This window comes from Panicum virgatum, chromosome 6K (assembly GCF_016808335.1).
Source record: "Panicum virgatum strain AP13 chromosome 6K, P.virgatum_v5, whole genome shotgun sequence".
Taxonomy (NCBI): domain Eukaryota; kingdom Viridiplantae; phylum Streptophyta; class Magnoliopsida; order Poales; family Poaceae; genus Panicum; species Panicum virgatum.
Window position 1 is genome coordinate 22,822,348 of NC_053141.1, and position 72,089 is coordinate 22,894,436.

At 48.4% G+C, this 72,089-nt stretch overlaps 1 protein-coding gene and 1 pseudogene across 2 annotated transcripts; both read left to right on the top strand.

Moving 5' to 3' along the window:
• The first annotated feature begins 11,151 nt into the window (after window positions 1–11,151).
• LOC120712051 (GMP synthase [glutamine-hydrolyzing]-like) lies at window positions 11,152–15,365 on the top strand. Of its 2 annotated transcripts, none has more exons than XM_039997753.1 (6): window positions 11,152–11,809; window positions 12,264–12,514; window positions 12,615–12,990; window positions 13,115–13,246; window positions 13,356–13,531; window positions 14,949–15,365. In XM_039997753.1, the coding sequence occupies exons 1-6, from the start codon at window positions 11,228–11,230 to the stop codon at window positions 14,995–14,997; spliced, it is 1,566 nt and encodes a 521-aa protein (XP_039853687.1). In that variant the 5' UTR covers window positions 11,152–11,227; the 3' UTR covers window positions 14,998–15,365. The 2 variants fall into 2 exon arrangements, with proteins under 2 accessions (XP_039853687.1, XP_039853685.1); XM_039997751.1 differs by lacking the exon at window positions 14,949–15,365 and adding an exon at window positions 14,165–14,799 and having other exon boundaries at window positions 11,153–11,809.
• An 882-nt stretch (window positions 15,366–16,247) lies between these two features.
• Window positions 16,248–45,975, top strand: LOC120713336 (annotated as a pseudogene).
• The last annotated feature ends 26,114 nt before the right edge of the window (window positions 45,976–72,089 follow it).

Genomic DNA, 72,089 nt, shown 5'->3' on the forward strand with positions numbered 1-72,089 from the left:
AGCAAGGCTGAGTATTCTAATACTCAGCAAGGCTTACCCGACTAGGATATATTTAACCCTCTAACTAGACATGCAAGGCTTTTGGCTTGAGGGGTTTGTTTTTGCCGAAAAGCAATAAAGAGTAAGTCCTTATTTTCATATTTTAGTTTTCAAGTTCTAGTTCGACTAACCATTCTACATTAGCATCTATCCAATAGCATACATGGTGAAAAACAATTATTTTTCATCATTCAACCATATTCCTCATCATCATTGTTCCACTTCTTACTCTATGTGGCAAAAGGGTTAAGCAGTCTCAATATCCGTGAGAGACGGACGATTCGAATCGAATTTATTAACCTGGCCAGGCAGACCTAAACACATGCATGGGAATGAAATCACCCACGCGACTTTTCCCCTTTTTCCCCGGGCATGGAACAGGCCCACCGCCCTAGGGTGCCCTGCACCCGTGCGTGACCAAAGACCAGACAGTGGGCAGTATGTTCCACGGCCGGTTCCATCAGGTACTTAAGCTTACCGATTACCATATTCTCGGCATGTGGTTAGTACGTTCAAACGCTTAACCACCACTACCACACACCGCGGCCTTATCCATTTTCACTAAACAGACGGGGTATCACAAGTATAACAGCCCCGCCCGTAAACCTTATATTGCAGTGTGTAGTAAGCATTCAACTCCTATGAGCTCGCGAGTGACAGGAAATCACTCGACTTCTACCGAACTATTAGCATTGCCAACTAGCAACCTACACATACTAGTGTTCAAGCATAGGTACCTAGGATCATGCAACTGAGGTTCCAAACAATTCCTACAACTTAAATGCACAAATAAAATAGGGATATAAATAGTTGCATAAATTTAAAATAGGTAGGACATGCTCCGGGGCTTGCCTTCCTAAGCGGAGCTAGCCTTGGGCTTTTCTGAACTCTGGATCAGGTCTTCAGTGATTTCAGTTAGATTAACTTGAGCTTCACGCTGCTCACTCTCGGACTCCGGCACCAGCTAGTACGTACCGTCGGCGAGAGTAGTCAAATCTACACGAATGCATATGCGTGAGTTGTGGTGATGGTAAAAATCTTAATTTAATTCACTATAGAGTTGTAAAATATTTTCTTTACATCACCTTGGGCAATCTTTTATAGAGTATTATCTAGATTAACTATTTCTTATTAAGTAAGTTGGGGTTTTGTTAGTTTTTAGAAAAGTTACTTTCAAGTGCAAGCATGGAATATTTAAAACAGCTGATACATATAGCTTCTGAAGATGAAATTTTTATGGAGAGTTAATTACTTAATTACAAACTTGCCATAAAATTTTCAGCTATTTTCACTGAGCATACTAATTATTAAAAATGCATTAAACAGCCACTGTTAGGATTCAGATTCATTTATACAGAACAAACCCTACAAGTAAAGATGCTAAAATTTTTACTGAGTGCTCCTAAACTTGTGGTAAGTCTACTGTAAAAATTTCAGATTTAACTAATCATTACACAAGGCATGAAAAATAGTACAATGTATAGCTGCATGGATCAAAACTAAATTCCACAGACTGTTATAGCAAATTACAGAGCCTCATCTTTTACCAGCATGGTTATATACTCAAAGTTAACACCTAGAAAAATTATTAGGATTTTTCATGTGCAGGAACTATTTTTCATGATTTAAGGTATCTATCCTCACCAAAAATCATTTGGTCCAGTTGGATTTAACTAAAAATTCTCAAACTTTTTCTGTAGACTCTGGGAACGAAAATACAGGTACTGTAAAAGTTTTAACCCATGAAACATATCATAACAACTTAGATAAATAAAACTATCTATCCTAGGCATACATCAAGATTTAAATAAACTGATAGCTAGGCATGTCAACTATCCACGAAACTTTTACACAAGGCCATTCATCTAACAGGTAACCCACTGACCAAAAATGGCTAACAGCTCATTCTTGTAACTTGAGATCTAATAAAAGGTATATTTTCTTTGTATTTTAAATGAAGCAAAAACTATTGAGCAAATGAAAAAGTGCTTGTAGCAAAAGTTGTAGATCTCTTTTCAAAGATTCCATAACAGTTGAGTTTGCATTTTTCTGATGTTTCTACGATTTTTAAACGAATTTACAAGTTTGCTGTTTTTCAAAACAAAAGAAAAAGGAAACGGAAACTTGCATCTAGGCCCCTGCAAAGATTTGGGGGCTAGCACATCAGCCCCTGGCCGGAGCTAGAACAGGGGAAGCGGCGGCGGTTGTTTCCCGGCGAGGAGGAGGCTCATCGCCGGCGGGGATGGCGTCAAGGGGTGAGAGCTCACCGAGCTCTACCCGTGGGTGGGGGATGTCGTCGACGGGGATGGCCGGAGCAGGCGCGCCGGCGGCGCACAGGGAGCGGTGAGCCTCCGGTGGCCTGGGGGTGGTCGAGGGGTCGAGGAGCTTCATGGCGGCAAGGAGAAGCTAGCTAGGGGGTCCATTGGAGGCGAGGAAGGGCGGGGGAGGGGGCTCCGCGACGGGGTGGCGCTCGGCGGTGACAATGGCGGCCGCGGCGGCATTCCAGGACGCAGGGAGGGGAGTGGGGGCTTGGCTTGGGGTGGAATGGAGAGGGGAGGAGCTGGAACACGAGGTGGCGAAGTGAATGGGGAGGAGAGAGCTCGGTAGGAGGGGGAGTTAAGGCCGGGCGGCGCTGGTGGCCGTCGGCGCGTCGCGAAGCCGTCGTCGTGGAGTGCCACCGAATCGAGCAGGGGCACAGCGAGGGCGGGCGAGCGCTTGAATGCGTGCGCAGAGTCAACGGCGGGGAAAGGGCGTGTGGTGGTGTGGCCGAGCGGCGAGGCAGTGATGGCGCCGCGTGCGGGCGGGCGGCAGCGAGCGGGGTCTGGGCGCGTGCGCACTCGAGCGGGGGTGGGGGGTCAGCGGCGCGGCGAGGCCGCAGTGCGGTGGCAGCAGGCGCAGCGAGCTCGCGGTAGCGGTGCAGCGAGCGGGGCGAGCGCACGTGCGTGCGCGCTCGAGTGCCTGCGCGCTCAGGGAAGGGGAGGGTCAGCGAGGGAGAGAGAGAAAGGAGAGAGAAAGGGAGTGGAGAGAGAAAAAGAAAGGTCAACGGTTTGACTCAGTTCAAACTCAAAATTTTCAATTGAAACTCGAAAAATTTTGAACACGAAAGTTGTTCAAAATTCAATTTCCTACAACTTTCCTTTCAGGCAAAACTTCGTTTGAGCAACAATTTGAAAGTTTAAAATTTGAAATCAAGTTTAATGAACCCACTGTTTTTCAGGGTTAACTCCAAATTTCATGTTATAACTTGAAAAACTTTGAATACGAAAGTTGTTTATCTTGTCAAACTCTACAACTTTCGTTTTGGGCAAAAGTTCATTTGAGCCAAGGTGTGAGAGTTGACTTTTTGGGTTCATTTAAACGGATTTCGGGCTTTTGAGTAATTGAGAATTTTGGGGGTTTAACATGTCATTTTCTATTAATTGCATGTTTTAAACAGTGCTAAACACCAGAGGTGTCACAATCCTGTTTGCCCTCGTATTTCTTAAAATTATGCATGTTGACTGGGTTGAAGCTGATCGGGTACTCACATAGTTTATGTTCTGACTGAAGGCTGGGAACCGATTGGTTTCATCTGTAGGGCGTCCGTGACACCTGGGATTGATGATATCTGGTGCATCACTGAGGTTGCCACGATTGCAATCGCGACTTCTTGAGGGGCCGGCGTGATGACTCTCATCTTGGTATCTAGGCCGGTGCTTCCTGGCTGTCGTGCTGGAGTATGACTGTTGTGGGAAGCAGATGGAGCTGGCTTCTGCCTACCAATCTGATGCAAGGCATCTCTGGTCTGTAAGGATCACCGGGGTGTCCGACCCTAGAGGGGGAGGGGGTGAATAGGGTCGCTAATCGCTTTTTAACCTAGGGCTCAATCTACTTGCATAAGATAAACCTAACACGTCATATGCATGCTAGTTATGACTAAGGTTTATCTTTGCTACTCTCTACTTTCCCCAAAGACTTGCAACCTATAGCCAATCCTAATCAAACTAACTAGGAAAGTATAGGCACGCAAGAAGAGTAAATGCGGAAACGTAATACGGTAAGTAAAGAGGTAAGTGCAAGAGGGATGCAAACTCCCGAGTAGACACGGTCATGTAACGTGGTTCGGCACAAACGCCTACGTCCACGGGACACCGAGGCTCTTCCGATCACCGTCTTGCACTACGCCACCAATGGCGATGCCGGCAAGCAAAGGCAAGTGCCCACAAGACACCGAGTCTCGTGCACCGCCACCGTCTCTCTCGGTCACCCGGCCGAAATCCACTACGGAGCTTCTCCACCAAGGAGGGGGCCTCCTCTTCCCCCGCACAAAGTGTCGTTGCCACTCCACACCAAGACGGAGGGTCACACGACAGATCACAAGTTGCTTGCCGCAGCAAGACTTCTCTCAAGGGAGCTCTCGCAAGAACTAATCCCTATTACAAGCACTAAGCACTCTCACAAGTGTGCTTAAGCCTATATGATGTACAATGAAGCTCTATAGTGGTTGGAGATGTTCTTGGGTGTGTGTGGGATGTCCAGCAACTCCAGCAAACTTCAAATGGCCGGGGTGAGGCGTATATATAGGCCACCAAGTCTTGTAGCTGTTGCTCCAACGGTTAGCTGAAAATCTGTGTACCACCGGAAGAACCGATGCCTCTTGGCGGGGTAGCGTCGGTTCATCCGGTTACTCATAACCCGAAGTAGCCGTTGGACTCCTGACGGCTGACTCAGAGACCACCGGTTGAACCGATGCAATGCACCGATGCCTCATCAGTTCAACCGGTGCTGAAGGGTCTTCTTCTGACAGCTGACGTCATTGAACCGATGGTATGCACCGATGCACCATCGGTTGAACCGGTGCTGAAGGAACTTCTCCTGGGTACTTGACATCGTCTCTGGTACACAGTCCGGCCAAAACACCGATGCCCTTTCTTTGACAGTCGGTTCAACCGGTGCCTATAGGCTGACTTGGCTTCGATTTCATCCTGCACCAAACATCGTAGCGTCGGTTCTTCCGACAAGCGTCGGATGCACCGGTGCCCCTGGCGTCGGTTCTTCCGGTGCTCCTAACCGAAGAGCTTCGGGCCTTGCTACGCCTATCTTCTCTTTCTTTTTGTCATCACTTGAACCTAAAAGCCTGAGAATGATCATCTTAATAATCATATTAGTCCAAGTGTTGTGTTGTCATTCGATCACCAAAATCACTCGAAATGGCATAAATGGTGCCATGTTCGTTACATGGTCAAATGCTGAATTTGGCAAATTTTGAGGGTATCCGGTAAACCTTGCATTAATATGGCTGCTTCGGCTAGGTTGATCAATGGGCTGCAAAAAGCATTGACAGCTGCTTCGTCAAAATCTCGTCGTAGATTACGTGGTCCATGTAGCGCTGGAGCACGCTGAGCTCGTGTAGTTGCGTTCTTTCTGCAAGTGGCACGGCGACGGTTCCGTCGTCGCCGGCTATCTCTGTCTTGTTGAGATTCATCTTGCGGAGCATTAACTGATAGCTCATCATCCGATATCTGGTCCAGATTCTCGTTGGCGTATTGATCAGCCTGAGACCCGAGTGCACTATCTTCTCCATGGAGCAAAACATACACTTGTCTGTCTGGGGTCGAATGAGTTGTGCTGCAGTCAACTAGAGCAATGTCGCCGATCTCTTCTTCCCCGACTAGAGAGAGAGGTCTGCCCGATTTGTAAGGCAGGTCCCGAAGACATGCTACTAGGCGGGTGTTGTTGGTAGACTCTGAATTCTTCCAGTATACGACTCGACTTAGCGGTGTTGCCATGATGGTCAGACTTGGAAAGTTGAGCAAGTCCAAGTCGAAATCGTCATCTGAGTCCGGATAAGGAGTCGAACTGAGGAGCAGACCGAGTCAGGACGGAGTTCTGATCAAGATTTTTTTGGTGGAAAATTGCGGAGTATGATGCGGCCGAATTTTCCAATCCGAAGGGAAAACAAGTCGAAGTCGTGTCCGAGAGGGACATCCTCTTGATCTTCTCTGTGAGTTGAGGAAGGAGAATTCCGGTCGAAGTAGTTTCACAGGGTTCTTCCTGCTGTGATGCCTTCATGTTCGTGGCATCAATCAAGTGGCTGACGAAGCCGCCTGATCCATCGGCGGTGCAACTCCATGAACTGAAGATGAATGTGGTTCCAGCGCTGATCGCCGGGAAGTCGAAGTCAAAGTATGCCATCGAATTTTTCTGTTGATCTTTGGCGAGATGCCCCACGGTGGGCGCCAGCTGTCTGTGTTTTACCGGCGAGTTCTTCTGAGGTATACCCCCGAGGAGAGTGGTTGAAGGTAGGGACTCGCCAAGATCATAACGTGATGGTGCAAGGAACACAAAGATTAGACGTACAGGTTTCGGCCGTCGGAGCATAATACCCTACGTCCTGTGTGGTGGTTTGTATTGCCTTATGTGTTGTTCGATATGTTGGACGGGTCCCTACCCTCCCTTATATAATCTGGGGGAATAGGGTTGCATAGAAAGTCCTGACCGAGTACCAGAAGAGTTCTACTCCGAGTAGGTCGGGTAGTTTCCTTGTACTCCAGCTAGTTCTACTGCTGCACTTGTAGTTACAGTAGAGGTAAGGCGTATCCGTGTTCTATTCCTTACTCTAGAATATTCCATGCCCGTGAGCAATCTCGCTGCCTCGGATCTGACACCGACTTCTAGAGGATAAGATCAAATCTCCCGCCAAGCCGCACCAGGACGGGAGCCAGTCCAGGTTTGGGCGACCCCAGGGGTCGGCCGACCCTTGGTGGCACTCCCCCGGTTCCTCCTTCCTCTGGCTGGCTGGCAGGTGGGCCCTAACCTTATCCCTTGGGTGCATCTTGCTTGGAGCGCCCGTTTCCTATGGTTTGTGGGCCCGTCTTGTAAGTGTAACACAGGATTGGATCATCTATGCATTTCTTCTTCATTCACTTGTGTTTTCCTTTGCATTTCAACTATGGGTGCCTGCAGACCATGGTTCACCAAAACTTGTGGAACTTGATTAGGTATATGCCCTACAACTAAGTTTGGTGATGAAATGTTATGAAAAACTACAGAAGTTGACGGCTGATTTTAGGACTTAAGGGCCATCAGCACAGTTGTGTAGTAGAAGATGAAATCCCTTGGAGTCTGACCAGCTTATTTTAATGATGAAATTGCACCCATTTGTCTTGCCAATCACAATTCATTGGTCTAAATTGTTCCAGGCTTCCAGCCAAGTCATTCCAAGGACCATATCATAGGCACCCAGTGGTAAGACTAGAGCATCAACTGTGAACGTATGTCCCTGGACCCACCAAGAGAAGCCTTTAACTAGTTGAATGCAAAGAATAGTTTGACCATTAGCCACCCTGAATTCCATAGGAGAAATGTCTACCACATTACAGTGTAACCTGTCCAGAAGTCCGGCATTGATGAAGGTGTGAGAGCTCCCAGTATCCAGCAACTGAAGCAACACCTGGTTGCTTGCCGGAGCTCTGGATTTAATCAACTTTGCTATATCAACTCCAGAAATAGAATTTAGTGAGACAAACACATCCTCAGAAGTATACACTGATGGGGGAGATTCTAACAGTTCCAACACTTCATCAGAGAAAAGGATACCACCATCACCCCCATCTTCCATAGCAATATAGTTTAGATTGGGACTTGCAGGCTGTTTGCACTTGTGACCAGGGCTAAATTTTTCACCACACTTGAAACACAAGCCATTAAGCTTCCTATATTCTTTTAACTGTCTAGCTTTCCAGAGTTCGCTAGCTTGAGCAGATGCAGCAGGTTCAGATTCGCTCATAGCAGAGTTTTTGGGAGAGGGAAGCTTGTAAGATGTCTTCTTCTGTCTAAGTAAAAGCCCTTCCTAGATGACAGCCAGAGTTGCAGTCCTTGTCACAATGTCAAGTACCTGAATCTCCACTACTTCTCATAATTCTTCTTTAAGGCCTAGTATAAAATGAGATATGAGGAAAGGTTCACTAATTGTCTTATCATACAAGCGAATGCTATAGACCAATTGCTCAAAGGTTGTCTTATATTCTGCCATAGTATCACAATGTTTAAGAGTTAAGAGAACACGAATCTTATCTCTGTGAGTGGTAATGTCAAACTCAACAAGGACAGCAGATTGGAACTCATCCCAACTCAACACCCCATATGGATCCTTATAAGCCTGAAACCAATGTGTTGCACGACCATCCAGGTACATAGTAGCCGTAGTAACACGAAACCCCTCGGGAATTTGAAACATAGCAAAGTAAGTAGTGCATTTATCAATCCAAATCCGAGCGTCATTACCATCAAACCTAGGGAATTCCATCTTAGGTAACCAAGGACGACGAGAACTAGAGTCATCATGAACCCCATTTGTGCGAGAATTACCCACGCCTATAGGAATCAGTTGGCGCCCATCTCCAGCAGTACCCGCAACATCAGAAAAATAGCACTCGAATCAGGTAGGACAGGGGACTGAGGAAATACCATGTGATGGTTATGATACTGTGGATGCGGTGGGGGAGGAAATCATGGAGGAGCACCCATCAAGCCGGGGCCATCGCGACCTGGAACAGCTTCGGCAATGCAGAGGTCTTCAGAGCGCGTGAGACTTTCTGCTGCTCCTTCTAGACTGCAACCAGGGATGTCATGGCCAGATCTACCTTGGTTTGGACTTGGTCGAGGCGGCTCGCCTGATCAACCATATTGGTGTTCATGTCAGTGAGCTGCTCCGTCAGCAAGGACAAGTCATCTAGCTTGGTGACGACCATAGTAAGCTTCTCCTCGAAGAGCTTGCGTATGCGTTCCTCCATCTCATCCATGGCGGCGCAAATCTGACGGGTGTACGCGGCTTGACGATTTGGCGCCGTGGCGAATCGAGTGTCTCGTCGAGCGAAGAACAAGTAAATCCCCAACTAATCCCTAAGCAGTGCAAGAGAACGTGGTGGTCGACGGCGCCGAGCGGCTAACCAGCGATTTGCATGGCCGCCGTCGACTGGAAGTCAGTGGGCAGGGCGTGGACGCCGGAATCGGAAGGATTCGCGGTAGAGCGGATCGAGTCGTCGGGAAGGCAGACTAGGTCAAGGGGAGGCGGCGAGATGAAATCTGGGCGAAGACGTGCCAAGGAAAGACTGAATCTGATACCAATTGTAGTGTCCAGACCACGGTAGCGGCGATTAGTAGCGGATAACAGAATTTAGGGGGGTAGACGGGAAAGAACAGGAGGGATTCAAGGGAGGAAGAGCACCGAGTAGGAAGAACAGCTCGGGAGGAAGAGAGAGATTCAGACAAATAAATTTCCTTCATGTTTTTCGATGCCGATACCCGTAGCCAACTCAGTTACATATAGTAGCTAAACTGGGTTGAACACACCCGATAAAAGCCCAAGGCCCAAACTAAAAATTACAGCCCAAGGACTAACAAGCAAACTACTACTCTTTTGCCTTGCCGTCGTCATGCATGACATGCTCATAAGCGTCGGGCAGCCGGGGGAATGCGGTGTGTAGAGAGGGGCCGGAGGCGCGCGCGTGCTGGGGCCCGGGAGGAGCAGGCGGCGGCGTGCAGGAAGGAGGGCACGGCGACTTCGCCGGCGCAGGGAGGAGCGTGCGCCGGAGGAGGAGGACGGCGGCGGCGCGCGCCCTGGGGGAGGAGGGGACATCGGCGGCAGCTAGGAGAAGGAGGAGGAGGAGGCGGCACCAGCAAGGAGGAGCGGCGGCGCCCGTCGTCCATAGAGGAGGAGCCCAGGGAGCTGGCGTCGGGGCCTCGACCCTCTGGGGCCTAGGAGCACTGCCTGGCGGGGAGCGGCGGCCGGCGGGAGAGCGGGCGAGCAGGCCAGGAGAGGGGCACGGGGTCGAGGAGCGAGCGAGCGGGCCAGGGGAGGGCGCGAGGTCAAGGAGCGGCCGAGTGGCGAGAGTACGGGTGGCCATTCGGGTAACCCAAAAATTTTGGGTCGCGTTTTTCGGGTTTTCTAAAATTCTGGTTCCAGAAATTGATACCCGAAAAACATAAAAAAAATAAAACCCGACAGTTCGGGTAACCGTCATTTCGGGTTCGGGTAACCTTATTGTAAAGTATATTGCATTTCTGCATGGATCGGAGTGGCATGGACGGCAAAATAATTTTGACCGTGTACTCAAACTCCGTTACCCTCCATTAGCGTCCCTTCTATCCAAAATAGTATAGACGTCAAAACAAAAGAAACGCGATGGTACAGAGGTGTCTTCGAACTTTTTAATGGTATGGTCGTTAGGGCCAACTTTTGTAATGGTATACATGTAAAAGATTCGATGCTGCGAGGGGGGTTAGGGTTACTGGGTAGTGGGCTGGGTTGAAAGTAATTGGGCTGCAGCACTACTTGCCTACTGGGCCTGCCTAGAATTCGGGTTTTTTTTCTGGAGTTCGGGTACCGGGTTCCAAACTCGATTTACCCGTAATAATTTTGGGTACCGGGACTTGCTACTCGAAATAGTGATCGGGTTTTTTGAGTTTGGGTTTTTTGGGTTCGAGCTCGGGTTTTTCGGGTTCGGACTTCGAGCTTCAGGTAATATGCCCAGCCATAGGCGAGAGGGGCTGGTGGGGGGAGAGAGATTAGGAATGGGGAGTGAAACCCTAGATCTTTTATATTTCAAGCCCACGTGTCAGCGGGTTTGTGAGTTCGGATAGCAAATTTTCAAATCCGTTACAGAATACCCATTGGGTTTAGAGTTGTACCCGTGCCCGTGCCCACGGCTACAAACCCAGACCCGAATTCGCACCCGTCGGGTTTGGTATCCGCAGATTTGTGGATTTTCTGTGCTCCTTGCCATCTTGAAGCTGATCTGAGGGAGAGAGAGGGCTAGGGGATTTTTGTCATCTCGCTGGTTGGACTCATATGTCAGGGCACCTTAATGGTGTATAAACTGGATGGAGGTGGACGGAAGAGTACACAGGTAAAAAAAAATTCGCGCGAGGATATACATGTGCGCACAGGAAGTTCATCAATTTTCATAAGAGTATATAGGTATATAAAACTCTATTTAGACATAATATCTTCCTTGTTTTAAACGTGAAGTATATATCCAAACAAGCCGAATATCTCAATATCTGTATAGGTCCATTTCCCGGTCCAACGTGTCAGTTGACTCATCGTTAAATACCCGTGAAACATCTGCCTTCCTGGGTCATCCCCGACTCCTAAACCCCAAAGCACCAAAACCCTAATCCCCTCCTCCCCGCCGCCACCGCCGCCATGGGCTCCGCCGCCGCCGCCGCCGCCGCTCTCCCGGCCTCCGCCGGCTCTGGCGAGAATCTAGTCCTCATCCTCGACTACGGCTCGCAGTACACCCACCTCATCACCCGCCGTGTCCGCCAGCTGGGCGTCCTCTCCCTCTGCGTCTCCGGCACGGCGCCGCTTGCCGCCCTCGAGAGCCTGCGCCCGCGTGCCATCGTCCTCTCCGGCGGGCCCCACTCCGTCCACGCCGAGGGAGCGCCCACCTTTCCCGAGGGATTCCTGGACTTCGCCGATGGCGCGGGCGCCCACGTGCTTGGCGTCTGCTACGGGATGCAGCTGCTCGTGCAGTCCCTTGGCGGCGCCGTGGAGCCCGGGGAGCGGCAGGAGTACGGGAAGATGGAGGTCGAGGGGACGGCGCCGTCCTCTGCCCTGTACGGGGAGGCGGAGACCGGGAAGCGCCAGACGGTGTGGATGAGCCACGGCGATGAGGTGGTCAGGCTGCCGGAGGGGTTCGAGGTGGTTGCGCGCAGCGTCGAGGGCGCCGTTGCAGCCATCGAGAATCGGGAGAAGCGCTTTTATGGGCTCCAGTATCACCCCGAGGTAGCAACCTTTCGGATGAAATTTTCAAAGTTAAACTATAAATTCATTTCCTCTGTTCTTGGTTCTTTGAAAGGAAAGCTTTTCCCCCCTTGGTACTTTGTATAAGATGGGGGTTGGACAGCTTCTATGGGAAGCTGTATGGAGCATACTGTTTGATTGCTATAAATTTTGAATCCGTATAGTTGTCCGTCTTCTCTTGCATTTACCTGAAATCACCAAATAAATGACCATGCTACGTGGTTTTGGTTATTCAATTGGCCTCAATTGAATTACTCTGTATTCATTATTCAATTGAATCTCTGTTTTCATAAAGCAAGTGGATGACATAATTTTTGGTAGTATTATTATTAATTGTGTATCCATGGTTACTCTGTGTAGCATCTGGTTGTTATTTGTGAATCTGTTGATGCCATAGAACATAGCATGACTGATGAACTTTTTTTTTTATGCAAAGGTTACACATTCACCCCAAGGAATGGAAACACTCCGCCGCTTCCTATTTGATGTTTGTGGGATCAAAGCTGATTGGAAGATGCAAGATGTGCTGGATGAAGAAATCAAGACCATCCAAAGCATGGTTGGCCCTGATGAGGATGTTATCTGTGCATTGTCAGGTGGAGTTGATTCAACTGTTGTTGCCACCCTTGTTCACAAGGCAATAGGAGATAGGCTTCATTGTGTTTTTGTTGACAATGGTCTATTGAGGTAACAATATGCTGCCTTATTGCTCAAGTTCTTTTTTGATAGCATATGCTTATTTCGACCAAGTGTTCAATGAAACTAACATAGAACCTCGTCTTTGCAGGTACAAGGAGAGAGAACGAGTAATGTCAACCTTTGAAAGTGATTTGCACCTGCCAGTTACATGTGTTGATGCCTCGGAGCAATTTCTCAGCATGTTAAAGGGCATCGAAGACCCAGAGCAGAAAAGAAAGATTATTGGCAGGGAGTTCATAGCTGTTTTTGATGATTTTGCTCACAAGCTGGAACAGAAGGTAGGGAAAAGGCCTGAATATTTAGTTCAAGGGACATTGTACCCTGATGTAATTGAATCATGCCCACCTCCTGGGAGTGGAAGGACACATTCCCACACCATCAAAAGCCATCACAATGTTGGTGGCCTTCCAAAAGATATGAAGTTAAAACTCATTGAACCACTCAAGCTCCTATTCAAAGATGAGGTATCATTCCACATCAATTTGCTTATTATGTTTATGAATTTTTTTTGTTGAATGCTTTATCAGGTGTTGTATGATAAAAGAAACACTTCAATTATTTATTCTCTACAAATTGCTATGTTTCTAGGTGCGGAAGTTGGGGAGTATTTTGAATGTCCCAGATTCATTTTTAAAGCGGCACCCATTTCCTGGGCCTGGTCTTGCTGTACGTGTCCTAGGTGATGTTACACAAGGCAATGCTTTGGACACCCTTCGTCAGGTTTGAACTTTCAGAATTGCAGAAATTTTGCTAGAGCACCTTTGATATTGTTGAAATTTTGCTAGAGCACCTTTGTTGCACTATGTGATTTTCATTTTATTTGTTTTAGGTGGATGACATATTTGTTCAGGCTATTAAAGATGCTGGCCTCTATGATAAAATTTGGCAAGCTTTTGCTGTCTTCTTGCCGGTACAAACAGTTGGGGTTCAAGGTGACCAGCGAACCCACTCCAATGCTGTTGTCTTAAGGGCAATCACCAGTGAGGATGGCATGACTGCAGATTGGTATGTAGCACTAAAGATCCTGCTCCCATTACACTTTTTTCTAGCAAACTTTAGAGACAGTTGTACATTGCTGAAATATTTTGTTGCATGTACAGATAAGTTTGCTTCGTTGCATTTGTATTCTTATCTCTTGAGTTCAGGACCAAATAATTGGCTGTCATTGTGATATAATTGGTTAGCTCAAATACCAGTGTTTGAGGGAGACTGGATTTTTGCCTTTATTGCCCAGAACAAAGGTGCTATCTGGTATAGACAACCCAAAACTATAGGCATCTTATTTATGTGCAAACTGCAGAGTGCAATTGGTTCTCTTATAGTGTATCTTGATTCTTGAGTATAGTACCCATGTGATAGTTAGCAAAGTCTTACTAAACTTTTACTAGGCAAATTGTTCTAACCTACAGAACTGTTTTTAGTTTTTTTTCTTCTTTTTTTTGCACTCTCACAGTCACAGTGCTGCTAATACCAGTAAACTTCACGCAGTGTCTCACAGTCACAGTGCTGCTAATACTAGATTAATGGGATAACTAGTTTAGTAGATACAGAGATTAAGAATTGTCATTAAAACCGTGGATACCCATGGGCACGGCACTAGTCTTATCATATCATGTCATTGTCTTTTTAAATTTCCAGGTACTATTTTGACCGTGAATTCCTAGTAGATGTGGTCAACAAAATCTGCAACAATGTCCGTGGCATCAACCGTGTCTGCCAGGACATCACATCAAAGCCACCTGCAACAGTTGAGTGGGAATAGGAACTGGTGCTCTGATGGTGTGACGGTGGGGTCTGGCTCGGAAGTTGAGGAACAATTTACCTTTCGGTGCTGAGATCAAATGATATATGGCCCCAGTTATTAGTGTAATGATTACGGTTTAGTCAAAAATATCCTTTATCGAACCTTAGATGATAAACACAGCAAAACTCGTGAACTCTATACTCTGCTAAATTCTAGAGTATATTTCTGGGTCACTGAGCATTTTCTGGGGCATCTGGATCCGAGAGTTTCTTTTTCTATTCATGGATCGAGACTGATGTTGGGAAGGACATCTGGATCCGAGGGTTTAGGGAAGCGCACTTGGTTTCTTCGTTTTACGTTTGTCTTGCTAAGCACTATTCTGAAGCTTTTTTTTTCAGCATGTAGATTTAACCAAACGGCAGGCAATGTAGGTTCAAACCAAATGGCAAAAAAGACATTTGCGCCATTTGCCTGTTGTATATGTAAGCGACCGGAGTAATCTTCATTACATATATTTTGAAAGTTGGTCCAAGATTCAGACATATAAATCGGAACATGATGGGATCCAGCAAACTGATGCGAGTTAATTTCAATTTCGATAATACGACTTCAAAGCTTTGAATGTGCACAAACTGTCTAGCCTTTTTATTCGTCTTCTGACATGTATACATTTCCAAGCAAGGACGCACAACTTAATTTCCAAGCCGGCTACTACTACAGGCATTGAGGACTGGTGGCTTCAGTCTTTGCAACATTTGCCAGCAGGGCAGCGAAGAACGAAAGCGGCAGTGATGATGTACACTGCTTGAAACTTGTCGAAGGAACAAAATAGAAGAATTTTTGAAGGGAAGCAAAGCAGAGCCTACAATGGTATGCAGCTCATCAAGGAAGAGGCCAACCTTCGGTTCTGGGCTTGCGGAGCCTCCGGTGTTTCTTAGGTCCATATGAATTTAGCTATCTTCACGAGTAGCGTATCTCCCCTTTTATGCTGGGGCGAAGCTAGGGCCCGTGCTGGGTGTGCTGCAGCACGGGCCTAGCCAGCTTGTCCATTGTAAATCTGTAGTATTTAGACATAATAAGATTTGAACTTCTCTCCTCCTAATATGATTTGGCAGTGCTTTTGCTCTAACTTTTTTTTATTTAGAAAAAGACATGTATACATTTCTAATTGGAAAAAGTCTAAATTACTCCCCTCAGTTATAGTCAAAGTCTGAATAACCCCCTAAACTATTGTTTGGTTCATTTCACCCCTCAAACTATGCATTTGGGTTCAAATTACCCCGTAATAAAATGTCTTTTTCATTTGTCTATGCATAGGTGGAGTTTTAAGTTGAAATTTTACAAGATAACAGTACACAACATAAAGCATGTTAGAAAATATATCATATTTTTTATCAATATTTTCATAGGTTAGAATATTTAATAGTAAATTAATAATTAGAGTTCAAAATTATATTAAAACTAATGGTAAAAAATTATAATTTTTTTCTAAATATTCATTGTGATGCCCACTATTATCTTGCAAAATTTGAAATTAAACTTCAACTTGTATGGAGTAACAAAAAAAAGACAAATTGTATTATGGGCTAAAATGAACTAAATGACATAGTCTAGGGGATAAATTGAACCAAGTTATAGTTTAGAGGGTTATTCAGACTTTGGCTATAGTTGAGAGGAGTAAATCGAACTTTTTTCCTTTCCTCCCAACGCGCATGCGAGCAACCAAACACACCCGCAGCTCCAAATCAAGTATCTCCAAAAAGAAAAGAAAAAAACCCTACTCCCTTGTTAGTAACTCAGTCCGGTGTTGAAACTTTCTCTTGGTGATCCGCTTCGTTGCTAGCAGTTAAAGCTAGCCAAATATAGACACTGAAACATCAAAAAAAAATCCTCCACGATGGTTATTATGCCTAAAGCGCAGCTCCTAAACTCCCAACATTTGGGAGAGACAAGCGTGCCGTGAGGACATCTGAGGAGATGGCGAGGAGGAGGCCGCTGCTCTTGGTCGCCGCCGTCGTGCTCCTGTGTGCACCGCTGAGTGGCATCTCGTACAAGCATACAAGAAGGCAAGCTAGATGATCAGCCCAACGCGTTGCGATCCCCGAATTCGGTGTCCAGTTTTCAGCACATCCACGATTTCTTTTATTTTGCGAGCATTCAACGCATAGATCTTGCAGAGAGTTTACCATTGTCTCTTGGACGATCTGTAGAATTCAGGTCGCTAGTAGTGACACTAAAGAGAGACTAATCAAGATTAGCATTTGTTGTGACGATGGTTAAGCAGCGCTTGATTTTTTTGTTTGCACTGTGTTAATGCGCATGCAGTCCTACATCGTGTATCTTGGAGCACATGCCTATGGTCGTGACGCGTCACCAAAGGAGCATGCCCGCGCAACCGAGTCACACCACGAGCTCCTGGGATCAGTTCTTGGCAGGTAGATACCAATACCATCATTGGGTTTTACCTGGCCATAAGGAGGGGGCATTGATCTGCAGTCGTTTCATCCTTTTGAATTAAAATTATAGCTGTATAAGTTAATGGGGGTCCGAGCTGGTTTCTGACAATCAAGTGTTGATGAAACGAGCAGCAAGGAGATGGCGCAAGACTCGATCTTCTACTCCTACACGAAGAACATCAATGGCTTCGCGGCGCACGTCGAGGAGGACGTCGCAAACCAAATTGCAAGTAAGAAGAGAAAACGATTCCCCGACCAAACTTGAATTTTGGTTGATTAACATTCTTCAGAGAGAGAGAGAGAGAGAGAGGAGAGAGAGAGAGAGAGAGAGAGAGAGAGAGAGAGAGAGAGAGAGAGAGAGAGAGAGAGAGAGAGAGAGAAGTCACGATTGCTGCTTCTCCATTGACGGAGCAGAGCACCCTGACGTGGTGACGGCGCTGGAGAGCAAGATGCTGAAGCTGCACACGACGCGGTCGTGGGACTTCATGGACCTGGAGCGCGACGGCCAGATCCTCCCCGAATCCATCTGGAAGCACGCCAAGTTCGGGCAGGACGTGATCATCGCAAACCTCGACAGCGGTAGGAAAGATTAATTATTATCGATTCGTTCTCTGATGCATTTCTTTCGATTCCATCGTCGCATCCATTCGTTCGATCGAGCTCTACTGATCGACGACGTGCGTGATCTGATCCGGCGAAGGCGTGTGGCCGGAGTCCAGCAGCTTCACCGACGACTACATGGGCGAGGTGTCCGAGCGGTGGAAGGACTCCTGCCTGGACACCGTCAAGTACGCCGTGCCCTGCAACAAGTGAGCGAGCGAGCGAGCTCCGATCCCCAGCTAGCTAGCTTTTCGATTGTTCAATCCTGCTCCTTGATGGTGACGATCGGTGATGGCGTTGCAGGAAGCTGATCGGCGCCAAGTACTTCAACAAGGACATGCTGCTCAACAACCCAGCGGTGGTGGACGCCAACTGGACGCGCGACACCGAGGGCCACGGCACGCACACGCTCTCCACCGCCGGGGGCAGCTTCGTGCCGCGCGCCAGCCTCTTCGGCTACGCCAACGGCACCGCCAAGGGCAGCGCGCCGCGCGCCCGCGTCGCGGCGTACAAGGTCTGCTGGTCGGGCGAGTGCGCCACCGCCGACGTCCTCGCGGGCTTCGAGGCCGCCATCCACGACGGCGCCGACGTCATCTCCGTCTCCTTCGGCCAGGACGCGCCCCTCGCCGACGTGCAGTCCCTCTTCCACGAGGCCGTCACGCTCGGCTCCCTCCACGCCGCCACCCAGGGCATTTCCGTCGTCTGCTCCGCCGGCAACTCGGGGCCCTACGACGACACCGTCGTCAACGCCGCGCCGTGGGTCATCACCGTCGCCGCCAGCACCGTCAACAGAGACTTCCACAACGTCCTCACCCTCGGCAACAGCGCGCGCATGAAAGGGATGAGCTTGGAGTCCACCACGCTGCACTCGAGCACGCTTTACCCGATGGTCGACGCCAGGCACGCCGGGCACGCCAACACCAGCCCTTTGGCCGCCTCCGAGTGCGGAATGGGCACGCTGGACCCCGCCAAGGTGAAGGGCAAGATCGTCGTGTGCGTGCGCGGCGGCGACGTCCCGCGCGTCAACAAAGGCATGGCCGTGCTCAACGCCGGCGGGGCCGGGATGATCCTCGCCAACAACAGGATGGACGGCGACGACATCGTAGCCGATCCGCACGTGCTGCCGGCCACCATGATCACCTACAGCGAGGCCGTCGCACTGCACAACAACATGACGTCGAGGAGCAACCCCGTGGCGAACATCTCGCCGTCCAAGACTGTGACAGCACCGTCAAATTAAAACTCTAATTAAGCGTAATTGCCGTCATTTGAACACATCGGACGCATTAGCTTAACGGCTTAATTTGGCGATCCTTTCTCAACCCACGTCCCAATCGAAACAACACCAATAGTCCCACGCGAAGGTGAGCGCAGATGGTACAAGCACGACAAAAATTCGAAAATACAGCAAATATTCACAAGACTTAACCTTAAGTTTTACAAACCAAGTTTAAATAAATACATAATTTACAAACTTTGCATTACTGAAATCCGGGTTCAACTAGAGGAACGGGGCCTACAACTACCAAAAGTGTACCTACGGAGATCCCTAACTAAACGTCTGGCTCCACAACCTCCCATCCCTCTGCATCCCGGCGGATGAACTTAGCGCAGCAGGGACAAAAGTCTACGTCTCCGTGTCCTGCAGTAATGTTTCAACAAAAGCCCTGAGCAACTAATACTCAGCAAGACTTACCCGACCAGTGGGTATAACTTAGCCAACATATCTAGACATGCAAAGCTTTTGGCTGGTGGTTAGTTTTGCGGAAAAGCGACTAAAGTGAATCCTTATTTCTATATTTTTAGCTCATGATTCTATATATCTTGACCATCATCTAAATTTGGCATATCTAAAGTAAACATGGTAAAGCATATAATATCATTCCAAGTGAATATAACCATATGTCATACATACTCCCACTCGATACTACGCTGTGACGCAGTGATCAAGGTGCCCATGTCCGAGAGCAACTGACAGCGAATCGATTCGATTTAACCTTGCAAGGTGGACCTAACCAACACGACACGCGTATGCCCCGTCAGACCACACGCACCAACCCTTCCCCTTCCCGCCTCGAATTACAGAACCGCCCCACCTACATATAGTCAGCCGAGCTCAACGAGAGACCACCAAAAGTAAACATATGCATCCCATTTCTCCGCGACTACTCGACTCGCCCTAAGGGGTGGTGATGAAGTTCTGTACTTTCGAAGCGAGACAGTACTAGGCTTACCGGTTTCGACTACCTCCTACTCCCGGCATGCGGTTAGTACAGTTCAAACATGATCAGTAGGGCCGACAACGGCTCGGTCCTTAACCAACACAGGCGGAACTACACCTCTCCCGCCCGGTCTCAGATTCTATCTTTCTTTCATTCTAAGACTTCCATCCCAAGATGAGTAACTCATATATGGAAACATAATAAACAACCTATATCTCGCGAGTAACAAAAAATTACTCGACTTCTACCGAACCCTATTTAGCATAGCATATCTATCGTCCTATACATACTAGTATAACTCAAGGAAACCTAGGGTTCATGCCACTAGGGTTTCAAACAACTCCTAACCATAATGCACAAATAATAAATACATATCTAGGTGTTAAAATTTGAATTAATAGGATGTGCACCGGGGCTTGCCTTCAGTCTGCTGCTCAGAGCTAGGGTTAGACAGGCCCTGGGCCGGGTTCTCACGCCTCTCCTCTTGGGCTTGCTCCGGCTGCTCCTGCGGTGCCGCAATCACCTCGAACACAACGTCCTCAACGGCGGATGCTACACGAATGCATATGAAATAATTGAGTGCAGCTCAATGATGCAACTATTATACTTCAACTGGAATGCCCTGCGGACGGTCCGCACCCAAGTGGCGGACCGTCCGCAGTACAACTCTGCCGACCCACCAGAACCAACTACCTCTCTGGACAAATCTCAATCTATACGGCGGACCGTCCGCTCCAACATCGCAGACTGTCCGCAGTTTAACTCTGCAATACCACCAGAGGCAACGACACCTCTGGACAAAATTTTAATCCCTACTGCGGACCGTCCGGCCCTCCTTGGCGGACCGTCCGCAGTTCACTCTGCCAATTCCACCAGAAACGATAACGTCCCTGGACAAAATTCTAGACTATACGGCGGACTATCCGCTCTCCAATAGCGGACCGTCCGCAGTTCAACCCTGCGAACCCCACCAGAGACAACATCGTCTCTGGACAATTTTTTATCTCTACGGCGGACTGTCTGCTCTCCAATAGCAGACCGTCCGCAGTTCAATCCTACAAAAACACCAGAGACAACATCGTCTCTGGACAACTTCTAACCTGACCGGCGGACTCTCCGGCCCTCCTAGGCGGACCATCCGCGACTCACTTTTGCAGACCACCCGACAGGCGGCAGTAAGCACGGCGGCGGCGGCGACGGCGGTTCACCGGCGCCGGCGGCGCACAACGGGAGGGGGAAAGAGGCCAGGGGGCACAAGTGACTCACCACGAATCCATTCCCGCGGTCGGTTCGGGCGGAGGACAACCGGAGAGGCGGATCGACGGTGGAGCAAAGCTCCAAGAGGCTCCAATGGTGACCGGTGGTGGTTGGAGTGATTCCGGCCAGGGAGAAGCCGGGCTGGGGGTTGGGGACGGTGGAGGAGGTGCTGGGGAAGGTGCTCGCGCGAGGAATCGAAGTATGGTGGCCGGAGGAGGGAGATCGACGGAAGGGGGCGACGGCGGGGCGAGCGGACGAGCTGCGCTCGTCTCTGGTCGAGGTGGGAATGTGGAAGGAGGAGATGACGACCGGGCCCACATCCAGCTAAATATCTGGGCGTTACTCTGGCGGACCGTCCGCCGATCCCTAGCGAACCGTCCGCGGTTTTCCTTGTGTTACAAAGACGGAGGTCGGCGTGAAGAACTCGCCGTCCATCGCTCGCTTCTCCTCCCGCGGGCCCAGCGGGATGCTGCCGTCCGTGATGAAGCCGGGCATCGCCGCGCCGGGGGTCGACATCCTGGCCGTGTTCACCGAGTACGTCAGCCCGACAGAGCTCGCGTCCGACAAGCGGCGGTTGGAGTACGCGATATGCTACCGGCCCGCACCGCTCAATGATAGGAAAAGGCCCAGCATAGCAAGGTGCGATCTTTCCCTTCACTCCGAATCGCTGGACTCCTTTCATTGGATATACCCGCAAGTAAACATGGTCTCCCACTTGGAATGAGACGGACTGACGTTTCTTGTCCGCATAACTTTTCTGTTGGGATTGGGCTATTTTCAAATTCTCCTTTATGAACCAGACTTCTTCTTCTGCCTCACTGACCATCTCAGGGCCGAACACATTTCTTTCCCCGACTTCTGACCAGTTCACTGGAGTTCTACACCTCCGCCCATATAATGCCTCAAAAGGAGCCATTTTGATGCTTTCTTGATAACTGTTGTTATAAGAAAATTCCGCTAAAGGCAGGCATTCATCCCATTTCTTGCTATAAGAGAGTACACAGGCTCTAAGCATATCCTCCAGATTTTGATTGATTCGCTCAGTTTGACCATCGGTCTGAGGATGATAGGCGGAGCTGCGAATAAGCTGAGTACCCAGAGATGCATGCAACTATTCCCAGAAACGTGCAACAAACTGTGAGCCTCTGTCTGATATGATTGTTTTGGGTACACCATGAAGACTCACAATCCGAGCCATATATGTCTCAGCATATTGGTGAGATGAATAACTGGTCTTCACTAGAAGAAAATGAGCGGATTTAGTGAGGCGGTCAACGATAACCCAAATAGAGTCATATCCCTTTGTCGTGGGAGGCAATCCAACAATGAAGTCCATACTAATATCCTCCCACTTCCACGAAGGGATATCCAACGGTTGTAGAATACCAGCAGGTCTGAGATGACTTGCTTTGACTCTTCGACATATATCGCACTCGGACACATATTTGGCGACCTCACGTTTCATCCTGGTCCACCAGAACCGCTGCCTGAGATCTTGATACATTTTGTTACTACCCGGGTGAATGGAATACCTAGAAAGGTGAGCCTCATCAAGAATTTGTTTTCGGAGTTCTAAATCCTTAGGTACCACCAGCCGGTTCTTAAACCATAAAACACCCTCGTCATCTAAATGGAAACATGCCACTCGAGGGCCATTCTCTTTGAGCCTTTGCCTAATCTTTTCCATGCCAATATTGTCCTTCTGAGCCACAATAACTTGGTCTCGAAGAGTTGGAGTGAGGACAATGTTAGCAAGAGTACCCTCAGCTACAATAGCCAAATTCATCTTCTCCATTTCTTGACACAAAGTTTCATGCAAAACTGTAGCTGAGACGCAGTTGCAACTTGCCTTGCGACTCAATGCATCGGCAACAACATTTGCTTTACCTGGGTGGTAATGAATCTCCAGGTCATAATCCTTAATTAACTCTAACCACCGTCTCTGGCGCAAATTCAGCTCGCTCTGGGTGAAGATATACTTAAGACTCTTGTGATCTGATTATATATGAACAGGATTGCCAAGAAGATAATGGCGCCAGATTTTTAATGCATGCACCACTGCTGCAAGCTCCAAATCATGTGTAGCATAATTCTCTTCATGCCGCCTGAGGGCTCTCGAAGCATAAGCAATCACCCGCTGTTCTTGCATAAGGACGCAACCGAGGCCCGTACCTAATGCATTACACAAAAATGTCAAGGCCAGAGCAATATCTGGCTAATCCAAAGGCAGGAATGAGAACACGGCCACGACTCGTACCTGATGCATCACAGTAAACATCAAAAGGATGAGCAATGTCCGGCTGAGCCAAGACAGGGGCCGACGTTAAAAGTCTTCTCAACTACTGGAAAGCCTGATCACATTTGTCGTCCCAAACAAATTTCACCCCTTTCTTAAGCAATTCGGTCATGGGCCTAGCAATTTTGGAGAAATCCGGTACAAACCGGCGATAATAACCTGCTAGCCCAAGAAAACTCCAGATCTCTGAAACAGACTCTGGAGTCTTCCAATTCAATATTGTGGCGGAACCACCCAAAACTACTGGGCCCGCGTGCACTGATCTTTGTTGCTAAGCAACTCTGACCCAATTTGGCACTCACCGGTAGTTCCTCGAGTGAAGCCTCGATAAAAGCCACGCTATTCCAGGATCAGCAGACAACACTCACACGAAGGTGAGCCCAGAGATTACAACACAAACCATTTCATACATCTCAGAGTGATTGCAGCGGAAAGAAAATTTATTACAAACCATGTTCAGAGTAGCAAAGTACTACGGAGTTCCAACTACTCAATTATTCAAGTCTCATGTTCAGCGGAAGCAGTGAAGATAACTAGCGAGATAACGTGACGCAACGGTAAAGCCCGTACGAATGCGTCACTCAGCGGGAGGGTGATTAGCACCAGCTGAAGGGCCATCCCACTCAACCGACCAACCCGGAGGCAGAGTACAAGGCCAAGTAAGACTTGCAAACAGATCTTCAAAGTTAGTACCTGAAAAACAGTGCCACAAGCAAGGCTGAGTATACTAATACTCAGCAAGACTGACCCGTCACCGGATATAACATAGTCCGATAACTAGACATGCAAGGCTTTTTGGGTTGGTGGGGTTTGTTTGCCAAAAATGCCGCTAAGTGTTGATCCCTACTTCAGGTTTTACTTAGCTAGATTCTAGTGGGATTAACCATTCTAAATTTGCAACTAACTCTACTCAAACATGGTAGAGCAATCATTTAATCAACCAGTAGTATTATCATCATCATGTTCCACTTGTTACTCTATGTGACCGAAATCATTAAGCAATCTCATGCCGTGAGAGGCGGACGATTCCGAATCGAATTTCAACCTGGCCAGGGGAACCTAGACCACACGCATGGGGATCGACTTCGCTCCCGCCCACGCTACTTTTCCCCTTTCTTTCCAGTCCGTGGATCCGGCACACCCTCCCCGACTACAGAGTCCGACCACTCTGCACCCGTACGTCGCGACAAAATATAAATCCTACTTCTACCAGGAGGGTGCGAGATCGTTCCACTCGCCGGTCCAATCAGGTACTTCAGCTTACCGATTACCATATTTCTCGGTATGTGGCTAGTACTTTCAAACGCTTAACGAAATGAGCCACACACCGCGGCCTTAGCCATTTTTGACTATACCAGCGGGGTATCACAACTACACAACCCCGCCCGTTGTCCTTACATTTCAACAGGAATTAAAGTCAGTACAATTCCTATTTGCTCGCGAGAGGCAGGAAACCACTCGACTTCTACCGTACCTATTTAGCATGGCAACTAGTCGATAAAAAGATCCGGTATCAAACATAGGTTCCTATGGATCATGCACCTAGGGTTTTCGATCAACGCCTAGAAAACTTAGATGCAGAAAACCAACTATTACCATACATTAATAAATAGATAGCAGAATGATAATTTGGAAAAATAGTGGGATTATGCTCCGGGGCTTGCCTTCTTGGGCACTGTCAGGCAGAAAAGCCTCTGGGGCTTGGCCCAGGTCTTGAGACAAGTTAGTACAGTTCAGATTAACCTCCTGCTCCGCACGAGAGTCCGCGGGCACCAATTCGTAGTCACCGTCCGCGAGATTAACCGTTTCTATATGCAATGCAAGATCATGAGTTATTCATGGATAACAATTTCTTTCTTTCACGATAAAGTTGTAGTCCAACAAAAGTTACTTAAGTGATGATTTCAACAGTTTATTTCATGGACAGTCATTTATAGAGTAGTAAACCTAACTACGTTTCTTCATGAATGAGTGGGGGTTTTAGTTTTCATTTTTAATTTCAACACATGGCATGCTTTCATTCTTTCTTAACAACACAACTACTAAAGAGCTAGTGATGAAACACTAAAATAACTCAGATCCAAACTTGAACATTCATGGTATAAATTCAGCATCTACCATAGAGCAAAAACTATAACTATTCATGCAAATGGATTACTCTAGTTGCTTCATCTTTTTGTACAGAATGTTCAACATGGGTTCTGGTGCTACAAATTTTATGGGAGCAACTTCATAGCATATAATCAGCACTGAAATTTTTCCAGATTTTATTCACTTATATAACTGAGGTGACAAAAAGAACAAAAACAGCAAGCTTTTAACTAAGATTAATTCTACAGAGAGTTTTACTAGGGATATGGCTTTCAAATTTTTACCAGAGACTATTCATGAGTTAAACATACTCCAGAAAATTTTTCAAGATTTAACTCACTATGATAAATTAGTTATTCAGTGAACTTAGCATGAGTTTGCATAAATTTCTCAAGGTGCATTTAACCAGTATTGCATATGAACTTTTTACTACAGGTAGAGCATACTCTAAACAAGATCATGCCCAAAAATAATGATCAGCAACATTGTAGATTACTCAGAACAAAAATGGTAAATCTAGCCCTAAGATGCTAAGAATGATTATTCGACAAAGCAAAACTCAGTAACTGGAGCTCAAAATTTTTAGACAGGAACACAGACCTAAAAAGAGACTCCAGAAATAAATATAGATTTTTCGGAGCATAAGAACTATATATGAGGGATTAAGTTGATTAAACACGCATAAATCATGGTATATAGAAAATGATCTCTAATAACTCTGAGATTTAGGTATTAATAGTGTTTTAGTTTTACATGCATGCAGTAAAAATTCCAGAGCAAGTTCATGTGCATATTTTCCAGAATTAAATCAAGAAAGCTAACAACAGATTAGAGAATCTTGATTGTTCCAACATGATAACTATTTTGGTTTGGTGCCATCTTTTTACTGTGTTCTTAAAATTCCATTAGTGATAACATATCCAAAAATCAAGGTCATTTGATGAGCAGAACTTCATGAACATGCATAAGGTGGGTTTCTTATTCTTTTTCTTAGATTAAAATTGGTTGAGTTTCTGCAGATGTGAATGTATAAAATTTGTAGATTTTGTTACAAGGAATCCATATCAGTTGAGTTTGCATTTTTCCGATTTTTCTGTGATTTGTTTCGTATTTTAGAAGTTCACTGGTATACACTGGAAAACTTGCAGAAACACCCTTGAACGAAAAAAAGAAATTACAACCGGGTCCTTCGCCGGCCTTCTCCGCCGTGGCATCTTGCCGGTGGTGTTCTGCGGTGCAGGGCTTACCGGGGCTGCCACGGGGAGGCGCGTGGGAGAGAAGGGATCGAGGAACACCTACCCTGGTCGACGTTCGAGCGTTTGGTGCACGGGTTCGAGCTCGTCGGCGTCAATGGCGGGTCGGTTGTTCGGTTCGCCGGCGCTGGGGGTGAAGGAGGGCTCGGGGTAGGGGAACAGGGCGCGCACGAGCACCGCGTGAGCTCGAGGAAGCTTCTGGGGTAGCTGTCGTGCTCGGTCTTCTTCGGAGCTGGCCGGTCCGCGGTGAGCCTGAGCTCGCCGGCGGCGGCGCAAAAGGGGAACGGCGTCGGGAGGAGGTTTGGGTTCGATTCCGCGCGCGTGGAGCGTAACTAGGAGGTGGCGAAGCTGTTGCGGTGGTCGGAGGGGGCAATGTGGGGCTGGGCTAGCCGGTCCGCGAGAGCTGGATCTCGGCGGCCATGGCGGAGCGGCGGGAGGAGGAAGAAGGGGAAGAAGGGGCGCGACTGTGGAGTTCTGGGGGTCTTTATAGGCCAAGGAGCTCCTGGGTGAGGAATGTAGTGACTGGGGGCGGTCGATTCGGCCCTGGGCGACTCGACGGCGAGCGGGCGGAGGAGGTAGCGGCGCTGCGCCGGCCGGGGGGTGTCGTGGCGGCTCGAGAAGGGGTCTGGGACGCGTGTGCGCATGAGGAGGTGCCAAGGGGCGGGCCAGGTGGCGCTAAATGGTTTCCCCGGGTCCATTTGGTCGTGGGCGCGCGGTGGACGAAGTCCACCGGCGGCTTACGGCGGGCGGCGCGAACAGAGCAGGCCGGGGGAGAGAGATGGAGATAAGGGCATATTTGTGATTTCTGAAAATCCAGGGATCCCTCGGTAAACTGAAATTATCTCCTAATTGGAGGGCTCAAATGGAAAAGTGTTGAATACCATTTTTGCATAACTTTTCAAGATCTACAACTTTTGTGTTATGCAAATTTTCATTTGAAACTCACATTTTGAACTATTGGTATATTTGCATATTTGCACAAAAGGACTTTAGTTTTATTCAGTTTTTGACTTGATTTTGGCTGAAGTTCAATTGAGCACATGTCAATTGAAACACCTCTCATGAGCCAACTAAAATTTGGTGGACATTTTTGAAATAATTTTTGAGTAACTTTTCACTCCTTTTTCTTTTTCCTTTAATTCCTTTTGTATGATTTGTCTTTTATTTGACCCCTTTCTCTTTGAATTAATTTCTCAAAATTTTCCTTTAACTTTCACTAAGGTACATTGATTGTATTTAAATGTACTGACACCTGAGTTGTCACAACCTACCGCCCTTAAAAAGAATCTCGTCCCGAGATTGGATGATTGAATTGAGGTGGGGAAAATGATATACCTGAGGTGGAGCTAAGGAAACCCGGATAATGTCGATTAAGATAATCCTCCGTCTCCCAGGTGGCTTCTTCTTCAGTGTGATGAGACCACTGAATTTTATACATTTTTACCACCTTTCGACGAGTACCTCTCTCTTTTTGATCCAGAATTCTGAGTGGATATTCGGTATATGAGAGATCGGGCTCCACTAAAATTTCCTGTTGATCAAGGATTTCCGTAGGAACTCGAACACATTTCTTGAGTTGGGATATGTGGAAAACATTATGGATGGCGGCAAGTCGTGAAGGAAGTCGCAAACGATAAGCCACGGGTCCACATTCTTCAATGATTTCAAATGGCCCGACATAGCGAGGTGCGAGCTTACCCCTGACTCCAAAACGTTGAACGCCTCGAGTTGGGGACACTCGTAAATAGACGTGGTTACCAACCATGAACTTCAAAGGATCCCTTCTTTTATCGAAATAACTCTTTTGCCGAGACTGGGCTGCTCGGAGATTTGCTTGTACTATTTTTACTTTCTCCTCAGCCTCGACCACTAATTCGGGTCCAAATATTTGACGTTCTCCAGTCTGGGACCAACTCAAAGGAGTTCGACACCGTCGACCATACAAGGCCTCGAAGGGTGCCATCTTCAGACTGGCCTGATAGCTGTTGTTATAAGAAAACTCAGCCAAGGATAAACATTTGTTCCAGTTCTTGTCATAATGGATGACACATGCTCGAAGCATATCCTCAAGAATTTGATTTACCCTCTCGGTCTGTCCGTCAGTCTGTGGATGGTAAGCTGAGCTTCGAATTAATTTAGTTCCGAAAGCCACTTGGAGTTGCTCCCAAAACCTTGCCACAAACTGAGGGCCACGATCCGATATAATTGTTTTGGGTATACCGTGTAGGCAGACAATCCGATCAATATAGATCTCAGCATATTTCTTGGCTCGATATTCAGTATGCACTGGAATAAAATGAGCAGTCTTTGTGAGCCTATCAACAATGACCCAAATGGAATCATGGTGCTGAGAAGTATTTGGTAAGCCCACGATGAAATCCATGCTGATATCTTCCCATTTCCAAGACGGAATTGGTAGAGGTTGGAGAGTTCCAGCAACTTTCAAGTGACTAGCTTTCACTCTCTGGCAGGTGTCACATTCTGCGACATATTTGGCAATCTCTCTCTTCATGCGAGTCCACCAAAAATTTTGTCTGAGATCTTGGTACATCTTGGTGCTACCCGGATGAATAGAGAATTTAGAGAGATGTGCTTCGTCCAGTATTTGTTTCCGCAGCTCAGGATTCTTGGGAACGACTAGGCGATCCTCGAACCACAAAATTCCTTTATGGTCCACTCGGAAACACTTATATTTATTTTCACCTTCTACTACCTTCTGCTTGATGATACCAACACTTTTGTCCTGTAATTGTGCCATGATGACCTTGTCGTGAAGTGTCGGTTCCACCGAAATATGATTCAAAGAACCTTGAGGGATGATCTCCAATTTCAGCCTTTGCATTTCGGCACACAATGTGTCATTATATGACTCCATTGAAAGGCAATTGCAGTGAACCTTGCGACTGAGCGCATCGGCTACAACATTCGCCTTGCCCGGATGATAATGAACCTCCAGGTCATAATCTTTGATTAATTCCAGCCATCTTCATTGCCTCATATTCAGTTCACTTTGAGTGAAAATGTATTTGAGACTCTTATGGTCGGTATAGATATTGCAATGGGTGCCCATAAGATAATGCCTCCAAAGCTTGAGAGTGTGAACAACTGCGGCTAGCTCAAGATCATGAGTGGGATAATTTAGCTCGTGTGGCCGAAGAGCTCGGGAAGCATAGGCTATAACCCGATTGTCTTGCATTAGAACACAACCAAGACCAGTGCCTGAAGCATCACAATAAACGTCGTATGGTTTATTGTTGTCAGGTTGAGTCAAGACTGGTGCAGTGGTTAGATGTGCTCTCAAAGTATGGAATGCTTCATCACACTTTGCGTTCCATCTAAACTTGACATCCTTCCTTAGTAGTTCTGTCATGGGCTTAGCGATTCTGGAGAAGTCCGGAATAAATCTGCGGTAATACCCCGCCAAGCCGAGAAAACTGCGGATCTGATGAACTGAAGTAGGAGGTTTCCAGTCCATCACTTCTTGTACTTTGCTGGGATCAACTGAAATGCCTTCACTAGATATAGTGTGACCCAGAAATTTGACTGTGTCTAGCCAGAATTCACACTTGGAGAATTTTGCGTATAGCTTATGATCTCTGAGACGTTGAAGAACAATGCGCAGATGTTGCTCATGTTCCGCCTCGTTCTTGGAATAGATCAGAATGTCGTCGATAAAAACCACGACAAACTTGTCAAGTTCCGGCATGAATACCGAGTTCATGAGATACATAAAATAAGCCGGAGCATTTGTGAGACCGAAAGACATAACCAAGTACTCATAGAGACCATATCTGGTTGAGAAGGCGGTCTTGGGAATATCACAAGGCCGGATTTTAATTTGATGATACCCCGAACGGAGATCAATCTTGGAGAAGATCTTGGCTCCAGCCAACTGATCAAACAGTACATCAATGCGGGGAAGTGGATATTTATTTTTGATGGTCACCGCATTGAGAGGCCGGTAATCAACACACAACCTCAGACTATCATCCTTCTTCTTTACGAACAATGCCGGACAGCCCCAAGGTGAAGCACTTGGACGAATAAAACCCTTGTCCAACAGTTCTTGTAGCTGGATTTTTAGTTCAGCTAATTCTTTAGGCGGCATTCGGTACGGCCTTTTTGAAATAGGTGCTGTACCAGGCTGAAGTTCAATGACAAATTCGATATCCCGGTCTGGCGGCATACCAGGTAAATCGTCCGGAAACACATCTGCATATTCACGGACTACCGGAATATCTTCGAGACGAATATCTTTCATGGCATAGGCACAAGAGTTGGGACATTGATGATGAGGTAAATATAGAACCGAATGACCATGAGTTGGGGAATTGATTTCAACGGCCCGGGAAGAGATATCTAACATTACCCCATGTCTGTTCATCCAATCCTTTCCCAGAATAATGTCCATACCTTCTAGTGGCAGCAATATTAAAGTGGTAGGGACGGTTTTACTACCCAAACTTAATGGCGCATTATTAATGATTTGGTTTGATGCAACTTTACCACCCGGAGTAGATATCATGAATGATCCTTTCGTGTGGCAAAAATCTAACCCAACCCTTGCTCCGAATTTAGAACTAATGAAGCTATGAGATGCACCAGAGTCGAATAAGATAACTGCGGGGTGATGGTTTATAGAGAATGTACCCGACATGATTGGTGCTCCCTCGGGTAGTTCAGCAAGGTTGGTGAAGTTAAGTCGGCCCTGCCTGACTTGAATGGTTTGCCTCTTGCCCTTGTTCTGATCATTTCTGCGAGAAGCCTGCCCTTGGGATTGTCCCGCCTGGGGGCACATCTTGGCAAAGTGATCCGGACTCCCGCATCTGAAACAGCGGTTATTATTATCAGGGCGAGCGGCTGGCTGAGTATTCGGCCTAGGGCCGTTCTGCTGCTGCTGAGGTGCAAATCGAGCTTGCTGAGGAAACCCGAATCGAGTCTGCTGCTGCTGTTGAGGAGGCCGAATAATCCAACGCCCTGGCTGAGGGGCCTTCTGAGAGAGTGCGGGTGGGCTATTCTGCACAATACGATACATCGGTGCAGAGGCACTCGAGGGTCCAGCAGGTGCCTTGCGCTTCTTTTCAGCGCGGTGTGCAGAAATAAGATCCTCCTGAGAGATAGCCATATTCACCAATTCATTGAAAGAGTCTGCACGGACAAGATTTAGCCTTTCTTGTAACTTGGTGCTAAGGCCTCGACGGAAGCGTTCACGCTTCTTAGCGTCGGTATCTGCGTGATGTCCAGCATATTGACACAATTGATGGAATACTTGGGCATACTGCACCACAGTACGCGTGCCCTGAGTCAAGGCCAAGAACTCGTTGAGCTTACGGTCAAGAAGTCCAGCTGGAATATGATGGTCTCGAAAAGCCAATTTGAACTCATTCCAATTCACCACATGATCAGCCGGTAGCATCCCGTGGTAATGATCCCACCACATACGAGCTGATCCGCGAAGCTGCTGCGCGGCATAGCGAGTCTTGTTCGCTTCGGAACAAGGAGTAGTCAATAGAGAAAACTTGGACTCGATCGTGCGAATCCAAGCGTCCGCGTCTAGAGGCTCATCCGCTTTATTGAACAGCGGAGGCTGAGTGCTGAGGAAATCTTGGTAGCTCGCCTCTTGTGCATGATGAGCATGATGCCCACCCCGCGGTTGTTGCTGAGCTTGAACCAACTGCCGCAAAATCTCTGTCTGGGCGGCAAGAACCTCAGCAATACCCACCGGTGGAGGAGGTGGAGGGGGATCACCATTCCCCCCGGCTCCAAAACCACTAGGGGTGACTCAAGTCGATCCCACCATCTGAAATGTGAGTACTTTTGCATTAGACCCATCATTATCATCACCTCGAATGGGAATTTCAACTCAAGATGACATGTAAATATTCGGAATTGCTTAAATCACGTCGTGCAGAAAACCAGTGATACAAAAACGCTCATAACTGGAGTACTGTACATGATATAAACTTGAAATTTTTACAGGAGATAGATTATTTCATGATCTACAACTTTGGTAGTCATCACAAAGTCAGATTTCCAGAGTAGGTTAGTCGAAAAATTCATTTACTCCTCCTCTGGTTTTTCTGTTTCACAGAAAACAGAGCTTCTGTAATTTGCGATTATCTCCTGCGATACTGATCCGATTGGGCTGAAATTTTGCGAGCATGTTCCCGATGAAATTTGGAACAACTTTGGTATTCAACTCAGGAGCTAAATCCGAAAGGAAAAGAGGATAAAAATTCGAACTAGCTGCTGCTTTCAGCTTTTCACAGATCACTGATAATTAACACTAGTAGCATTAGGGGTTCATTACATCCATCGTTCTCTCATTTCTACTTGGTCACTCCTAACATCAGTACTAAGGGGGTTACTCAACTCTAAGTTAGCCTAGTAGCAATGATCCAAAAGTAGGCTATACTAAGAGGAGTCTACAAAAGCTAAGAAACAGCGCCCCGGTCTACATGTTGACCGATGCCTCACTCGCCGCGGGAGTGTGAACCTCAACCGGTGCGGGCTGCGGCGCCTGGTCCTCGGAGTCCATCTCCGAAAAGCCCTCGATCTCCTGGGGCTCGTCCTCCTCGTCCACCTGCATCTCGTCGGGAGGTGCGTGAAGGGCATCCTGCGCGTGCTGTATCGCGTGGAGCTGCCCCTGGGCCTCGTCCAACTCAAGCTGCAGGTCGTGAAACTGGTCCTTCAGGAAGTTGATCGTAGCGTCACGATCCGACACAGTGTCCTGAAGCTCGTGAACCTGGCCGTGGAGCTGGACGATAAGAGTAGCCCTGCTCTCAAGCTCGGTACTAGCCTCCTAAAGCTGCCCATCTCTCAGCTGGACCGCCAGGTGCAGGGCCTGAGCGTGGTCCACCAACTGAGCGACGGCGTAACTCTGGTAAGTGTGAAGTCTGTAAAGACCGTCCAAGCACATCGCTGTCATCCGAAGTGCCCCGACCGGGTCAAGGGTAGCGACCACGTCCACGTGTGCCATCCGGTCGAGCCAAAGCGGGTCTGCCGGGTCAGGTGTAGGGAACAACCCGAACGCGGTCAGAACCACCTCCAGAGGGCGCAAAGAGCAAAAGGTGGTCATCACCCTCATGGAGGTAAGCTCCCAAGTGTCCAGCAGTTAGTGACCGACCATCTGAGTCACGATCGGCTCCCACCCGTTGAGTGGGTGCTGCGGAATCACCATCGTCACACTGCAGCGATGAACTCCGTCCTCCACAAACTCGTGGCCATCGTAAACCGGTGGCTGGAGGTAACCAGCTGCACTCAAAAGCTCCCAAAGACGACGGGGAAACCCGTCCCAGTGCAGGCAAGTGGAGTGCACGTGCCCCTACGCGTCAACGACCAACAGCTCTTCCATCTGTCCCAACAAAAGACCGATGGATCAGCTGATGGTAACAAGAACTACTAACTCTGGAACAGTGAAAGAAATGGCCAAAACTATACAGAACTTGCTTCAAAAATTCTCAAAAATTTACACAAGATCCCTCTGATATTAAGGAACGATTCATCTAGTCATCACTAATCTCAATTCGGAATCCATGGGGGTGATATGCTCAGGTATTCAGAGTGATGTCAACCAGGAAAACTGAGTGTCCAGAGAGGGTGTATTTTGACTATAACTCTCAACCCAGACGTCAAAAAAAATTCAAATTTTTATGGTAAGTTCATCACTTAGTTATCTACAACTTTCATGTTGAACGATTTTTAGTTTGAACAACTTATAAAGGTCGAAAAATTTCAGTTGTATAGACTGTTCAGAGTTAACAGTTTTACACAGGGTTGATCCAAAAATACAAATACCATGCTAGAAGGCTTCAAAAAAAATTTCAAATTTTTACAGAAGCTTGCTAACTTAGGAAACATCATTTAGTCTTACTACCCCAAGTCGATTTGAGTAACTTAACAGAAGGTTAAAATTCGTGGAAACCAGGTTGCAGACTTTCTGGATACTCCTTAGGATAGTGTTTTAGCTGCTTTGCTTGCGATTTCTCCAGAGATTTATTTGCTAACCTTTTAAGAATGAATGCAGAACCTATACGTCCTCACCAAGGAAAAATTGCCAAGTAACCTTGGTCTTACGCAATGACTTTGGTGGCATACATATTACGTATCTCACTATATAGCTACTCGATATAGCTAGATAGCCTATAATTCGATTTCGAGTTAGCGTACCTGCAGAAGATTAACAGTATATAAAATGAACCTTTCGTGCCAGCACTCACGAAAGCATTCCCATACATTACCGATCACTATAGAACCGGCATCCATACAATTACCGCCGTATGGACAACGTTAAGCATACGTTATCGACACAACGTATTGACTGAGTACCGTCTTTGACGGGGAATTGAATTCCAATTTCGAACCATTACTCCCCATATAATCAACCGAAGTTGGTATATGGGCAGCAGCTCAAGTAGGCCACTGCTTGAGCTCCAGCGTTCGGCTCGCATCACCAACGGGAAGGTCAGACTCCCTCAGCTGACTGAGTAAGCATACCTTCGTGGCGATGATGTAGTTGCAGAATTTAAATTACAGAATTTAATTACTGAAAGGTAATGTGCTGGGAGTTAGCCATACAAAAATAAGCCACCTGATTATACCCATAAGATCCCCTAGGGCTTTACGTCCTAGACTTGTCCTTGGAGATCCTAAACTCTTTCAAAAACTTTAGTAGTTTTGAAGTCAAGTTTTAAATTGTTGTTTTGAAAACCGAGGTTGCCATCTCTGGTAGACTGTCTGCGAGCTCTGATGCCAGCTGTGGCGGAACCACCCAAAACTACTGGGCCCGGGTGCACTGATCTTTGTTGCTAAGCAACTCTGACCCAATTTGGCACTCACCGGTAGTTCCTCGAGTGAAGCCTCGATAAAAGCCACGCTATTCCAGGATCAGCAGACAACACTCACACGAAGGTGAGCCCAGAGATTACAACACAAACCATTTCATACATCTCAGAGTGATTGCAGTGGAAAGAAAATTTATTACAAACCATGTTCAGAGTAGCAAAGTACTACGGAGTTCCAACTACTCAATTATTCAAGTCTCATGTTCAGCGGAAGCAGTAAAGATAACTAGCGAGATAACGTGACGCAACGGTAAAGCCCGTACGAATGCGTCACTCAGCGGGAGGGTGATTAGCACCAGCTGAAGGGCCATCCCACTCAACCGACCAACCCGGAGGCAGAGTACAAGGCCAAGTAAGACTTGCAAACAGATCTTCAAAGTTAGTACCTGAAAAATAGTGCCACAAGCAAGGCTGAGTATACTAATACTCAGCAAGACTGACCCGTCACCGGATATAACATAGTCCGATAACTAGACATGCAAGGCTTTTTGGGTTGGTGGGGTTTGTTTGCCAAAAATGCCGCTAAGTGTTGATCCCTACTTCAGGTTTTACTTAGCCAGATTCTAGTGGGATTAACCATTCTAAATTTGCAACTAACTCTACTCAAACATGGTAGAGCAATCATTTAATCAACCAGCAGTATTATCATCATCATGTTCCACTTGTTACTCTATGTGACCGAAATCATTAAGCAATCTCATGCCGTGAGAGGCGGACGATTCCGAATCGAATTTCAACCTGGCCAGGGGAACCTAGACCACACGCATGGGGATCGACTTCGCTCCCGCCCACGCTACTTTTCCCCTTTCTTTCCAGTCCGTGGATCCGGCACACCCTCCCCGACTACAGAGTCCGACCACTCTGCACCCGTACGTCGCGACAAAATATAAATCCTACTTCTACCAGGAGGATGCGAGATCGTTCCACTCGCCGGTCCAATCAGGTACTTCAGCTTACCGATTACCATATTTCTCGGTATGTGGCTAGTACTTTCAAACGCTTAACGAAATGAGCCACACACCGCGGCCTTAGCCATTTTTGACTATACCAGCGGGGTATCACAACTACACAACCCCGCCCGTTGTCCTTACATTTCAACAGGAATTAAAGTCAGTACAATTCCTATTTGCTCGCGAGAGGCAGGAAACCACTCGACTTCTACCGTACCTATTTAGCATGGCAACTAGTCGATAAAAAGATCCGGTATCAAACATAGGTTCCTATGGATCATGCACCTAGGGTTTTCGATCAACGCCTAAAAAACTTAGATGCAGAAAACCAACTATTACCATACATTAATAAATAGATAGCAGAATGATAATTCGGAAAAATAGTGGGATTATGCTCCGGGGCTTGCCTTCTTGGGCACTGTCAGGCAGAAAAGCCTCTGGGGCTTGGCCCAGGTCTTGAGACAAGTTAGTACAGTTCAGATTAACCTCCTGCTCCGCACAAGAGTCCGCGGGCACCAATTCGTAGTCACCGTCCGCGAGATTAACCGTTTCTAGATGCAATGCAAGATCATGAGTTATTCATGGATAACAATTTCTTTCCTTCACGATAAAGTTGTAGTCCAACAAAAGTTACTTAAGTGATGATTTTAACAGTTTATTTCATGGGCAGTCATTTATAGAGTAGTAAACCTAACTACGTTTCTTCATGAATGAGTGGGGGTTTTAGTTTTCATTTTTAATTTCAACACATGGCATGCTTTCATTCTTTCTTAACAACACAACTACTAAAGAGCTAGTGATGAAACACTAAAATAACTCAGATCCAAACTTGAACATTCATGGTATAAATTCAGCATCTACCATAGAGCAAAAACTATAACTATTCATGCAAATGGATTACTCTAGTTGCTTCATTTTTTGTACAGAATGTTCAACATGGGTTCTGGTGCTACAAATTTTATGGGAGCAACTTCATAGCATATAATCAGCACTGAAATTTTTCCAGATTTTATTCACTTATATAACTGAGGTGACAAAAAGAACAAAAACAGCAAGCTTTTAACTAAGATTAATTCTACAGAGAGTTTTACTAGGGATATGGCTTTCAAATTTTTACTAGAGACTATTCATGAGTTAAACATACTCCAGAAAATTTTTCAAGATTTAACTCACTATGATAAATTAGTTATTCTGTGAAATTAGCATGAGTTTGCATAAATTTCTCAAGGTGCATTTAACCAGTATTGCATATGAACTTTTTACTACAGGTAGAGAATACTCTAAACAAGATCATGCCCAAAAATAATGATCAGCAACATTGTAGATTACTCAGAACAAAAATGGTAAATCTAGCCCTAAGATGCTAAGCATGATTATTCGACAAAGAAAAACTCAGTAACTGGAGCTCAAAATTTTTAGACAATAACACAGAGCTAAAAAAAGACTCCAGAAATAAATATAGATTTTTATGAGCATAAGAACTATATATGAGGGATTAAGTTGATTAAACACGCATAAATCATGGTATATAGAAAATGATCTCTAATAAATCTGAAATTTAGGTATTAATAGTGTTTTAGTTTTACATGCACGCAGTAAAAATTCCAGAGCAAGTTCATGTGCATATTTTCCAGAATTAAATCGAGAAAGCTAACAACAGATTAGAGAATCTTTATTGTTCCAACATGATAACTATTTTGGTTTGGTGCCATCTTTTTACTGTGATCTTAAAATTCCATTAGTGATAACATATCCAAAAATCAAGGTCATTTGATGAGCAGAACTTCATGAACATGCATAAGGTGGGTTTCTTATTCTTTTTCTTAGATTAAAATCGGTTGAGTTTCTGCAGATGTGAATGTTACAAAATTCGTAGATTTTGTTACAAGGAATCCATATCAGTTGAGTTTGCATTTTTTCGATTTTTCTTTGATTTGTTTCGCATTTTAGAAATTCACTGGTATACACTGGAAAACTTGCAGAAACACCCTTGAACGAAACAAGAAATTACAACCGGGTCCTTCGCCGGCCTTCTCCGCCGTGGCATCTTGTCGGTGGTGTTCTGCGGTGCAGGGCTTACCGGGGCTGCCATGGGGAGGCGCGTGGGAGAGAAGGGATCGAGGAACACCTACCCTGGTCGACGTTCGAGCGTTTGGTGCACGGGTTCGAGCTCGTCGGCGTCAATGGCGGGTCGGTTGTTCGATTTGCCGGCGCTGGGGGTGAAGGAGGGCTCGGGGTAGGGGAACAGGGTGCGCACGAGCACCGCGTGAGCTCGAGGAAGCTTCTGGGGTAGCTGTCGTGCTCGGTCTTCTTCGGAGCTGGCCGGTCCGCGGTGAGCCTGAGCTCGCCGGCGGCGGCGCAAAAGGGGAACAGCGTCGGGAGGAGGTTTGGGTTCGATTCCACGCGCGTGGAGCGTAACTAGGAGGTGGCGAAGCTATTGCGGTGGTCGGAGGGGGCAATGTGGGGCTGGGCTAGCCGGTCCGCAAGAGCTGGATCTCGGCGGCCATGGCGGAGCGGCGGGAGGAGGAAGAAGGGGAAGAAGGGGCGCGACTGTGGAGTTCTGGGGGTCTTTATAGGCCAAGAAGCTCCTGGGTGAGGAATGTAGTGACTGGGGGCGGTCGATTCGGCCCTGGGCGACTTGACGGCGAGCGGGCGGAGGAGGCAGCGGCGCTGCGCCGGCCGGGGGTGTCGTGGCGGCTCGAGAAGGGGTCTGGGACGCGTGTGCGCGTGAGGAGGTGCCAAGGGGCGGGCCAGGTGGCGCTAAATGGTTTCCCTGGGTCCATTTGGCCATGGGCGCGCGGTGGACGAAGTCCACCGGCGGCGTACGGTGGGCGGCGCGAACAGAGCAGGCCGGGGGAGAGAGAGATGGAGATAAGGGCATATTTGTGATTTCTGAAAATCCAGGGACCCCTCGGTAAACCGAAATTATCTCCTAATTGGAGGGCTCAAATGGAAAAGTGTTGAATACCATTTTTGCATAACTTTTCAAGATCTACAACTTTTGTGTTATGCAAATTTTCATTTGAAACTCACATTTTGAACTATTGGTACATTTGCATATTTGCACAAAAGGACTTTAGTTTTATTCAGTTTTTGACTTGATTTTGGTTGAAGTTCAATTGAGCACATGTCAATTGAAACACCTCTCATGAGCCAACTAAAATTTGGTGGACATTTTTGAAATAATTTTTGAGTAACTTTTCACTCCTTTTTCTTTTTCCTTTAATTCCTTTTGTATGATTTGTCTTTTATTTGACCCCTTTCTCTTTGAATTAATTTCTCAAAATTTTCCTTTAACTTTCACTAAGGTACATTGATTGTATTTAAATGTACTGACACCTGAGGTGTCACAAATATGTCTTGAATTTTGCTGGGGTCCACAGAAATACCCGCCTCGGAGATAATATGGCCCAAGAATTGAACCTCCTTGAGCCAGAAATCACATTTGCTGAAAGCATATAACTTATGCTCTCTGAGACGCTGGAGAATAATGCGAAGGTGCTCAGCATGTTCTTCTTCATTCTTGGAATATATAAGAATGTCGTCAATGAAAACCACGATAAACTTATCCAGCTCGGCATGAATACCGAGTTCATGAGATACATGAAATGTGCCGGACCGTTTGTTAACCCGAAGGACATCACCAGATATTCATAAAGTCCATATCTGGTAGAGAAAGTCGTCTTAGGAATATCTTCGGCTCGGATTTTGATCTGATGATAACCCGAGCGGAGATCAATCTTGGAAAACACTTTGGCCCCGAATAGCTGATCAAACAAAATATCAATCCGGGGAAGTGGATATTTATTCTTGATTGCGACGGCATTCAGAAGTCTATAGTCCACACACAACCTGATGCTTTGATCCTTCTTTTTAACAAAAAGTGTTGGACAGCCCCAGGGCGAAGTGCTAGGACGAATATAGCCTTTGTCGAGCAGCTCTTGCAATTGCTTCTTTAATTCCACCAGTTCATTGGGTGGCATCCGATAAGGTCTTCGGGAAATGGGTGCCGTTCCCGGTTGCAATTCAATTGCAAACTCAACATTGCGATCCGGTGGCATCCCGGGTAAATCCTCCGGAAAAACATCCGGGTACTCACACACCACTGGTATGTCAGCCAAAGTCTTGCCCTCGGTGTAACTCACAGTTGGAGAAATTAACTCATGGTCCCTTAGAGATAGGGTCATAGAACCATGGAGATGAGAATTTATATGCACAGAATATGACAAAGTGTCCAGAAGAATCCCATGAAATTTCATCCAATTCATACCAAGGATAATATCCACCTTCTGTGTTGGTAACACAATTAAATGAGTGACAAAATTTTTTCCTTGAAGCCGTAAAGGCACTTGCTTGACCGTTTGGCTTGTTAGTAATTGCCCTCCAGGTGAATGAATACTATAGGGAACCGACATATGTTCTACTTCCAGCCCAAGTCTAACTGCACACTCTTTGCTAATGAAAGTATGAGACGCCCCAAAAACAAATAATACTGTGACAGCGTGATCGTTAACTGAGAACGTACCCGTCATCACTGGAGCTCCCTCAGGAATACCCTCGAGGGTGGTGTAGTGCACTTGCCCCGGTTTGAAATGAGCCACATTCTGCTTCTGGCTCTGCTGACCGGATTGCTGGGCCTGCTTTGGTGGCATCGAACAGTTCCGGGCAAAGTGCCCCCGGCTGCCCACAGTTGTAGCATGGAAACAAATTGGGGCGCATCCCCGGCTGCTGCACCCAGACCTTCTGCTCATTCTGCTGAGGGGCAGGAGGCCTGATTGTCCCCTGTGGCTGAGTGTACTGAGGGGGCCTGTATCCCCACTGCTGCGGTGGCTGGTGCTGAAAGGGGGCACGCTGTGGGCTCGACTGCACCAGGAGGAGCCTCTGAGGAGCACTACTAGAAGACCCCACTGCCGGTGACTTTCTCTTCTTTTCTGCTTTGTGAGCTAGGTGGGCGTCCTCCTGAACGATAGCCCCATTGACTAGCTCACTAAAAGTGTTGAATTTAAACATCGCCAGGCGATCCTGGAGCTTACTGCTAAGCCCCTGCCTGAAACACGCCTGTTTCTTCTCATCCGTGTCCATGTGGTACCCAGCGTACTGTGAGAGTGTGTTGAAATTCTGGGCATATTGCATCACACTGTTGTTGCCCTGCTTTAGGGCTAAGAACTCCATGAGCTTCCTCCTGATCACTCCCGCTGGAATGTGATGCGCCCTGAATGCTTCCTTAAACTGGGCCCAGGTGAACCGAGCGCCCTCGGGGAACATGGCCATGTGATTGCCCCACCAAGTGCGTGCGCGACCCCTGAGCTGCAGGGCTGCAAATCCTGCCTTGTCCCCATCATTGTACGGGTGCAGAGTGAACTTGGACTCGATGGTTCGGAGCCAGCTATCTGCTTCCAGTGGCTCATCCGCCTTATGGAAGAGCGGTGGCTGGGTGTTCAGAAACTGCTCATACCCAGGGACAGCTGGCTGGTGGTGATGCTCATGCCGCTGCGCTCTGCCTTGCTCAACAATCTCCCGGAGGAGTGCCGTCTGCTCGTCGCGTCCGGTGAGCATGGCCGCAATGGCCTGGGCCAAATCAGGAGGGTTCGGGGGTGCTGCCATTCTGCATTTAACCATGACAAGAATAGTTCCATCATCCGGGTTAATTAAAACAATCCTGATAGTAACTAATCTTTCAATACATGACACATTGCAGAATGTATAGCTTTAAAAACAATTTAGTGTAATACTTGCAGGCGGGGCCAGGCGGTTCGATCGGCTCAACCAGTCGGTCTGACCGATCTGCCCTGGTCCAGCCGAAAAACGTAAGGCGGACCGTCCGCTTAGCATCTGCGGACCGTCCGCTTTACAAAATGTCAACCCAACTCAGTTTCGAATGGTTCTATGTAATTTTTCCTTAATGGATGATAGACCGTCCGCGTGTCATGACCGGACTATCCGCGCAACACATTTGAACTGCCAGACAGTGCTCTCTGGTTCGACAGACACGCTTTCACAAACATTCGCGTCGCGCCAATAAAATCTTACGACCCGAACGTCACCTACAAAGGTCCTTAAGACCTTAAACTCACACCCCCATCAACTTCTACGGAAAAATCTCAAAAACACTATAACATGAGATGCATGCTCGCCCTACGTTCTTTCTAACAAAACTTTTTTATACTTTTGAAAAACTTTGAAATTAGTCATGCCCGTATCACCCTCGGTGCATTTCGGCTCTGATACCAGCTGTGATATCACCGCCAAATTAAAACTCTAATTAAGCGTAATGGCCGTCATTTGAATACATCGGGCGCATTAGCTTAACTGCTTCATTTGGCGATCCTTTCTCAACCCATGTCCCGATCGAAACAACACCGATAGTCCCACACGAAGGTGAGCGCAGATGGTACAAACACGACAAAAATTTGAAAATACAGCAAATATTCATAAGACTTAATCTTAAGTTTTACAAACCAAGTTTGAATAAATACATAATTTACAAACTTTGCATTACTGAAATCCGGGTTCAACTAGAGGAACGGGGCCTACAACTACCAAAAGTATACCCTAGGGAGATCCCTAACTAAACGTCTGGCTCCACAACCTCCCATCCCTCTGCATCCCGGTGGATGAACTTAGCGCAGTAGGGACAGAAGTCTACGTCTGCGTGTCCTGCAGTAATGTTTCAACAAAAGCCCTCAGCAACTAATACTCAGCAAGACTTACCCGACCAGTGGGTATAACTTAGCCCACATATCTAGACTTGCAAAGCTTTTGGCTGGTGGTTAGTTTTGCGGAAAAGCGACTAAAGTGAATCCTTATTTCCATATTTTTAGCTCATGATTCTATATATCTTGACCATCATCTAAATTTGGCATATCTAGAGCAAACAGGGTAAAGCATATAATATCATTCCAAGTGAATATAACCATATGTCATACATACTCCCACTCGATACTACGATGTGACGCAGTGATCAAGGTGCCCATGTTCGAGAGCGACTGACGGCGAATCGATTCGATTTAACCTTGCAAGGTGGACCTAACCAACACGGCACGCGTATGCCTCGTCAGACCACACGCACCAACCCTTCCCCTTCCCGCCTCGAATTACAGAACCGCCCCACCTACATATAGTCAGCCGAGCTCAACGAGAGACCACCAAAAGTAAACATATGCATCCCATTTCTCCGCGACTACTCGACTCGCCCTAAGGGGTGGTGATGAAGTTCTGTACTTTCGAAGCGAAACAGTACTAGGCTTACCGGTTTCAACTACCTCCTACTCCCCGGCATGCGGTTAGTATAGTTCAAACATGATCAGCAGGGCCGACAACGGCTCGGTCCTTAACCGACACAGGCGGAACTACACCTCTCCCGCCCGGTCTCAGATTCTATTCTTTCTTTCATTCTAAGACTTCCATCCCAAGATGAGTAACTCATATATGGAAACATAATAAACAACCTATATCTCGCGAGTAACCAAAAATTACTCGACTTCTACTGAACCCTATTTAGCATAGCATATCTATCGTCCTATACATACTAGTATAACTCAAGAAAACATAAGGTTCATGCCACTAGGGTTTCAAACAACTCCTAACCATAATGCACAAATAATAAATACATATCTAGGTGTTAAAATTTGAATTAATAGGATGTGCACCGAGGCTTGCCTTCAGTCTGCTGCTCAGAGCTAGGGTTAGATGGGCCCTGGGCCGGGTTCTCACGCCTCTCCTCCTGGGCTTGCTCCGGCTGCTCCTGCGGTGCCGCAATCACCTCGAACACGACGTCCTCAACGGCGGATGCTACACGAATGCATATGAAATAATTGAGTGCAGCTCAATGATGCAACTATTATACTTCAACTGGAATGCCCTGCGGACTGTCTGCGCCCAAGTGGCGGACCGTCCGCAGTACAACTCTGCCGACCCACCTAATCCAACTACCTCTCTGGACAAATCTCAATCTATACGGCGGACCGTCCGCTCCAACATCGCGGACTGTTCGCAGTTTAACTCTGCAATACCACCAGTGGCAACAAACGCCTCTGGACAAAATTTTAATCTCTACTGCGGACCGTCCGGCCCTCCTTGGCGGACCGTCCGCAGTTCACTCTGCCAATTCCACCAGAAACGATAATGTCCCTGGACAAACTTCTAGACTATACGACGGACTGTCCGCTCTCCAATAGCGGACCGTCCGCAGTTAAACCCTGCGAAACCCATCAGAGACAACATCGTCTCTGGACAATTTTTTATCTCTACGGCGGACTGTCTGCTCTCCAATAGTGGACCATCCGCAATTCAATCCTACGAAAACACCAGAGATAACATCGTCTCTGGACAACTTCTAACTTGACCGGCGGACTGTCCGGCCCTCCTAGGCGCACCGTCCGCGACTCACTTTTGTAGACCACCCGACTGGCGGCAGTAAGCACGGCGGCGGCGACGGCGGTTCACCGGTGCCAGCGGCGCACAACGGGAGGGGGAAAGAGGCTAGGAGGCACAAGTGACTCACCACGAATCTATTCCCGCGGTCAGTTCGGGCGGAGGACGACCGGAGAGGCAGATCGATGGTGGAGCAAAGCTCCAAGAGGCTCCAATGGTGACCGGTGGTGGTTGGAGCGATTCTGGCCGGGAAGAAGCCGGGCTGGGGGTTGGGGACGGTGGAGGAGGTGCTGGGGAAGGTGCTCGCGCGAGGAATCGAAGTATGTTGGACGGAGGAGGGAGATCGACGGAAGGGGGCGACAGCGGCGCGAGCGGATGAGCTGCGCTCGTCTCTGGGCGAGGTGGGAATGAGGAAGGAGGAGATGATGACCGGGCCCACATCCAGCTAAATATCTGTGCGTTACTCTGGCGGACCGTCCGCCGATTCCTAGCGGACCGTCCGTGGTTTTCCTGGGTGTTACAAAGACGGAGGTCGGCGTGAAGAACTCACCGTCCATCGCTCGCTTCTCCTTCTGCGGTCCCAGCGGGATGCTGCCATCCGTGATGAAGCCGGACATCGCCCACCGGGGGTCGACATCTTGGCCGTGTTCCCCGAGTACGTCAGCCCGACGGAGCTCGCATCCGACAAGCGGCGGTTGGAGTACGCAATCCTGTCCGGCACGTCCATGTCGTGCCCGCACAGCTCCGGCGTCATCGGCCTCCTCAAGGCGGCGCGCCCGGAGTGGAGCCCCGCCGCGATGCGTTCCGCAATCATGACCACCGCGCGCACCCAGGACAACATCGGAGCGCCGATGCGCGACCACGACAGCAAGGAGGCCAACACGTTCGCCTACGGCGCCGGCAACGTGCACACCAACCGCGCCGTCGACCCGGGCCTCGTGTACGATGCCACGCCCGAGGACTACTTCGCCGTCCTCTGCTCCATGGGGTTCGGCACGGTGGACATGAAGTGGCTGAGTGCCGGCAAGTTCGCCTGCCCGGATAAGGCGTCGCCGATGGAGGACCTCAACTACCCGTCCATCATGGTGCCGGCGCTACGTGGCTCGCAGACGGTGGCGCGCCGGCTGAGGAATGTGGGCCGGCCGGCCAGGTACGTCGCGTCATGGCGCGCGCCGATCAGGGTCGCCATGGAGGTGAAGCCGACGGTGCTAGAGTTCAGCAAGATTGGCGAGGAGAAGACGTTCAACGTGATGGTGACGTCGCAGAAGGACAAGGTCAGGATAGGCTACATGTTCGGGAAGCTCGTCTGGACGGACGGGACCCACTATGTCAGAAGTCCCGTTGCGGTCAACGCCTTGGCGTGAGGCTAGCTCCCAGATTCGTGCTGTGAGCGGAAGGGTGCGTGAGTTTGTGATAGATAAGAGTTTTCTTTTTTTCGTTTGGTGAGAATGAAATGATATAGGCATAGGTATCTTTGATTGTCATTAATAATAATATTGGATAATTGGAACTTGAATGCAATGAAAGTTATGGAAGAAGTATTTTTTTATCTAGAGAAATTCTCAATCTATACTATAAATCTATCTATCTATCTATCTATCTATATCTATCTATCTATATCTATACTTCTATACTATAAAAGTTGAAACTTTGTAATACAATTCTCACCAAAATTAACTCCACCCACCCCCTCACAAAACAACTCTTCAAAGCCCACATGTAAGGCCAATTGTTTGACAGCACCTGGGTGGACCGAAAAAATGGAGAGAAGGAAAATGTTTCTGCCCAAACTGAAATTTTTTTTTGTCACCGCCCCTTTCTTTACCAGCCCACACATACCCGCGTGCTCATTGGCTCCTCCAGCGCCTGTTTCGGCAGCCTCCCGCGCATGTTCTGATGGATCGAAAGGAATCAAATCAGTTGCGTATGCATGTTACCATGTTTAACTAGCCACACGACGCATGCAAATCAGCCACACGCATGTTTCCATGTTTGACTAAGTTTCCATCCAGGAGTCAAGCAGGGAGTCAAGTTTCCATCCAGGAGAGCCGTCGCGACCTGCTCATCCAGGAGCCAGAAGCCGTCGCGTCCTGCTCATCACCCCTCTCTCGAGCACCGTCGCCAGGAGTCGTCGCGGCCTGTTGCACCTTGCGTCCTGCCGACAGCGCTCCGTCCGACGACGACGTCCCCTTCGACGCGGCTGCCTCCGACGCCGACGGCCCTCGATCCTCCCTGCACATCGCCCCCTCTCCCGAGCGCCACGACGAGGAGCCGTCGCACGAGGTTCCTACGCCTTGCATCCTGCCTACGGCGCCGCCTCCGACGACGCGTCCTCCCGACAGAGCAGCACACGCAACCAGTCCGACGACGACGCTCACTTCGATGCGGCTACCTCCGACGCCGCTGCCTGCTCTCCGCACGGCCGCAGCACGCCGTAGCTGCTCCCCAGGCTGTGTTGCTCCGTGTTCGCTCATCTGGAACCGCAGCCGCTTCATGGTGAGGCAAGCGACAAGGCACACTACGAGTCTGCAGTGAGGTATGTGATGTTGGAGTAATGGGCTTGGCCCATTTATTCTAAAGCATTAAAAGAATTTAAAGCCCACTATTAATGTTAGGGAATCAATGCTTAATTCCGTACCGGGAATTTAGGAGGATCTCAACCGACTTAAAAGGTGGACTTCGTGTACACCACTTGTGAAGCCGGTAAGAGGAGGACGGTGAACCACACGCGCGCGCTCGCTCGCCTCGCCGGGCCGGGCCGGGCCGAGGCGCGGGCGGTGCGCGTGCGCGGCCGGACGTGACGTGCAGGTGCGGTGCGGTGTGATGGCTATTTTGCCGTTGACAGCAATTAATCGTGCGATTAAACGTGCAATTAAATCTGTAATTAATGGCCATAATCGCGTCACCTAAATGACTCTGATGGTGTCCAGGTTCAACGATCCTGAGCACCTGAGTCACTATATAAGGAGCACCTGAGTCACTATATAAGGAGTGACATTCCCCTCATCCATTCTGCACCAGAGCACTGAGGCAACTCGGCTCCTCTCTTCTCCCTCTCCAGTTGCAACAACTGAGTTCCCCAACGCTAGTTTCTGCGCGCACAGAATTAGCGTGAGCAGGCCTCCGAAACCTTGCTCGCCTTGAGATCCTGCACGGGATAGGCGGGCAATCAGGTTTTTGGGTAACGCTTTAGCGTGACTGCTCAAAAATACTAAGGCTTTGCCCGATTGAACGACTACTTCCTGGTGGACGAGCCGAACGACTACGTCGACTACATCTTGGTGACCGTTCGCGGGACTGCACTGCGAACTTCTTCCTGCACCGATTTAGTTCGACTACTTCGACTGAGGCCAACCGAGTAGATGTCTACTCCAGTTGGTAACAGCGCAGCCAATGCCTCCGGCAACGGCCCCGCTTTAGGGTACTCCCTGAAACTTTGGTTATTTATATTGTTTATGCTTATATGTGTGATAAATATAAACATGTTCACATGTTTTATTTTACTCTTTAAAGTCATAGAAATATTGCTAGTTTATACATTTAATTTTGGAATTAAAATATACCGAAAATTGCCTAGATATCTAACATGTGAGCCATCCAATGATCTTAACCGGCGAAGCTCCTAACGCTAGCTAGCTATTACGTACGTGTACATATTGAACTGTTGCTTGCAGCAGGTTGCGCAGTTCCTGGTCGTGGTCGCTATCCTTGCCACCGGCCGGCGCCGGAACAGACCACAGCAATCTAGGACTTCCATGGCATACGACCAAGGCGCCGGCCGCGACCACGGCGATCTCACCGGTAGTCAGGGGCGAATCCAGGAATGAGGAACAGGGGGGCTGGTGACCTTCTTCTACCTTGAGCTCCTCCCTTCCTTCATCAATGGCGCTAAAATTTTTAGAGGGGGCTGTGGGGGATCCACGGTTTGCAAGGCAGTAGGGGGGGGCTCCAGCCCCCCTAGCCCCCCATGTAAATCCGCCACTGCCGGTAGTGATCGCTTATAGCTTGACCACGGCTCACCACTGGCCCCGATGGATCAACGTCTTCCGCTTGGAGATACAACGAGCGTACCTTGTGTTCGTTCTAATAATAAAAGGGCAAGAGTTCATGAAGACGGTGAGTGCCACGACATTCTCTGATGACGCATTCTGTTTGCAAATTTCTAATAAAAAAATATGCGTGTGGACTCTTCCGCAGATGATGAACTAATAAACATAAGGCGTAAAAAAGCTAGAGATCACTATGCAAATGTGTCATTAGATAAGAAGGCAGAACTTAATGCAAGGAAAAGAGAAAACTATCATCGAAGGAAGGCGGAGAAGCAATCAGGAGGTTCGTTTAAAAAATCATGGTTGTTCAAATAGGCATGTTTGTTCAAGAAAGAAAATAGATAAAGATAATTTATGAAAGGTTGACGTTGCACCGTTAACTGGCGCACCCCAGTTGACAGTGTTGCATGTAGATGGAGCTGCAGGTTTAACAGACACACCCCATATAGCAGCCATGCATGTCGCTGGAGATGCAGGTTTGAATCTACTACATTTTTGCAATAGTAAATAAATTATTGTCATGATTTTATTCATTCCTTTTTCATGGTGTTAGAATTCACAAACGCACCACTATCGGCAGTGTTGCATGTGGATGGACCTGCAGGTTTGGACATTGCACCATTAACAACTGCAACCCAGTCGGCAGTGTTGCATGTGGATGGATCTGCAGGTTTGGACGTTGCACCATTAACAGGTGCAACCCAGTCGGCAGTGTTGCATGTGGATGGATCTGCAAGTTTGGACGTTGCACAATTAATAGGTGCACCCCATTCGGCAGTGTTGCATGTGGATGGAGCTGCAAATTTGACGGCCACACCCCATATAGCAGCCATGCATGTTGCTGGAGGTGCAGGTTTGAATTTTCTACGTTTTTTTGCTATAAATATAAATAAATATATATTATATTGTCAAGATTTAATTCATTCATTTGTCATGGTGTTAGGATTCACAAACATGCCACTTTCGGCAGTGTTGCATGTGGATGGATCTGCAGGTTTGCACATTTTTTGTTGGTCTATAGTGTAGGTTGATGGTCTACATTTAAGTTTTAATTTTGGGTTGCAGATTTAATACAGGGTGCTAGGGCAACTCAACATAAACATAACATGTCCATTGATCACCATGAGACTGGTTTGTTAAAACACAATACACCCCAATTGAATGTGGGACTGGAAATTGTTCTCAAGTTATTTACTGGTGTGCAGATGTCCAATTGGATATTAGTGTAAATGATTCTGATGACTGGCTTCCTCGCAATCTATATATTCTATATAGATGCAACCCACTAAGTGTCATAATTGCATTTCTCTCAATCCTTGTGCTGCCACGTCATCAATCCACTAAGTGCCATGTTGCTATGTCATCAACCCACTAAGTGTCATAATTTCTATTTCTCTCAGTCATGTTTTTCAATATGTTGCGGTTCATCAAAAGTATAAATAAAGAAGAAGCCCAACAGTCAAATTTTTTATTTATCAATTAAATATTACTCTATGCAACATACATATGTTAAATCCCCTCCCTTTATTTTCTTTTATTATTGTCTCATGAACATTATTTTCATTTATCAATTAAATATTAGTCTATCTAATATTAATAAATAAATCCACATTTGTTTCAAAAAAAACAATTAGTCTCCTATGATATTTCTGTCTTCTAAAATTGATGCATCCCACTAGGAAACGTTAACAAAAAGAAAAACAATTAGTCGCCTATTGTATTTCTGTCTTCTAAGATTGATGCATCACACTAGAAAATGTTAATTTATATTTCTCTCAATCCCCATTGAGCCACCAACAATGGAAGAAGCACTCCTTCATCCACCTTACTATGTCTCTTCATTTCTCTCATGTTTGTAACTTGATCATCCAAGCTATCATTTCCTTAAGTCTCTCTATCTAACAATACACTACCACTACCACCCCTTCCACTTCTCATGTCTCTTCATTTCTCTCATGTTTGTAACTTGATCATCCAAGCTATCATTTTCTTAAGTCTCTCTATCTAACAATACACTACCACTACCACCCCTTCCACTTCTCATGATCTGTAGAACCCAACGCTTTATATATTTTGCTTAGTTGAAGCCATCGTAGCGTTACACACACTCTCGACTCCATTATTCCATTCGGTTCTGGTAGCTCCTTGCCTTCCCCAGCTGTTTTGCTACTCTTAAATTTTGTCTTGCATCACTGTGGCATGCAGGAATAGCACCGTGAAGGATTGTTCCAGGTCTCTTCTCTTCAATGTTACACATTCATTCATTATGTTCTGATATTGATAATATGTTTGGTTCCTCCTTAATATTTTACTGTTTGATACAACTATATTTGTACAACTATATTTCTAATTATCAACATTTCACACACAATTGCATTCCTCACATTTCATTTTAAAAAAATATTTGCATAAATTTCGCTTAGCCAAAGAGTCGATACAAAGTCGAATCACTTCACGAAATGATGCAGACTTTTTCCATTTTCTCCTAGAATAAAATTAAAGCGATCTTACCATACCAATTACGATTCCTCTTTTTATCAGTTTCATCAACTTGAATTTTTTATATGTACTTCAATTTTAGTATTTAAGCATATCTTATATACAACTATGACATATATCTCCAATGCTAAAATTGACTACAACTTCATATCTCCATTTTTTCAATACACTCAACTTCAACATTTTTGTCCACAAATCCCGCAGCAACGCGCGGGGTATTCAACTAGTTATTCGTATACAAGGAACATGAGCATCAGCAGTAAAACTCCTATGGCCAACCCAAATGCGGCAGAAGCGGGTATTACTAATTCATTATCTGTGTCTACAAGTTGCATTTCCTGCAATCTTTTTATTTAGTTTTATAGGTTTGTTTTTTGTGGTAACAACAGATGAAGCTGGTGTGGCATCTGCTGTTAGTATTCAGGAGAAAAATAGGGAAAAACAGAGAATTAGATTCGCAACAATGTCTATTGAAAAAAAGGCCGAAAGGAATGCCAAAAAAAGGAAGCATACCATCGTACTACCAGACAAGGTCTGTCAATATTATATGATTGAATATATTGATATTTAGATTTAGATATTTGGTTCTGAATTTGATTATGAGTTAATGTATTGTGGTTGATGCAGATCTGCACTTTCAATCACCACTCATCGGCACAGACATTTCTTGTTTTACTCAAGGGTGTCACTACAAGAAATGTGGTGATCTATGACGAATTTTCAATGACATTATTAAAAAGCGTCACAATCTCACACAATTTATGATGATTTTTTAATTTTCATCATGGATTTGAAGGTATAGATCCTAGGCCCAAAACTTTGTGACGTTTTATTGATTTCGTCACAATCCGGCCCACAAAACAATGACGTTTCAACATATATAGCACAAAAATTGTCGTAGTCCCTTTTGGCATATATTTATGAATTATGGAACACAATTTTATATACTAGAAAAAATAAAAAAAATAGGGAGCCTGCAAGAGAATTGAACTTGCAACCATCAAGACAAGATTCTTGTGCAATTACCATTAAGCTACATATCATTTGGCAAATATCTTTTAGTCCTCAGCATTTTTATACAAATTACTTCTCTTGATTGGATAGCCCGGTCACCACCCCAGTCAGCAGCAAGGCTAGGTCACCAGCCAAGTTGGCAACCCACCTCACCAGCCCAGCAGCCCCCACCGCAACCATTAATTAAAAAAATGCTTCGCGTGGAGTGGTGGGGATCGAACTCACGACCCTAAGCAAAGGCAATCGGGATTCCCTACACTGTTTCCGTGACTTTTGAGCCTCTGTGGGCTGTCCGCTCTGAGATGGATGCAGTCGCCGTCTTGTAACTTTTGAGTATAGGTGGCCAAACGGGCGGCCCGGCCCGGCCCGGCCCGGCACGGGCCCGTCTAAGCACGGCCCGTTTAGGCACGACCCGCTTAAGCACGAAAATATTAACGGGCCGTGCCGTGCCTGCCCATGGGCTGAAGTGCCGGCCCAAGCACGGCCCGAAATTGATTTAATCGGGCCGGCCCGGCCCGTTTAGCTGTAACACCCTAATTTTAAATTCCAGCATTTAATAATAAATTTAATTGGCTTTATTTAAATTTCTAAGGTTTATTGTGTTTAGTATGGCATTTAATTCAATTTTGTTCCTTAAATAATTAAAATTCATCATAGGTTAATTTTGTTGTTGCATCATGCTGGAGCATTTTTTTCTTTTGTTGTGTGGTTAGGTTTTGAATTCAAATTAGTTTGAATTCAATTAGTTGTATTTGGTTAGAATTAGGAAGGAAAAGAAATAGAAGTATAGAAGAAAGCCTTAAACCCAAACCCAGAAAATCCAAAACCCAGTCCGGCCCACTACCTCAGCCCAAACTCGCGAGATCCAGCCCAACCCGGCCGGCCCAGCTCGCCACCCCGCTCCTCTCCCCGTGGCCCAGCTGGCTCTCCCTGCCAGCCCGCTCCCCGCTGCCAGCCCAGCAAGCCGCACGGGCCTGCTCCACCACTCCCTCAGCACCCGGCCTGCCCCGCACGCCACTTCCACGCCGCGCCGGCCCGCTTTCCGCCCCTGACATCCCGGGCCCCAGCGTCAGATCTCCTTCCCCTTCCTTTCCCCCTCCGCGCAACTGCAGCGCCCGGGATGACCGGCGAGATCGCCGGGATCCCCTTCTCACTGCTCCGCGCCGCAATCCCCGCCCTGCTCCCTTTAATTTGTGCCCGCGGACCCTCCTGCGCACCTACCTTTCCACGCCATCGCCGCCACCGCACTCTGACCACCCCGCCGCCTTGCTCCGCCGTGTGAAGCACCTCTGCGCTGCCGTGTACCGGTGTTCCGCAGCACCTCCTCCACTGCGAGCCGACTCCGCCGCTCTGCCTCGGGTCCAGGACCTCCATCGCGCTCTCCTTCCACGACATCAGCCCCGCGCGCACGAGAACCCCAAGTGCAAGCCCCGTCGAGCCGCGCCTGCACCGCCGGATTTCCGCCGCTGCACCGCCGATCTCCGATGCCCGCACGTCCCTGCAGCACCACGCGTTGGTGAGGCACCTTCCCGAGCTTGTTTCCCTTCCTCCCTCCCTCTGCGCGTGTGAGGATTACCTCGCCGTTGTTGGGCAGGGCCGCCACGCCGTGGTTGAACCGCCGCCCTACAGTGCCATAGGCCGTGTTAGACACCAAGGTAGTTCCCCCGTGCTACATTGTTGCTCCCAGTAGCAAAGCCTGACCCAATTAGGGCTGGAACCGCGTTAGCATGGCTCACCGGCGACCTAGGGCCGCCCTTCACTGCGGCATGCCACACGCGGGCTCTGACCCGCTCCCTCGAGTGCCCAGAAGGGTTCGCTGTCGTGCGTACTCCCTTACCGGCCAAACCTCACTCGAGATTGAAGCCCAGAACACCAGAAACACCGAACTCCGGCGAGCAGCGACCCGCGCCACCGCGAAACAGAGTCGCCGGCGCGTTCCGCCGCCGCCGTCACCCGCGAATCACCCAGCCGCCCGATCTGAGATCGACGTCCATGATTAGAACCCGAAGCCCTCAGATCTGAGCCGCCGGATCGAGAATCAGCGGATCAGATCTAAACATACCCCTTCGCCTGGCCTCTTTGCAAAAGAGACCCTACATTTTCCCGAAATCGACCCGCGGTCCTAGGCAGTTCAAAAATAATTGCAGTTGTGCCCAGATTTTTAACAGATACCCCCCTGGCTTTTCTCAAAATAGAACCCGCCATCCAGGTTAGGTCTTTTTGTGAGTTAGACCCTAGAGTTTCAGTTTAATTATGTTTAAGTCCTCGGTTTTAGCAGAAAACCCCCTGGAACTTCAGTTTTCTTACAAATAAGCCCCTAGAACTTGTTTTTAGCCTAGAAAATGCGTTTTAGCTCCGTTTTTAGCGTTCTTTATATCCACGCGATCGTTGTAACGCGTAGAATAGTTCTAGAAGTAGTTTTGTGCGCTGTTTTCATGTATTGTTGTACTGTTCCTTAGTTTTTGTTAGTGTTTGCTTGTGTGCTTATTATTGTGCATTGTTTTGGCCATGTGTTCGTGAGTAGACGTTGATCCATCTGAGGAGCCCCAGTACCAGTACCCGGAGCAGCCGTCTTCCGAGCACTTTGAGCAGCAGCAGGAGCAGTACGAGGAAGGCAAGTATAACATGAACAACCTATCACTTTAATTACATTTTTCATACTGCATTTAATACTGTACGCCTATAAGGACTTCCTAGCCACTTTATATCCTTTATATATACCTTTGGGTTGCATTTTGGTTAGTTGTGCTAGGTTGCTGCGCTATAACACACTCTGGTCCTTTTAATTAATTTGATTAATGGTTTACTTGAACTTAATTCTAAGAGTGGCCCTCTGTGTGGATGAGTGGCTCACGTCTCGTTAAAAGATGTTTTTGTAGAAACATGGTTTAGGGGGCCAGCACGGTGCTTAGTGCTTGGTTGGCCACTCTCCATAAGGACCGGTTCATAGAGCGACAACCTAGGACAACAGCGCTACCACAAGGCTAGAATGGGATAGACTTGGCTTACTAATTAGGTCTTTTTGGTTTGGAGTAACTTACCTGCGGGGCAAGAGTAGTAAGCTTCAATGGTCCCTGCTCCTCCGGCTTGGTCTGTGCTTGGATTGCGCTCCTGTGCTTGTACCCCCGTGAGGTGGGCCCCATCGTCGCTGACCTATCTCTCGCGGTTACGCCTTACTAACGAGATTCTTTGTAACGGCCTCGTAGTGAGTCGCTAGTCATCTCACCTAAGGAAGTGTGATGAGCAACTGGCGTAGCTCACGACTTGTGGGTAAAGATGTGCAACCTCTGCAGAGTGTAAAACTGGTATACTAGCCGTACTCACGGTTATGAGCGGCCCAGATCCTCCTTTTGATTAGTGAAGTTATCTCCTTCCGACGAGGGAGGTGCTTCTCGGGGTTTACCTTGGTGGCTTGGTTTTGGCTTGGTTTCTCAGTAGTGACATGATTAAGCTTGATTAATTACTATGTAACTGGGTTAATGGTAATTCATCAACTCGTAGTAAATAGCTTTAATAAAATTTTGCCAAGATTAAAAGCTAATGCAGTTCAGTCAGCCAACCTTAGAGCCTCATAGTTTGTGTTATACTTGTTGAGTACAAGTTGTGTACTCACCCTTGCCTCTTCTCTATCTTTTTCCTCTTGGCTACGCTACTGCTGCTCAGTTCCTGCCGACACGAGGGAGTTCGTCCAGCGCTACCAGGACTACGAGGACTTCTAGGTGTTCGTCTCCCAGTCGACGTCCCTGTGGCGCCCTGCTTCAGCTTCGGAGAGCTTTACTCGTATTTTTGTACTTCGCTTCCGCTGTATCTGACATTTTGTCATTATTGTAATAAATAACATTCGTATTCGCTTTAATATGTCTTTTTACGTGATATGTGCTATGATATACTGTTCATTCTGTTGTATATACTTTTGACTTGATCCTGGCACGTATATGATTGCTCGGTTTATGTCCTTTTATAAACCGGGTGTTACAGAGTGGTATCAAAGCCGTATCGACTGTAGGACGAAGCCTAGATAGAACTGGTCGAGTTTTAGGACTTCTTCTCTCTAATCCTTGCTTGCTGCAACTATTTTACAATTATACCCCTTGACTTCTATGACTTTTTACCCTTCTTGCCTTGATTTCTCTCTCTGAAGAATAGTTTTCGTAGATTTTGGCCTGAATCAGTCATCTGACCACCATGAGTTAGTTAGGTGACCCTTTTATAATAATACGATAGCACGCTCTGCGACGCGTTGTGTTAGTCGAGTCGTGTGTTAAACTCGGCTAAGTCGTGAAATTGTCTGCTTGTTATTATGCTTCATGCTTGATTTGGATTTTTGACTGATTGCATAGCCTAGTAGTTTAAATTTGTTTAAAGAAAATCACTCAGATGTTAAAGTTAACTAATTAATAAAATGAGTTAGATCGTTGGGGGTAAAACAGTCAACTCTATCCTGTCTACTTTATCATGGCTGAGTCTTTTTCTGCAAAGGGTTATCATATTCATCTGAATTCATTCCTACAATATCCTTACTCGTGAAATCTTTTGTTCAAATCAGATGGTGAACACCAGGAGCACCGGTTCCGGTTCTGGCCAGCAGCAGGGTCAGAACAACCAGGGTACCGGGATCCCGATGCCTCCGCCTTTGACTCCGGAGCAGTACTTCCAGCTCCAGATGCAGATGATGGCTACCCTGAACAACACGGTTCAGGCTCTTCAGCAGGCTCACACTCAGCCTCCGCTTCCTCCACCGCCGCAGCCTCGCGACAGGCGTGCTGAGTTCCTGAGGGGTCACCCGCCGACGTTCTCTCACACGTCCGACCCTCTTCAGGCTGACGACTGGCTCCGTGCAGTGGAGCGTCAGCTGGACATCGCCCAGTGCGATGATCGTGAGCGAGTTCTGTACGCAGCAGGACAGCTGCGAGGGGCAGCTCTGGACTGGTGGGAGTCCCACCCAGTTCATGACCGTGAGTCTCTCACCTGGCTCCAGTTCAGGGAGCGTTTCCGCAGCCACAACGTCCCAGCGGGCGTTATGAAGATGAAGCAGAAGGAGTTCCTTGCACTGAAGCAGGTAATCTTAAATATAATCATTTAGCGGTTTCTTTTGAGCTAAAGCCCCTTGTTCTATCCTTATGAATCTTGAGTTAATCTTCCGATATCTATCTGTCTTTGTGAATTCAGGGGACTATGTCGGTCACGGAGTATCGTGATCGCTTTCTTCAGCTGGTTCGCTACGCCCCTGCCGATGTTGCGGATGACCGCAAGAAGCAGGAGCACTTCATGGAGGGTCTTGAGGACTATCTCCAGTACGCGCTGCTCAACCTCCGCTTCGACGACTTCAACCATCTGGTTGACAGCGCGCTCAACACTGAGCATAAGCACCTGGAGATGGAGGACAAGAAGAGGAAGATTGTCCCCGTTGCTTCCGGCAGCAACACTCGCCCTCGACTCCAGCAGCCCCAGCAGTACCAGCAGCAGTACCGGCCTCCCCAACAGTACCAGCCGAGGCCACAGCAGTACCCGCCTCGACAGCAGCAGGCAGGTCAGGGCCCGAGGTTACCGGCACCTCCGGCTCGTACTGCTCTACCAGCTCCACCGGCACCGCAGGCTCCACGTCCGGCAGCTCCTACCGGACAGCAGGCTCAGGGACCTCCTCGCACCTGCTTTCATTGCGGCCAGCCGGGGCACTACGCCAACGCTTGCCCCCGGAAGGCGCAGGCGGGACAGCAGGGGCGCCCAGCTCAGCCCAGGGCGCCACTTCAGGGCAGAGTGAACCACGTGACGGCCGAGTCAGCGGCCGAGGCTCCCAACGTGGTTATTGGTACGTTCATGGTTAATTCATATCCAGCTACAGTGCTTTTTGATACTGGTGCTACACATTCCTTCATTACTCAGTCTTTTGTCGAGCATCATGGTATTCATACTAGCACATTAAAGAGGTGCCTGTTAGTATCTTCACCGGGTGGACAGTTGAGGTCTCACACTTACTGCTCGAGAGTCAGTGTTTCTTTGAGGGGAGTAGAGTTCTGTACTGATCTGATGGTGCTAGACACCAAGGGCATTGATGTAATTCTGGGCATGGAGACTCTGGCCAAATGGGGAGTTCAGATAGATTGTGCTCAGAGGACAGTCTTGCTATCAGCTTCCAGTGGCCAAGAGGTTGTTATCAGTGCAGTAGAGCCTTCGGGATTTCTTCATCAGATGGAGGCTAGACCCACGGACGGTATTCGCGTGGTGTCTGAATTCCCGGATGTCTTTCCGGATGATCTGCCAGGTATGCCGCCTGAACGCGCCATTGAGTTTTGTATTGATCTCTTGTCTGGCACAGCTCCTATTGCAAAGCGGCCCTATCGTATGGCACCTATAGAGCATGAAGAAGTTAAGAAGACTATTGATGAGTTGCTAGCCAAGGGCTATATCCGTCGCAGCTTCTCTCCTTGGGCTTTTCCATTATTGCTGGTAGATAAGAAGGATGGCTCGAAGAGGATGTGTGTGGATTATCGGGAGCTGAATGCAGTCACTATCAAGAACAAGCATCCACTGCCCCGTATTGAGGATCTCTTCGATTTGCTTTGGGGTGCTCGTATATTCTCGAAGATTGATCTTCGTTCGAGATATTTTCAGCTGAGGATCCGTCCTAGGGATATTCCGAAGACGGCATTCACCTGCAAGTATGGGCTATATGAGTATACAGTCATGTCCTTCGGCTTGACTAATGCCCCGGCTTACTTCATGCATCTGATGAACATGGTCTTCATGGATTATCTGGATGTCTTCATGGTGATCTTTATTGATGATATTCTGATCTTCTCCAAGACAGAGGAAGAGCATGAGAAGCATTTGAGGCTCGTATTGCAGAGACTGAGAGAGCATCAGTTGTATGCCAAGTTCAGCAAGTGCGAGTTCTGGATTGACGAGGTTCCATTCCTCGGTCATGTTATCTCTCAGGGAGGCATTGCTGTTGATCCGAGCAAGGTGAAGGATGTGCTAGAGTGGGAGACCCCGCAGACAGTAAAGGAAGTCAGGTCTTTCTTGGGCTTAGCTGGATATTATCGGAGGTTCATTGAGAATTTCTCCAAGATCGCGAAGCCTTTGACTTCTTTGCTGGAGAAGAATGTGGCTTTCGTATGGACTGATGAGCGTCAGAGAGCCTTTGATGAGCTGAAGAAGAGGTTGACTACGGCGCCAGTCTTGACTCTGCCAGACCAGACGAAGAAATTCACGGTATATTGTGATGCTTCGAAGGATGGTCTTGGGTGTGTTCTGATGCAGGAGGGCAGAGTGATTGCTTATGCTTCACGGCAGTTACGCCGGCATGAGCTGAATTATCCTACTCATGATCTTGAGTTAGCCGCAGTTGTGCATGCTCTGAAGATTTGGAGGCATTACTTGTATGGGCAGCGGTGTGATATCTACACTGATCACAAGAGCCTCAAGTACATTTTCACGCAGAATGAGCTGAACATGCGACAGAGAAGATGGCTAGAGTTGGTCAAGGATTATGATCTGGAGATTCACTATCATCCGGGCAAGGCCAATGTTGTAGCAGATGCTCTGAGCAGAAGAAGTTATGTCAACATGGCCGTGGCTTTCCAGATGCCTCCAGAGTTATGTGAGGAGTTCGAGCAGTTGAGTCTGGGCTTCTTGCATCATACTTCCAGTGCAGCATTTGAGGCAGTACCGACTCTAGAGTCAGAGATCAGGCAGCATCAGAAAGATGATGAGAAGCTGCAGGAGATTCGTGAGTTGCTCAAGAAGGGCAAGGCCCCACATTTTAGAGAGGATGATCAGGGTACCTTGTGGTACAAGAACCGGATCTGTGTGCCAGATGTGAAGGATCTTCGGAAGTTGATTCTGAGTGAGGCCCATGATACAGCTTACTCTATTCATCCGGGCAGCACGAAGATGTACTATGATCTGAAGGAACGTTTCTGGTGGTATGGGATGAAGCGTTCAGTGGCAGAGTACGTGGCTATTTGTGACACCTGTCAGCGTGTCAAGGCTGAGCATCAGAGGCCAGCAGGTCTATTACAGCCTTTGAAGATTCCAGAGTGGAAATGGGAGGAAATCACTATGGACTTCATTGTTGGATTGCCTCGTACTCAGAAAGGGTACAACTCCATTTGGGTAGTAGTGGATCGATTGACGAAGGTTGCTCACTTCATTCCTGTGAACACTACTTACTCCGGTGCTAGACTTGCAGAGTTGTACATCTCTCGGATTGTCTGTTTGCATGGTGTGCCCAAGAAGATTATATCTGACAGAGGGTCTCAGTTCACTTCTCGGTTCTGGGAGCAGCTCCATGATTCGTTGGATACGAAGCTGTGCTTCAGTACGGATTATCACCCTCAGACAGATGGGCAGACAGAGAGAACCAACCAAGTGTTGGAGGATATGCTGAGAGCTTGTGCTATTCAGTATGGTACTAGTTGGGATAAGTGCCTGTCATATGCTGAGTTCTCATATAACAACAGCTATCAGGCTAGTCTGAAGAAGTCCCCCTTTGAGGCATTGTATGGCAGAAAATGCAGGACTCCTCTCTACTGGGATCAGATTGGTGAGAAGCAGCTCTTTGGCCCTGAGATCATAGATGATGCAGAGCAGATGGTTCAGGCTGTGCGAGAAAATCTGAGGATTGCACAAAGCAGACAGAAGAGCTATGCTGATGGCAAACGGAGAGACCTGACCTTCAGTGTCGGTGATTATGTATACCTAAAGGTGTCTCCGATGAGAGGGATCCGCAGATTTAATGTCAAGGGGAAGCTAGCACCTCGATATGTGGGGCCATTCAAGGTGCTAGAGCGGAAAGGCGAAGTTGCTTATCGCCTGGAGTTACCTCTCAGCCTCTCAGGAGTTCACGATGTTTTCCATATATCTCAGCTGAAGAGGTGTTTGCGAGTACCCGAGGAGCAGGCACCACTGGATGGAGTAGATGTGCAGGAGGACCTGACTTATACTGAGCATCCGGTGAAGATTCTGGAGACATCAGAGAGGGTTACTCGGAACAAGCGCATCAAGATGTGCAGAGTTCAGTGGAGTCATCACAGTGAAGCTGAGGCTACATGGGAGCGAGAAGATGAGCTGATGAAGACATATCCAGATCTCTTTGCTAGCCAGCCCAGCTAAATCTCGGGGACGAGATTTCTTTAAGGGGGTAGGGTATGTAACACCCTAATTTTAAATTCCAGCATTTAATAATAAATTTAATTGGCTTTATTTAAATTTCTAAGGTTTATTGTGTTTAGTATGGCATTTAATTCAATTTTGTTCCTTAAATAATTAAAATTCATCATAGGTTAATTTTGTTGTTGCATCATGCTGGAGCATTTTTTTCTTTTGTTGTGTGGTTAGGTTTTGAATTCAAATTAGTTTGAATTCAATTAGTTGTATTTGGTTAGAATTAGGAAGGAAAAGAAATAGAAGTATAGAAGAAAGCCTTAAACCCAAACCCAGAAAATCCAAAACCCAGTCCGGCCCACTACCTCAGCCCAAACTCGCGAGATCCAGCCCAACCCGACCGGCCCAGCTCGCCACCCCGCTCCTCTCCCCGTGGCCCAGCTGGCTCTCCCTGCCAGCCCGCTCCCCGCTGCCAGCCCAGCAAGCCGCACGGGCCTGCTCCACCACTCCCTCAGCACCCGGCCTGCCCCGCACGCCGCTTCCACGCCGCGCCGGCCCGCTTTCCGCCCCTGACACCCCGGGCCCCAGCGTCAGATCTCCTTCCCCTTCCTTTCCCCCTCCGCGCAACTGCAGCGCCCGGGATGACCGGCGAGATCGCCGGGATCCCCTTCTCACTGCTCCGCGCCGCAATCCCCGCCCTGCTCCCTTTAATTTGTGCCCGCGGACCCTCCTGCGCACCTACCTTTCCACGCCATCGCCGCCACCGCACTCTGACCACCCCGCCGCCTTGCTCCGCCGTGTGAAGCACCTCTGCGCTGCCGTGTACCGGTGTTCCGCAGCACCTCCTCCACTGCGAGCCGACTCCACCGCTCTGCCTCGGGTCCAGGACCTCCATCGCGCTCTCCTTCCACGACATCAGCCCCGCGCGCACGAGAACCCCAAGTGCAAGCCCCGTCGAGCCGCGCCTGCACCGCCGGATTTCCGCCGCTGCACCGCCGATCTCCGATGCCCGCACGTCCCTGCCGCACCACGCGTTGGTGAGGCACCTTCCCGAGCTTGTTTCCCTTCCTCCCTCCCTCTGCGCGTGTGAGGATTACCTCGCCGTTGTTGGGCAGGGCCGCCACGCCGTGGTTGAACCGCCGCCCTACAGTGCCATAGGCCGTGTTAGACACCAAGGTAGTTCCCCCGTGCTACATTGTTGCTCCCAGTAGCAAAGCCTGACCCAATTAGGGCTGGAACCGCGTTAGCACGGCTCACCGGCGACCTAGGGCCGCCCTTCACTGCGGCATGCCACACGCGGGCTCTGACCCGCTCCCTCGAGTGCCCAGAAGGGTTCGCTGTCGTGCGTACTCCCTTACCGGCCAAACCTCACTCGAGATTGAAGCCCAGAACACCAGAAACACCGAACTCCGGCGAGCAGCGACCCGCGCCGCCGCGAAACAGAGTCGCCGGCGCGTTCCGCCGCCGCCGTCACCCGCGAATCACCCAGCCGCCCGATCTGAGATCGACGTCCATGATTAGAACCCGAAGCCCTCAGATCTGAGCCGCCGGATCGAGAATCAGCGGATCAGATCTAAACATACCCCTTCGCCTGGCCTCTTTGCAAAAGAGACCCTACATTTTCCCGAAATCGACCCGCGGTCCTAGGCAGTTCAAAAATAATTGCAGTTGTGCCCAGATTTTTAACAGATACCCCCCTGGCTTTTCTCAAAATAGAACCCGCCATCCAGGTTAGGTCTTTTTGTGAGTTAGACCCTAGAGTTTCAGTTTAATTACGTTTAAGTCCTCGGTTTTAGCAGAAAACCCCCTGGAACTTCAGTTTTCTTACAAATAAGCCCCTAGAACTTGTTTTTAGCCTAGAAAATGCGTTTTAGCTCCGTTTTTAGCGTTCTTTATATCCACGCGATCGTTGTAACGCGTAGAATAGTTCTAGAAGTAGTTTTGTGCGCTGTTTTCATGTATTGTTGTACTGTTCCTTAATTCTGAGAGTGGCCCTCTGTGTGGATGAGTGGCTCACGTCTCGTTAAAAGATGTTTTTGTAGAAACATGGTTTAGGGGGCCAGCACGGTGCTTAGTGCTTGGTTGGCCACTCTCCATAAGGACCAGTTCATAGAGCGACAACCTGGGAGTCCAGCGCTACCAGGACTACGAGGACTTCTAGGTGTTCGTCTCCCAGTCGACGTCCCTGTGGCGCCCTGCTTCAGCTTCGGAGAGCTTTACTCGTATTTTTGTACTTCGTTTCCGCTGTATCAGACATTTTGTCATTATTGTAATAAATAACATTCGTATTCGCTTTAATATGTCTTTTTACGTGATATGTGCTATGATATACTGTTCATTCTGTTGTATATACGTGTGACTTGATCCTGGCACGTATATGATTGATCGGTTTATGTCCTTTTATAAACCGGGTGTTACATTAGCCCGGGAGCCTGGTGGCCCGAAAATGTTTAAATAGGGTTTGATAATGGATAACATAGTATTTAAACGGGCCTATCGTGCTACCCATCGGGCCGATCGGGCCGCCCTTTTTCGGGCCGTGCCTGGACGCGTCCATGGGCTGACAGTGAGGCCAAGGCACGGCCCGGCTATCGTGCCCGTGCCGGCCCGAGTCCAATAATATTCGGGCCCGTGCCGTGCTCGGGTCGGGCTAATATGGGCCGGGCTTCGGGCCCCCATGGGTATCGGGCCAAATGGCCATCTATACTTTTGAGCCTCTGTTCCCGTGACTTTTGAGCCTCTGTGGGCCGTCCGTGACTCAACCCTAACCCTCCTTCTCCTTCCTTCCCTGTGCGCCGCGCGCCACCACCACCATGTGCCGCCGCCGCCGCACCCCGGAGCTGCTGCCGCGCGCGGGCTCCCTTCGCCATCACCACCCGCCATCTCCGCGGGGGCTTCGCGACGCGCGCCCCTTGCACCGCCGCCGCCGCCGCCTGCGACCTCCGCCCTGTGCTGCGCGCCTTGCACCACCGCAGCTCTGCCCTGCGCATGCCATCGCCGCCGTTGTGCCTCCGTGCGCTCGCCGGAGCCCCAGCCGGCACTAGAGAAGGTGAGGATTTTTTTTTGACATTAAACATTTCAATATATTGATTCAATATTTTTCATATATTAGTTCAACATTTACAAAATGTTGATTCAATATTTTCAGAATATTAGTTCAATATTTTTGAAATATGGTTTAATATTTTTTAAAAAATAAATCATTAATTAAATTTTAATGGGCTACAAGACATACACGAGACATACACGAGTCCCCAATTCCTCCCGTCTCCTCTCACCCTGCCACTTCACCTCCGGCCGCCGCCCCGCTCCTCGCCTCCCCTGCCCCCTTCCATCCCGCGCACATCGTCGCCATCCCGCGCGCTGCCAAAGCGTGGGCCTCAGCGAGCGGGAGTAGCGCTCGGCGAGGTAGGTGGCCTCGGCCGCGAAATCGCGGCGCCGGTCGGCCTCGTCCGCCAGCGCGAGGTGCCCCTCCGCAGATGCTAAGGACGTAGACGCGGTGGTGAACAACATAGCGGCGGCGGATCCAGGTTCAGTTGCGCTCCTCCTTCATCCCCTTCTCACAATCTCCTGTGCATCGTCCCTTCCTCCTCTCATCCCCCTTTACTTTCTTGCTAGGGTTCTACTCCGGCATGGGCGTCGCGCAGGGAATCCGTGGCACTGCAGCAATCGGAAGACGCGGGCGCGCGGCTCCCCCACCCCCCCCCCCCCCCCCGTGGTGGGGCCTCCCGGCTAGATTAGCGCTGGGTTCTCAACTCCTGCAGATGCTCCTTGGCGGCAGCTTCTAGGCGGCGAGATGCTCCACCGCGGGTATGTCATCTACACGGTGAGAGCTCCTTGACAACCCCTTTATCGAGCTCTTCTGTAGCAAGTGAACACCCCTCCTGCTCCCTGTTGGCTGCCTGGCCCCTCTAGATCCAGCTCGCCAAGGTGCTGAAGCCATTGGTTTGATTTGGCTCTTGCCACAGCAGGTGAATTGTAGTCGGGACTTTACTACTGCTAGAGGGATTGAATTATGCTCGAGGTGGGTTGTGCTTGAATCGACTGATGGGGATGGGACTGGAGCTTGTTATTGGAAGCTGGTACTCATTACAGGCTTACCTGCAGTGCACATGTTCGATGTTTGCCTGAGAGAGCATGGTTGATTAATTTAGAGTTAGTTTCCTTCATGATTTGCTTTGTATTGCCACAAAGGTGCCCATTCATATATGATCAGTTTTGCCCTGTTTGTATAAAGTCAGTAACTTTATACATGTCCACTTTCTGTTGGATGAACACTACAAGAAATAAATGCGTGATTCTTTGTTGAACTGGGCTCTGATCATCTATATAGGTATAGCAGTAGTCATTTATAGATATACCTGTACAAAATGGCGCATTCAATTTCTATTTCACTTAGCTCATCCCTATATATGTCTAGTGTGCCTTATGCTAAGTTTAAACTTGGCTTCCTTTATTACTTGTTCAAAATTCCCTTTTATTAATTTATCTGATATCCAATTTCTAAGTAATGGTATTTTAATTCTATTATGTCAAAAAAAAAGTAGTTGTACGCCTCGAATACGCGGAACTTAGATGCTAAACGTTTTGTACGCTTTGTGCTTTGCAATGAAGCGGGGGTAACCTTTTGTCTAAAAAAAAGTAGTTGTGATATTTATATCAAAAGTTGTCTCTTCTTTCAGTTAGCATCAAGTCCACTGAGAATATAGCCTTATGTGCTTCCGATTTGTACAGGTATTAGTTACTACTGCAGCTGTGTTTGTACTTATATGCGGAGCTGATAAAGCTCCTGAAGAATCCCTCAAGAAGACCATTGAAGTGGACATGCTGCTTGATATGGTGAGTGATGCAAATGCTAGAGAGGTAAATGCGATTTATATCTTCAATCTGCCATGTAATTAGATCACAGTGCCCTTTTTGAACTATGATGTTATGTGGGGAAGGCACTATGTTCGGCTGCAAAGAAAGTGGCAGGTTAAGCCACATGTATCTTTTATTTATTTGGCAAGTTAGATTCGGTTAGCTAATATGGTTAATAGATCGGTTTGTTAGGATTTGGTGTCCTATGCTTGTACGTGAGGCAACCCAGCCGGGTATATATCTGGTCGTGTAAACTCTAATTGGCAAGCAATGAAATTGGCAAGCAATGAAATTATCTTTCTCTCCCATCTAATCTACAAGCGTGGAGCAAGGGGGACTTGATCCCTCTCCTCTATCGTCTCTACCCTAGCCATTACATTGGTATCAGACGTCCAGCGATCCTTCACCATGGGTGACGCCGCCAACAAGTCGGCAGCCGATGCCGCGACGGCCGCAGAACAGGAACACCGAGAGCTCATGGCTGCTCTCCTCAAGAAGTTCGACATCCTCGACAAGCTTGGAGAGTGACTCGACCGCATCGAGTCCACACAGAAGCAGATTGTCCTCCACGCCCAAGGTCCGGAGATCCTTCAGCAGTGCAAAGAGGGACCCCTAGGCCACACCCTCTTCCACAAGTTGGATTTCCCAACGTTCGACGGCACGGGCGATCATTTGCCTTTCCTCAATCGCTGCGAACATTACTTCCGAGGTCAGTGTACCCTGGAGGAAGAATAAGTCTGGCTGGCGGCACTCCATCTTCATGGGCCAGCGCAGCAGTGGTACAAGAGGCTAGAGCGGGACGAAGGCGTTCCATCGTGGCGGCGCTTTGCCACCCTTCTGGACATGCATTTCGGTCCACCCCTCCGATCGAATCCGCTCGGCGAATTGGCGGCTGTCGCCGCTGCAACACCATCGCCGGTTACCAAGAACGCTTCCTGGCGCTCCTCACTCACGCCGGTCCCCTCACGGAAGCTTAGCAGATCCAGCTCTTCACGGCGGGGTTAGGCGAACCCCTCAGCATCGACGTGCAGCTCCAGGGGCCTCAGTCATTGAAGGTCGCCATGAGCCTATCACGGGCATATGAACGACACGAGCAGATCACAGCGCCTTCCCCCGCGCTGGCCGCTTCGCTACTCCACAACTGCGCGGTCTCCTCCTGAGCCCGCCAACTCCGGCGACCACGTCACAGGGCTCTACCTCGACCCCGCCCTTGGCGTTACCTGCGCCAACGCCCGGGACTGTCACGGTGGCTGGACGCACCGTGCGCCGCCTCTCGCCGGCCGAAATTGAGGAACACCGCCGCAATGGCCAATGCTTCAATTGTGATGAGAAGTACATCCGTGGCCACAACAGAATTTGCGCGCGCCTCTTCACCATGGAGGTGGCCGACCACGAGGACGACAAGCCTGCAACCGATGACGATATTGAGCCGCCGCCGCAGATCTCCCTCCATGCGATCGCGGGGCTCCGTACCCGTGACACCATGCAAGTCATCGCCCAGCTGGGCCACGTCACGGTGACCGCCCTGCTTGACTCCGGTTCCACCCATAACTTCGTGTCAGAGGCGGTCGCAGCGCACACAGGCTTGTGCTTCATCCCGCGCATCGATCTGGCTGTCACGGTCGCCAACGGCGATCGCGTTCGCTGCCCTGGAGTCTTTCGTGATGCTGCATTCTCCATCGACGGCGAACCGTTTCGCGCCGATGTCTACGTGCTACCACTGGGCGGCCACGACATGGTTCTCGGGACAGACTGGCTGGCCACACTGGGGCCGACTCTTTGGGATTTTGGCCGCCACACCATGTCCCTCTGGCGTTCCAACAGACGCGTCCGTTGGCGCGGCGTGCCCGGCACGGGCAGCGCCCAACTCCATACTGTCCATGCACGTGACCTGCTGGATCTTCTCTTGGACGAGTTCGCCGATGTCTTTGCCACTCCAGTCGGGCTCCCTCCACCACGTTCCAGAGATCACTCCATCCAACTCCTGCCGAGTACAGCGCCCGTGGCCGTCTGCCCCTACAGATATCCTCAGCTGCAGAAGGACAAACTGGAACGTCAATGTCGCGCCATGGAGGCTCAGGGCCTCATCCGCCGCAATTCCTCGCCGTTTTCGGCACCAATTCTCCTTGTCAGGAAGGCCGATAGCACTTGGCGCCTATGTGTGGATTACAGAGCCCTCAATGAGCGCACAATGAAGGACAAATTCCCAATTCTAGTTGTGGAAGAGCTCCTGGACGAGTTGCACGGCGCCTGATTCTTTGCCAAGCTCGACCTTCGCTCCAGGTATCATCAAGTGCGCATGAATTCGGTGGACATCGCCAAGACAGCTTTCAGAACACATGATGATCTCTACGAATTCCTCGTCACGCCCTTCGGCCTCACCAACGCGCCAGCAACGTTCCAGGCCTTGATGAATGATGTGCTGCGGCCGTTCCTCAGACAGTTTGTGCTAGTCTTCTTTGACGATATTTTGATCTATAGCGCAACTTGGGCTGAGCACTTGAGCCACATCCGTGCGGTCCTCACTGTCTTGCGCGAGCACCAGCTGTTCTTGAAGCGTTCTAAGTGCTCCTTTGGTGAGACATTTGTGGCCTACTTGGGACATGTGGTTTCTGGAGAGGGTGTCGCGATGGACGCCAACAAGGTTCAGGCTATCTTGGACTGGCCAACGCCATCGTCAATTCGAGCCCTTCGCGGGTTCCTTGGCTTGGCCAGGTACTACAGGTGCTTCATCAAGGATTTCGGCTCGATCGCAACGCCGCTCACCGCCTTGCTCAAGAAGGATGCGTTCCACTGGTCTCCGGAGGCAAACGTCGCCTTCAAGGCGCTCCAGTGCGCCCTCACATCGGTGCCAGTGCTGACTCTCCCAGACTTCTCCAAGCGCTTCCTCGTCGAGTGCGACGCTTCCAGCTCCGGCATTGGCGCGGTACTCCATCAGGATGGCGGCGCGATCGCCTTCTTCAGCCGCACCCTGCCCCCTCGCCACCGTGGACTTGCTGCATATGAGCGCGAGCTCATTGGCCTGGCTCAAGCAGTTTGCCACTGGTGCCCATATCTGTGGGGTTGCGCCTTCGTCGTCCGCACCGACCATCAGCCGTTGAAGTTCATCCTCGATCAACGACTGGCCACAATACCGCAACATCACTGGGTGAGCAAACTTTTGGGTTTTGATTTCGCAGTGGAGTACAAGCCAGGGCGGGCGAATGTCGTGGCGGATGCACTTTGTCACCGCGACACCGACATGCTCTCCGTGCACGCCGTGTCCGCGCCATCCTTCGACCTCCTGACGGTGTTCCGGTCAGCAGCTGTGACAGATGACACCTTGTGCAAGCTCCGGGAGCGGCTGGACGACGAACTAGGGGAACCGTGGCGCGTCATGGACGGACTGGTGACCTTCCACAACCGCCTGTATGTGCCTGCCACGTTCTCCCAGCCGCCGTCCATCCTCGTAGCGGTGCACGATGACAACCATGAAGGCGTCCAGCGAACACTTCATCGACTCCGCCGCGACTTCCATGTGGCCCGTGCCTGCATCGCCGTCCAGGACTTTGTCTGCGCCTGCATCGTCTGCCAGCGGAATAAGGTCGAACACCTGCATCCGGTCGGCCTCCGACACCCACTTCCTGTTCCATCGGCGGTCTGGCAAGACGTCAACATGGACTTCATTGAGGCTCTTCCCAAGATTGGCGGCAAGTCGGTCATCCTGACCATGGTGACCGCTTCTCCAAACACGCCCACTTTATTCCCCTTGGCCATCCATACACGACAGAATCGGTGGCACGTGTGTTCTTCGCCGAAGTGGTGCGTCTCCACGGAATTCTGGCATCCATCGTATCAGACCGTGACCCGGTGTTCACATCAGCCTTCTGGAGGGCGCTCTTTACCGCCTCAGGATCTAAGCTTCTCATGAGCTCGGCCTTTCACCCGCAAACAGAAGGCCACACGGAGGTGGTGAATATGACGATTGGCATGTACCTCCGGTGCATGACAGGCGACCGCCTGCGGCAGTGGGTTCGCTGGCTACCTCGGGCGGAGTATATCTACAATACGGCCTTCCACACCGTCCTCAAGGATACACCGTTTCGAGTGGTGTATGGCAGGGATCCTCCAAGCTTGCGCTCTTATGATCCTGTTGAAATCAGGGTGGCGGCCGTGGCCTAGAACATGGCCGAACGGGATGCTGTCATCGAAGAGGTACGTTTGCGCCTGGAACAAGCTCAGGCGGTCACCAAGGCCACGTATGATCGCTCTCATCGGCCACTTTCATTTGATGTTGGAGATTGGGTCTGGCTTCGTCTTCATCACCGGCCGCATGGATCTTTAGCGGACTCTGCAAAGGGTAAGCTGCGCCAATGTTTTTTTGGGCCTTGTCAAATCACGGAGAAGATCAACGACGTGGCATTCCGCCTCGCCTTGCCTCCGGGAACCCGCCTACACAATGCCTTCCATGTCGGTCTCCTGAAGAAATTTGTGGGCACTCCTGTGGTTCCTCCGTCACTGCCGCCAACACACAATGGTGCCATTGTCCCAGTTCCAGCTTAGGCGGTCAAGGCATGTCTCTACCGGGGTGTTCGTCAAATTTTGGTGCAGTGGGAAGGCCTTCCTCCTTCAGCTTGAGGACAAGTTGTTGCTCGAGAGGGGGGGGGGGGAGTGATGTTATGTGGGGAAGGCACTATGTTCGGCGTGCAAAGAAAGTGACAGGTTAAGCCACATGTATCTTTTATTTATTTGGCAAGTTAGATTCGGTTAGCTAATATGGTTAGTAGATCGGTTTGTTAGGATTTGTTGTCCTATGCTTGTACGTGAGGCAACCCAGCCGGGTATATATCTGGCCGTGTAAACTCTAATTGGCAAGCAATGAAATTATCTTTCTCTCCCATCTAATCTACAAGCGCGGAGCAAGGGGGACTTGATCCCTCTCCTCTATCGTCTCTACCCTAGCCATTACATATGATTGCTGTCCTAAATTGCAATATAATCCAGGGCTCGCACTATACATTTTCTTTTGACAAAGACTCACCTATAGATTTAATCCAATTTGAAAATTACTAGTCTGTACTATGCTCAGTTTTAGTTTGCTTCTGTGTTGCTTGTTCAAAATGTGTAGAGCCAAACTAAGGTTGATCAATAACTTGATCTGTAGAACAATTTTACAACTAACTTACATTATCAGATTGCTTGTAAAGCATGGTTTCACAAATGCAGAGAATTTTGCTTCCTGTAGAAACTAATTTCTTGTATCTCAGTTTAACTTTGCAAATGGCTTCTCTATTTTTCCTTTTCAGAAAGATAAGTTTGTTGCATGCTTGCAATTTTCAGGGAGAGATGTACAAAGATCAAGAACCAAGTGCATCGAATTTGTTTGAGTGCCTCTACAGAAAAAGAGAAATGATACACCTTATGTACAGATTGCCATTGCATGTTAGCTTTCAAATACAACCCATTGCAATTCTGGATGAAATTTTTTTATGTAATTTGATGTTGTATGTGATGAAATGCTCGATCAAACTTTATTTATGTGATGAGAAGTTAATTTCTTGTTGATATATCTTGGGTTGGGCTGAAATGATCATGCTATTTATATAGGCTGTGTAAATGAGGCCCAAATTGGCTCAGGCGCTTGCTACCACATCGTTGTCCATGTCAGCATACATGTGGCGCCATGTCATCACCACTTTCCATGTCACTATCATGTCGGCTGCCATGTCATCGACCACGTCAAATTACATGTCATCATTTCCATCCATGTCATAGCCATGTCAATAGCCATGTTATCCTCCATGTCATCAATGTATGATATAACAATTGAATTTGTGATGAAAATTATATTGTTTGTGACGTTTATTTGTCATAGAAAATGGGCTTGGGTTGGGCTTCGGGGGCCTGAAGACATTTTATGACGATTTCAAAATGTCATGGATCAAACAATCTGTGACGAAATTTTAAGGAAC

Coding starts and splice junctions, on each gene's coding strand:
- LOC120712051 (XM_039997751.1), top strand. CDS start 11,228: ATGGGCTCCGCCGCCGCCGCCGCCGCCGCTCTCCCGGCCTCCGCCGGC. Junction 12,991..13,114: donor AGCTCCTATTCAAAGATGAG/GTATCATTCCAC, acceptor CTATGTTTCTAG/GTGCGGAAGTTGGGGAGTAT. Junction 13,532..14,164: donor GATGGCATGACTGCAGATTG/GTATGTAGCACT, acceptor TTAAATTTCCAG/GTACTATTTTGACCGTGAAT.